Consider the following 72,089-nt stretch of genomic DNA (forward strand, 5'->3'; position numbering starts at 1 on the left):
TTAGTCTAGGGGTTCACATACTATTTCCACCTGCACTGGGAATGTTTACATGGTGTGTTCAATAAAAACATGGTAACATTTAATTCTTTGTGTGTTATTAGTTTAAGCAGACTGTGATTGTCTATTGTTGTGACTTAGATGAAGATCAGATCACATTTTATGACCAATTTGTGCAGAAATCCATATCATTCCAAAGGGTTCACATACTTTTTCTTGCAACTGTAACACATTTCTAATGCTTTCAGTTACAGTGATGACATACTAGTCTTTGGCAAAACACAAGCTGAAAACAACCATGCATTACATGCTGTTTGTGAGTGTTTGTCATCTCAAGGACTCACATTAAACACAGAAATGTGAATTTAACAAAAATTCCTGGAATACAGCCTGATCCTAAAAAGGTACAAGCAATAAAAATGGCCTCCATTGAATGAAGTTTGTTTCTTTCTTGGATGGAATTGTGGAAAGAAGCTTATTTAGAGTACCACTGAAACAGACTCTGTACAAATTACTGCGCAACTATAGAAGTACGCCACATTCAACAACTAATGCTGCTCTTACCCAACGACTATTTAACAGAACTCCTCGTATACATATCCCTGATGTGACCAACTATGAACTTCCTGCTGACTCTACTGTAAGACCAGCAGGCTTCAACAACAAGGAGAAAATGAAACAGAATGCAGCCAAGAGACAAAATGCCCAACCATCTTCTATACAGAGGGGTGATAAACTTGTACGCCAGAAGCAGAACAACAAGATTTCTCCTGTGTACGACCCAGAAGAATACTACGTAACAGCCAAGAAAGGAAGTATGGTTATATACTGATGAGCAAAAGGAATGTGAGAGCAGGTTGTAATTTGTACTATACAAGAGGAAACAGATTGTTCCACCACTAGGAGCAAAACAGTAACAATGCAGTTACATGGCAAGAATCTGCATAACTAATCATATGCTAAATAGTTGCAAGTCCAATTTATGTATGAGATAGCCAAGATGATTGTCTATAAAATGATATGCCATAAATATCCCAGATGGGAATACCTCTTTAATAGAAGTCCCTTTTTCTGTGTCTATATTCTTTTCCAAGTCAGGCTTTATTAACAATTATAGTGTTGTAAATTTGTGAAAAACTTAAAGCTATTACATTTGAACCTGGTGCTAGGTATTTTCTTTACGTTACTCCCTTTAGAAATGTAAAAGTCATCTGGACTATTTTGTTAAAGTAACCTGCTGAGAAAAGCAGTGGGAGATGGAATGGTTCAGCAACATTCTTGTCAGACACCTTAGACAAGCTTCAGGCAGTGGGGAGAAATTCAAGATACAAGTGGTAAAACACTTTAAAACGGTTTTATAACAAAAAGCAGTTAAGAATAGAAAAAAGATGTGGTCCCGGGAAGCTTACAGCTGTTACAGACCAAGCAGCAGTGGTTGTCTTTTTCAGCTCGGAAATAAGATAACTTTCAAGCTAAGGGTGTTTGATTCCAAGGCTTTGTTCTTTCTCCCAGGAAAGGTCTCTGTGTTGTAATGTGGCCTGTAAAAAACAACTCAGGTGGCAAATGCAGCTTACTGGTCTGCTACTGTAGCTACAATGAAATCCCACATCGGTGAAATTGTGCACATCAAAACAAAAAGCAGGCATCAGCTTCCTGTGTGTGAATTAGGGTTTGAATTCATTGTACCACTGTCTTCAGCTCTGCTACGGTTACTTGTCACGACTGTGACTGATCCAGACAGGTCTGGGAGGAGAAGGTCGCAGCGACTTGCTACTCGCGATAGCTTGTGAGTTTGCTCCGTGGTTCAGGGTATGTCATCTGGGTTTTGCCTTGTGAACCTTTTTGTCCTGACTGGGAGTTTGTAGGCATCCTTCTCAGGTGAGTCCTGTCTGCCACTCCCAGCTACTATATTAGTTTCACTTTCACTTGCAGTCATTGCCAGATATAGTCCTTACTTCCAGTACTATTCTGACCTTTGAAGGAGATCGTTTGATGGTGTTGCTGTGGAGCTCTTGTCCGGCGTGGACTGTCGTGATTGGGATCGCCTTCTCTGCTCGTGACTGGATAAGTCTATCTCTGATATAGTTTGTTTGTTGCTGTCTTCCCCTGCTGTTCTCCTAGACATGAGTGATGGTGACTAGTGCTCCCATCGGCCTTTCCCCACTCTAGGCTTTAGGGTGACTGAGGGTTTAGGCATCCTGCTCGCCGCACGGGTTCACACCCCGTCTAGGGTATCAGGGCAGACAGGTGCCAGCTTAGGGTTAGTCAGGGGTGGCCATACTATTCCCATCCGTAGATAAGGGTCCCCCTTCCCCTCCGTCTGGTGCGACACGACTGCTGCTGGGGTAGCGGTCGTGACATTACTCTTCTCTCTATGAGCTGCATCACTGTGTCCAATTGCTAAATCAGCTGCTTCTACATATACCTGGCTGTTTCCTTCAGTGGTGCCTGAGCAAAAGGTATCTTCAGATCTGCCAGGTCACTCTTGCCTGCAAAGACCTATAATCCATTAGTCTGTGTGTCTGCCTGCCCACCTGATCTGTTCATCTGTATGTGCTCTGTTTTCTGCCTGGTGTCTCTGTGCCACTTGCCCTGACCCTCGGATTGTTTCTTGAATTTTCATGCCTTCTGTCTGCCTGACCTCAGCCTGGTTCTTTGTGTTTTGCCTGATCCTTCTGTGTCTTGTACTGGTGTCTCTGACTACTGTGGGTCAGCTGTCAACTACACCAGGACTATTTCAAGAGGTAATGGGCTTTTGGCTCCCCTGCAGCAAAGGCCAACTCCCTGTACAGGTGTTAAAAAGTGAAAACCAGGGGACCACCAGGAAAATGTCCGTAGGAATAGCACAAAGTCAAGCCAGTTAGTTGTCAAAGTGGTTCCATGACTATTGTCCATAACAATGTGCCACAAGGTTAGCACAGCATAATGTATTTAATATGATACCTACCTTACCTCTAGATGCAAACGGTAAATGATAATAATTTGCTTCCTCTGCTTTAAGGAGATATTTACAGTCAGCATTTGATTCACATCATTTGATTATAGTTTCTGTTTTTAAGTCTGAATTCTTCCATCATTTTGGATCCCAGGTGTTCTTTCATCCTGACTTATGTTGATGCTATTTTCTCTCAATGTTAAATCAATTTTGCCTTTGGCTGAACATTATGCACTGTTGGTTGACTTATCACTGGCTGAACAAGTTGAACTATTGTTTCTATAAATCACCTTTGGCTGCACAGAATGATTTTTAATCGATCTACCCTTGACTTAAAATGCTCAACTGGGACTTCAGTTGCTTGATGGTCTTCACTCGAGAAGTGAATGTGATTTACTATCAAATACATAAATTATATAAGGTTTTCCTGCTCTTGCTCACAGTCCTGAGAAAATGTCATCTCCTTATTATATGCTTCTTTGAAATTACGTCACATATTACATGCTTAAAGAAGTTCTCTGAGATCAAAATCTAATTTTTTAATAGCTCAGCTTCCCTAGACAATGCATATTTCAACCCCAAATACCTTTTTTTCTACTGCAACACTATCCTCCAGAAGAAATAGCTATCTTCACAATTTTTCCAGATATTTTGATCCTGAGCTTCTGGTTGCAGAAGTTTTCTGCAGCGGGCATCACAGGGGCATCTTTTCCAGCACTTGTTCTGCAAGCCCACTTATTTTGCATAGCAGTCAAACAGAACTGCACAGGCAAGTTGAAGAAGCAATATATGGTGACTTCAGTTATACAATGCAGTGGACTGGAAGACAAAAATTAGGAACGGGAAGCCGCCAAATCCGGGCTGTGGCAGTCACATGGCCACACTGCAATGTGAATTGTCAGCAGAGGAAGGTGGGGGAAGGGCAAATAGTATACTGTACAATGCATCTTCAACAGATTGAATTAAAGGTGTAATTGCAACTTACCCCTTGAAAAAGCTGACCACGAAACACACGTCGGAGAGTGGTGGTGGCCTGAAGTGTTGCGGGATTGTTTACTTTTGTTTGGTATGATTACTGCCTCTTACTTATTTATTCTGTTAACTTACTTGCTGTATTGTATGTAAATTGGGTAATATTGCCCATATGTAAGCAATTTTTTTGACGGCTATATTGTTTGTGCCGTGGCTGTATTGCCACCCATCTATATATGCACTTGCAGTTTATTACTTCTATCCTGCTGTCAGACCACCATAATAAAAAAAAATTAACATTTTTAACTTGTTTGTGCCTGCTAATCATGTTGAGAATTATTTGTTAATAAAATGTATTATTTAATTATGTCTACTGTGTGATTAAAAAGTTTTTTTATTATTTAACCTCATATATCCCCATTGGTTTTGTTGTTCATCACGTATATGGGTTAATGTTATTTTATAGGGGAAAGTAGTTTTGGTGTTCATAATTGCAACTTAGACCCAGAGAACCCATTTAAATTACATAAAACATATCTACAGGCCTTTGCGATTCAGATTCTGTGTTTAGAAATAAGATCTGAGGGCTCTAAAAAAACAAATAAATCTGTTATCAGATACAATTGCTGTAACTGTAACAAAACTTAATCCATGCTTATCAACATGCTTGATAATTGAACCCTACACGGGTCAAAATGTCATGGTATCTTCATGCTGGATCAATATAAACCATCTCTTGATGTCCGTCTACAATATGATTGCCCCTGGAAATTTTTTAGAAATAAAACAATTAATTGCAGAAACCTTTGAAAAAAAATAAAAAATCATTTCTTATATAGACGTACATCTAATTAATAAAACTAAATACATTAGACATTTTCTTTTAAGCATACCTGTCATTTTAGGTGACATTTCAGAACATCACCAGCCATAACCTGATCCATTAGTCAGGCCGCTCTCAAGGCAGATTTTAGGATATCTTCAGACGGCTAATTTTTCCTGCCCATTCTTATGCACATTCTGCCCTAAAAGCCATGTGAAATCTGCATGTATTCAGCATCTCTTTGATTTCAAGTAGTTTAGGCAGCTTAGATTCTTCATGGATTTGAAGTGCATTTTGTTAAAATTACAAAGTTACATACAGTGGATAAAAAAAGTGCACACACCCCTGTTAAAATGTCAGGTTTCTGTGATGAAAAAAATTAGACAAAGATAATTCATTTCAGAACTTTTTCTACATTAAATTTTACCTATAAACTGTACCACTCAATTGAAAAGCAAACTGAAATCTTTTAGGTGGAGGGAAGAAAACAAAAAAAACTAAAATAATGTGGTTGCATAAGTGGGGATGTAGCTGTGTTCAGAATTAAACAATCACATTCGAAATCAAGTTAAATAGGAGTCAGCATACACATGCCATCATTATAAGTGCCTCTGAATAACCCCAAATAAAGTTCAGCTGCTCTAGTTGGTCTTTCCTGAAATTTTCTTAGTTGCATTCCACAGCAAAAGCCATGGTCTACAGAGAGCTTCCAAAACATCAGAGGGATCTCATTGTTAAAAGGTATCAGTCAGGAGAAGGGTACAAAATAATTTTCAAGGCCTAAAATATACCATGTCACACAGTGAAGAGAGTCATCATCAAGTGGAGAAAATATGGCATAACAGTGACATTACCAAGAACTGGACATCCCTCCAAAATTGATGAAAAGATGAGAAGAAAACTGGTCTGGGAGGCTACCAAGAGGCCTACAGCAACATTAAAGGAGCTTCAGGAATATCTGGCAAGTACTGGCTATGTGGTACATGTGACAACAATCTCCCGTATTCTTCATATGTCTGGGCGATGGGGTAGAGTGGCAAGACGAAAGTATTTTCTTATGAATAAAAACATCCAAGCCAGGCTACATTTTGAAAAAACACATCTGAAGTCTCCCAAAAGCATGTGGGAAAAGGTGTTATGGTCTGATGAAACTAAGGTTGAACTTTTTGGCCATAATTCCAAAAGATATGTTTGGTGCAAAAACAACACTGCACATCACTAAAAGAACACCATACCCACAGTGAAGCATGGTGGTGGCAGCATCATGCTTTGGGGTTGTTTTTCTTCAGCTGGAACTGGGGCCTAAGTTAAGCTAGAGGGAATTATGAACAGTTCCAAATACCAGTCAATATTGGCACAAAACCTTCAGACTTCTGCTAGAAAGCTGAACATGAAGAGGATCTTGATCTTTCAGCATGACAACGACCCAAAGCATACATCCAAATCAACAAAGGCATGGCTTCACCAGAAGAAGATTAAAGTTTTGGAATGGCCCAGCCAGAGCCCGGACCTGAATCCGATTGAAAATCTGTGGGTTGATCTGAAGAGGGCTGTGCACAGGAGATGCCCTGGCAATCTGACAGATTTGGAGTGTTTTTGCAAAGAAGAGTGGGCAAATGTTGCCAAGTCAAAATGTGCCATGCTGATAGACAAACAGACTGAGTGCTGTAATAAAATCAAAAGGTTCTTCAACAAAGTATTAGTTTAAGGGTGTGCACACTTATGCAACCATATTATTTTATTTTTATATTTTTTTCTTCCATCAAGCTAAAAGATTTCAGTTTGTTTTTCAATTGAGTTGTACAGTTTATAGGTCACATTAAAGGTGGAAAAAGTTCTGAAATGATTTATCTTTGTCTCATTTTTTTACATCACAGAAACCTGACATTTTAACAAGGGTGTGTAGACTTTTTATATCCACTCTAATTTCTTGATGCAAAATAGGGCTCGTTGAAGCCACTTGTGGATTCACAGCATAACAAACTAACATACAAATCCACAACAGAAATCAGAGGGCCAGCCTTGAATTTATGAAGTGGATTCCACGACACATACATGTCAAATTTTATCAAAGTGTCTAAGTAGTGTAAACCTAGTCATAGCAGTGAACTGACTAGTCATAGAGTGAATGCCCAGTGCAGGAGACCGGCTGGAAGACATGGCTGAGAAGTGGAGAAAGAAGAATTTTTTTCTACAATATATTATAAACGGTCTTATCTTTGCTTGTACTATTCAGTTATGCAATCAAACGTTGCCCATTTAAGGCTACTTTCACACTAGCGTTCGGAGCGGATCCGTCTGATGTTTCATTAGACGGACCCGCTCCTATAATGCAGACGTTTTCATCCGTTCAGAACGGATCCGTCTGCATTATAACTTAGAAAAATTTCTAAGTCTGAAAGTAGCCTGAGCGGATCTGTCCAGACTTTACATTGAAAGTCAATGGGGGACGGATCCGCTTGAAGATTGAGCCATATGGTGTCATCTTCAAGCGGATCCGTCCCCATTGACTTCCATTGTAAGTCTGGACGGATCCGCTCGCCTCCGCACGGCCAGACGGACACCCGAACGCTGCAAGCAGCGTTCAGGTGTCCGCTCACTGAGCGGAGGCTGAGCGCTGGCAGGCGGATGCATTCTCAGTGGATCCGCCTCCACTGAGAATGCATTAGGGCCAGACGGATGCGTTCGGGGCCGCTCGTGAGCCCCTTCAAACGGAGCTCACGAGCGGACACCCGAACGCTAGTGTGAAAGTAGCCTAAGCATTTCTGTCAGATAATGTAAGAAATATCTGATATCGTCACAGGGAAAGAAAAAGTTTGACATTTTTGCATAGTTACATCTCAAGTTAAAGAACATTTACCTGATAAAGCAGTGGTCTCTCTGTGGTACTTCACATTTTAAGGGGCTGCAACACAAAAGCAAAATAGCAGTATCCATACACTTGAAATAGCAGTTGGATCTTTTAGTTACATTTTATTGTAAGCAAAACAATCAACACAGGATAGCCATTATAGACAACAATCAGTTACCCTATAAAGAGGGGCAGTATCCTGCCTAAATTATAAATATCACTATAGATTCAAGATTAATATACAGAGAGTACAACTATAGCCTCCCCCCCCCCCCCCCCCCCAATTGGCTGTCATCAGAACAGCTCTATCAAATATACCCATAATTGCAGTATTAATTATAGCTAAACAGTCATACGTGCCGCTCTCCGTTTCCTTTCCATATCCTCAAACATTCTAATTTATTGAAGGTACAGGAACCATTCATTTAGCGAGGGCGGAGAGACAGAACCCCAGTGTTTAATTAGAATAACTTTTGCCGCCATCAAAGCCCTCATCCAGATCAGTCTGACCCGGGATTACCATTTCTGGAGCAAAGTATCCCAATATCACTGTCAGCATTCCAGGATTATATGTCAAAGAGGACTCCTTTTGTAGGGTTACAAAGACCTGTTCCCAGTACTTTTTTAGTTTACTACAATTCCAAAGTAAGTGGCCGTAATCCGCATTCACATATCCACATTTAGGGCAGCAGCAATCTCAGCCTTTATTTTGGTGGAATTTTGCTTGCATTTTTGGCGTATAATACAGTCGGTGCAAGATCTTAAATTGAATTAATCTGTGAGCATTGGAAATTGTAGCCTTTCTTACATTTCTGCAAATGCTGTTCCACTGTAGTGGAGGGCAATGCAACTCTTGCTCCCACTTATTTGGGCTTTTAAAAAGTGTTACAGTTGTCAATGCCATTCGGAGTTTGCAGTATAATCTAGATATCTTAACCTTCTCATCTTTCTGGGCATAACAATAATCAAAAAATATATTCTCTCGTGGGAAAATGTAGCCTTTATTCCTAGAGGCCTCATATATGTGTTTTAAACGTGAGTACATGAACAAATCTAATGATGAACTATCAGTGAAATTAAATTCAAAAAAGATTTAAAATGTCCCGAAGAAAAAAGGTGACACACATTGACAACCCCTTTGCGTAACCAGTAAACAAAATCTGTGATTTTGAAGAATTCCACCAGACTCCTGTTCTCCCACAGAGGGGTGAAAGCAAAAGGACAGGAAACTTTTTGAATCTCCTTAAGCTTATTCCAAACCCTCTGTAGGGTCCAAGGGTTCAATAGGGACTTCCTCAATCCCATATACCCAGACTCCAAACATGTGAAGATATTCTCTATTGGTTTATCCGTAACCGTAGTCAAATATTGTGCAAGTGAACTCTCTTTAAAGTTACATCGCTGAATCTGTGCACATAAATAATATCCTTGAAAAAAGGAAATGATAACCCGCCCTCTGACTCCGACAGCCATAAATATCTTTGTTTTATACGCTCCCTCTTCCTTCCCCAAATTAGATTGTTAATAAGAGTCTCCAATCTATGGAAAAATATATCATCGATCCAAACAGGGGAAGCACACATCGGGTACATCACAATAGACAAGATAATCATTTTAACCAATGCTATTCGATCTGTCTGTGCCAATATCAATTTCTGCCAAGCGCATATTTTAGACGTAACTTTATTCAAAACCGGGGCCAAATTAAGCTCATAAAACCTATTTATGGGAACCCCAATCTTAACCCCCAAATAGTCCAAAGTATCATTAGGAGCAAGAACGCGGACTCCACTCCCCTCATCTACGGCCTTACGGTTCAGCGGGAGGAGCGATGACTTAGTCCAGTTAATCAAATAACTCGATAATTTACCAAAATCCTCTATTGCTTCTATCACATAAGGAAGGATTTTCCATCCCTGATCCAGAAACAGAATCACATCATCAGCATAGAGGCTAATTTTATCGCTCATTCCCGCCACCCAGAAGCTGTCTATACGGTTATCTAAACGGATCTTACAGGCCAACGGTTCAATAAATAGGGCAAAAAGAAGAGGAGAAAGGGGGGAATCCCTGTCTCATCCCTCGTCGCATCATAACGGGAGAAGAACTAATACCATTGATATTAATACATGCTAACGGCTGTTCATATAGCATTTGAGTCATTTCCATAAATATGTTCCCCAATCCAAATTGAGACATAGTAGCCCACAAAAAAGACCACTCCATCCTGTTAAACGCCTTTGCGGCATCTAAGGACAGGATGGAGTGGTCTATACTACCCCCAACAGAAAGATTCAAATACACCCTATAAAGACTCATCTGTAGTATGGATGAACCAGAGAGGCTATGACCCTCTTCAAACGATTAGCCAAAATTGTAGCAAAAATTTTGTAGTCCGTATTTAAAAGCGATATGGGTTTATATGACCACATATAGCATATACAGTACAGACCTAGAATATGACATATTTTCAGTTGTTTCACACTTGTTTGTTATGTATATAATTCCACATGTGTTAATTCATAGTTTTGATGCCTTCAGTGTGAATCTACAATTTTCATAGTCATGAAAATAAAGAAAACTCTTTGAATGAGAAGGTGTGTCCAAACTTTTGGTCATGTACTGTATATGTGTTGAGCCTACATTAAAGCCCTAGAATTCCTGTATATCCTGATCAATTCGGCATTGCTCCCCTATCACATAAAACCAATGCGAATTCAGTTAAAAAGTTCTACCCGAGACTGGAGCGTCCGCCTCTCTGAACATAATCAAAACTGGGGAGTGATCTGAAATTCCATGAGGTTCATACTTCATTTTCACAATTTGATGACTAAAACCACGGCTTGCAAAAGCCAGGTCAATACGGGACATTGACCCATAGGACTGGCTGAAGCAGGAAAAGATTTTCTTATTGCCATAGAGGTGGCGCCAGATATCAACCAGCGCCAGCTCCTGGCAAGTAGTACTCAGAGGCGATCCAGTCTGACCTTGCCCAGAAGAGGTGGAGAAACGATCCAACTCAGGATCAAGAACTGAGTTAAAATCTCCAGCTACTAATAATGCACATTGATTTTTTGTGGCTATGTATTTAGCTAATAGAGAAAAGACAGTTGATTTGTATGGTGGAGGAATATAAATAAACACCAATATAATCTCCTGCCCTTTCCAAAAGTCATGGAGGAATATAAATCTCCCTTCTTTATCTATCATATTATCTACAGGTTGAAACTCCATCCCGCGGTGAATATATATGCTGACCCCTCTTGCATACGAAGAGAAGTAAGCGTGATATTCAAAAGAAGCCCATTTCCTTTTCAATGTATAAAGCCTATTTACTGTTGCATGTGTTTCTAATAATACCACAATAGCCGGCAGATGACGTGCCACAAGATCAAATACCACCGTCCTCTTAGTTCTGTCTCCCAACCCTCTCACATTCCAAAATAGAATATTACATGGCATAGACAATATATAAATCAGAATCCCAGTCCCCTATCTAGGAGAGAGACACGTAGACCAAAAGCCAGTGACGACAGCCAATCCCTCCCTCAAACCCACCCCCAAAGAACCCGCTACATGGTTAATAAGGTATATAACCTTAACCATCAGCCTCTTCCAATCCAACAAAACCTCCCCCCGCCCATTTCCCCCCTTTAACCTCCCTCCTCCCCACATTTATATTCTCATTATAACCCCTTCGAGTCCATTGAGCCGCATCCACCTGTGTAGAGAAAAACTGGACAGCATCATTGTGTACCACCCTTAATTTCGCTGGGAATGACATAGAGTACTTAATATTGGCTGCTGCCAATCTTTTTTTTACATCAGCGAAAGATCTTCTTTTAATTTGGGTCTCTCGTGAAAAATCTGGGTATATAGATATCAGGTTTCCATCGAAATATGTGTCTAGTACTTCTCTTTTACATCTGAGTACCCAGTCCCGATCCTTGGAACAAACCAGTTTCACCAAAATTGACCTAGGGGAAGCCCCTGGAGGAGGTTTTTTAAAGGGAATTCTGTGGGCCCTTTCCACACAAAAGGTAGATGCATCCTGGTCTGGCCCTAAATTTTTCGACCAGCAATTTTTGAATGAATTTGGCAGGATTATCCTGTTCTACCCCTTCTGGGAAACCCACCAGTCGCAAGTTGTATCTACGGGACCTATCCTCCAGGTCTATCACTTTCCTTTCTGAGCCAAAAACGATCTTGATCTACCTCTTCTAATCTCTTTTTTAATACAGTGTTCTCTGAGGTGACAGAGATAACTGCTACTTCCAATTCCTTCACCTTCAGTCTCAGTTTTGTCATTTCATCTCTAATTATCGTAACATCTCCTTGTACTACTGAGAGGGAAGAGGCCAACTCTGCAACGGAGGTGCTGGTGGAATTTACTACTCCCAATATGTCCGAGAGTTTTTTATTGATACTATCCAACCCTTCGCTCTGGGGCGTACTAGATATTGTAGTGGCCAGTTCTAGTCGATCTGTATTAACCTCTCCCAACTCAGCCTGTGGGACAGATCTTTGAGCACCCCCCCTAGTTTTAGATGGTGGGGATTTCAAAAATTTGTCTAGTCGAACCTGGGGGCTCCCCCCCGAACCGCCTTTCGTCGAGGGGACCCCTCCAGATTTACGATACTTAGGCGGCATGTCTAAAAGACCTAATAGGTAATCTCTAGATAAACAATACATATAGAGAAAGAACTAATGTAGGGTCCAGACAATATGAAATACAAAGGAACTTCCAACAACAGATCCGCTATAAATCCGGACCGGCTTGAAAAATGCCCCGTATTAACTATAGGACCTAGACAATCCATTCCGTGCTCACAAAGACATAAGCATCCAATACAGAGATATAGCACATGCACATACACAGCGAAAAATAGAAAAAAAGGAGCATAAATACTGGATACATATAGGCTGAGAACATAAATTAAAGCATATTCAGCTGGATACATAAACAATCTGACGATACAAGTTACAGTTTGCAGAATCAAGGCGAAAGTCTCTGAGTACGCATCGGAGCAGCCGGAAGAGTCAAATTTTGAATTAATTATCCCCTCTCAAACAACCCTGGAGTAGAATTAACATCAGAATCCAATTTTACAAAGAAAGGGGATCTGATTCTATCTAATCTAGAATAGGACTTGCCCTTTATCCCCACTTGGAAATGACGATCAAATTCGGCTTAGATACAAGAATCATATAACCAGAAGCCGCTGTATGTCCAGGTGATTTGCTAGATGAGATTTTAACCTATGACAGTACATAGGGTACAAGCCTCCCTCAAAGGTCACGGTCTTGGCCTCAAAAGAATAATCCCACAGACGCCCTTTCCACACTGGGAAGCGCCCAGCTGTATGCCCCCCAGCGCAATGTATTTTCCTGGGCACAGATCCGACCAACTCAACTAATAGAGTAGGCACCCGGCAATCAACGGCCGGCAATAGAGGCCTCAGCAAACGATCCGCTAAGGTCTCACCCCCTCTCAGGCATTAAACAGAAGTCGGCAGGACCAGGACACCAGATCACCTCCACGACCTCCACATCCGGGATCCACACCATGTACCACCAAAAGGCACGGCGATACCCCGCGGTCCCAGGGAGAAAGGCACAGCGACACCTGAGTCTCCTGCCGCACACCGGAGGTGAGTATCCGTAACAAGGCACCAGTTCTGCCGCACACAAGACTCAGACACGCATCACAATCCAGCCAAACGAAATACAAGCCGTAATGGTGAGGGCGGCATCACAGGGCGTCAGGGCCGACTACTCCGGACATCAGATCAGCGCTTCTGCACTCCACAAGTCACGGCTGGGCTCGGCGTTCAACATCAGACCTGGCGGCAAGTAGAGAGGAGGGAGGGAAGGACGACAGGAGGAGGAATGCGGCACGCACCCCTACGTCATGCCGCCAGCTAGGTGACTTAATGACTGATCGACATAACTTCCTCTCTAGTGCCCTTCCAGACAGTGCAAATTTTTTCTGAAACCTTGAAAAGTCGTCTCTCCCAAATCCTCCTATTGTGGATATTTAGTATTAGTGTCTCAGACCCTAATGGCCTGGCCTTACAGAAGAAGTTAGTCACAGTGGTTTAGATTCCTGTTCAGTGTGGCCAATTTACTGTTGTCCTTCTGTGCTCCGTTTTTTAGTACATTGGGCAACAGCTCTTGGCCAACGGACATATAGTACTGCTGAGTTACAGGTGTTTCTTTGCTCATCATTGACATTGTTAAAATCCAATGGTGAATAACAGCTCTCCTTCGTACCCCATAGAAGCTACATTCAAATATTTCTTCTATAAGTGATCAGTGAAGGACAGAGTGACTATGATGTGAAAGCTGATCCTTTTTCACTGAAACTTACAGTAGTAGGAATCATAGGCCAGTACATAGCTAGTGTCAGCATGTGCTGTAGTGTCCAATGCAGTCTCAGTGTATGAAATTCCTGAAAATGCTAAAAATCCAGGTATCTAAGAGCTGCAGTACAATTGTTAATGACTAAAAATAGGTATCTTTACATGTAAAGATTATCAGCATAAAATATGCACAATGCATTCAGAAAGTCTTCAGATATTTTCCGCTTTTCTTTTTTCACAGTTTGTTATGTTGCGACCTTGTGCTAAAATAAAAAAAAATCAAATCTTCCCCTTCATTCTTCACTCCCATAATGAGAACGGAAAAATGAAATGTTCAAAAATCTTTGCTAATTTATTGAAAAGGGAAAACTAAAATATTGCATTGACACACATAGATGTAGTTGGTGTGGCTGAGACATGGTTGAATTATTCACATGACTGGGCTGTAAATATTAAGGGTTTTACACTATTTAGGAAAGATAGGGTCAATAGAAAAGGAGGTGGTGTGTGCCTCTATCAGAAGACAAGTGTGAAAGAGGCAATTGTAGGTGAGGATGTGGAAACCTTATGGGTGGAATTTCAAAGGGATAAAAACACTGAAAAAATAATACTTGGTGTAATCTATAGACCCTCTAACATCACAGAAGAGATAGAAACACAACTGTATAACCAAATAGAGTGGGCTGCACAAGCTGGTACAGTGGTCATAATGGGAGATTTTAACTTCCCAGACATTGACTGGGGTCATGATTCTGTCTCAACCACAAAGGGGAAAAATTCCCTCAACTTTCTGCAGGACCACTTTATGGGCCAGTTTGTAGAAGCTCCCACTAGGGGTGATGTTCTGTTGGATCTGGTAATTTTTAATGATGCAGAGCTTGTTGGAAATGTTACTGTTCGAGAAACGCTAGGTAATAGTGACTACAATATAATTATACTCCCACTAAACAATATGAAGCAAACTCTGTCAGGCAGAATAAAGACACTAAATTTCAAAAAGGCTAATTTCCCTGGGTTGAGGGCAGAATTTCAGGGCATAGACTGGATACAGCTACTGTCACATAATAATACTGAGGATAAATGGTAGAGCTTTAAATCCACATTGAGTAATTGCACTAAAAAATGTATTCCTTTAGGTCAGTCATGGGCACACTGCAGCTCTCCATCTGTTGTAAAACTACAAATCCCATCATGCCCTGCTGTAGGTTGATAGCTGTAGGCAGACTGGGCATACTGGGAGTTGTAGTTTTACAACAGCTGAAGAGCCACAGTTTGCCCATCCCTGCTCTAGGTAACAAGTATAAACAGCTAAAATTAAACCCCCCATGGCTTACAGCTAATGCAAAAAGGGCAATAAAAGAAAAAAAAAAGGGCATTTAAAAAATCCAAATCTGAGGGGTCAGCTGTAGCGTTTGAAGATTACAAAGGGCTTAAAATCTGTAAAAAGGAGATAAAATTAGCAAAAATACAAAACGAGCAGCTGGTAGCAAAAGAAAGCAAAACAAATCCCCAAAAATGCGTTAAATATATAAATGCTAAAAAACCTAGGTCTGAGCAGGTAGGTCCACTAAATAATGGTAAAGGGGGGGTAGTCACTGAAGATAAGGAAAAGGTAGAGTTACTAAATGTTTTTTTTAGTTCTGTATATACAAAAGAAGAGAAAGGAGCTGATATCTGTGGTGCCGGGGCTGTTAGTACATCCAGTGACTTGGCTAATTGTAGATATGGTCCAAAACAAGTTAAATAGGGTAAATTTGAACAAGGCTCCAGGTCCAGATGGCTTACACCCAAGAGTGCTTAAAGAGCTCAGTTCAGTCATTGCTGTGTCCCTGTTTATAATTTTTTAAGATTCTCTAGGTACTGGTACAGTGCCAAGTGATTGGCTCAAAGAAAACGTGGTGCCCATATTCAAAAAAGGATCAAGGTACTTCACAGGTAATTATAGACCAGTTAGTTTAACTTCTGTTGTGGGGAAAATGTTTGAAGGACTCTTAACCCCTTAAGGACTCAGCCCTATTTCACCTTAAGGACTTGGCCATTTTTTGCAAATCTGACCAGTGTCACTTTAAGAGCTGATAACTTTAAAACGCTTTGACTTATCCAGGCCATTCTGAGACAGTTTTTTCGTCACATATTGTACTTCATGACACTGGTAAAATGAAGTCAAAAAAATTCATTTTTATTTATAAAAAAATACCAAATTTACCAAAAATTTGTAAAAAAACTGCAAATTTCCAAGTTTCAATTTCTCTACTTCTATAATACATAGTAATACCTCCAAAAATAGTTATTACTTTACATTCCCCATATGTCTACTTCATGTTTGGATCATTTTGGGAATGATATTTTATTTTTTGGGGATGTTACAAGGCTTAGAAGTTTAGAAGCAAATCTTGAAATTTTTCAGAAATTTTCAAAAACCCAATTTTTAGGGACCATTTCAGGTCTGAAGTCACTTTGCAAGGCTTACATAATAGAAACCACCCAAAAATTACCCCATTCTAGAAATTACACCCCTCAAGGTATTCAAAACTGATTTTACAAACGTCGTTAACGCTTTAGGTGTGCCACAAGAATTAATGGAAAATAGAGATACAATTTCAAAATGTCACTTTTTTGGCAGATTTTCCATTTTAATAATTTTTTTCCAGTTACAAAGCAAGGGTTAACAGCCAAACCAAACTCAATATTTATGGCCCTGATTCTTTAGTTTACAGAAACACCCCATATGTGGTCGTAAACCGCTGTACGGGCACACGGCAGGGCGCAGAAGGAAAGGAATGCCATACGGTTTTTGGAAGGCAGGTTTTGCTGGACTGTTTATTTCTACACCATGTCCCATTTGAAGCCCCCCTGATTCACCCCTAGAGTAGAAACTCCAAAAAAGTGACCCCATTTTAGAAACTACAGGATAGGGTGGCAGTTTTGTTGGTACTAGTTTAGGGTACATATGATTTTTGGTGTAGTTTCTTAGATGGGGTCACTTTTATGGAGTTTATACTCTAGGGGTGCATCAGGGGGGCTGATGCACCCCTAGAGTATAAACTCCATAAAAGTGACCCCATCTAAGAAACTACACCCCTCAAGGTATTCAAAACTGATTTTACAAACGTTGTTAACCCTTTAGGTGTTCCACAAGAGTTATTGGCAAATGGAGATGAAATTTCAGAATTTTAATTTTTGGGCAAATTTTCCATTTTAATCCATTTTTACCAGTAACAAAGCAAGGGTTAACAGCCAAACAAAACTCAATATTTATGGCCCTGATTCTGTAGTTTACAGAAACACCCCATATGTGGTCGTAAACCGCTGTACGGGCACTTGGCAGGGCGCATAAGGAAAGGAATGCCATATGGTTTTTGGAAGGCAGGTTTTGCTGGACTGTTTTTTTTTTACACCATGTCCCATTTGAAGCCCCCCTGATTCACCCCTAGAGTAGAAACTCCAAAAAAGTGACCCCATTTTAGAAACTACGGGATAGGGTGGCAGTTTTGTTGGTACTAGTTTAGGGTACATATGATTTTTGGTTGTTCTATATTACACTTTTTGTGAGGCAAGATAACAAGAAATAGCTGTTTTGGCACCGTTTTTATTTTTTGTTATTTACAACATTCATCTGACAGGTTAGATCATGTGATATTTTTATAGACCAGGTTGTCACGGATGCGGCGATACCTAATATGTATACTTTTTTTTTATTTATGTAAGTTTTACACAATGATTTCTTTTTTTAAACAAAAAAAATCATATTTTAGTGTTTCCATAGTCTGAGAGCCATAATTTTTGCAGTTTTTGGGCGATTACCTTGGGTAGGGTATGATTTTTGCGGGATGAGATGACGGTTTTATTGGCACTATTTTGGTGTGTGTGTGACTTTTTGATCGCTTGCTATTACACTTTTTGTTATGTAAGGTGACAAAAAATGCCTTTTTTTACACCGTTTTTATTTTTTTACGGCATTCACCTGAAGGGTTAGGTCATGTGATATATTTTTAGAGCAAGTTATTACGGACGCTGCGATACCTAATATGTATACTTTTTTTTATTTATGTAAGTTTTACAGGTAAAAGCCGCAAACCGCGGGACCCCCCCCCCCCCCCCCCCCCCCGAGGTTCGGACAGGATGCCCGCTGAATGATTTTAGCGGACATCCTGTTGCGATTAAACCCCGCCGGGCGGCAATCGTGATTTAGACTTAGGACGTACAGGTACGCCCTGAGTCCTTAAGGGCTCGGGAAATAGGGCGTACCGGTACGCCCTAAGTCCTTAAGGGGTTAAGGGACTATATACAGGAGTATGTGACTGTAAACAATATTATAAGTGATAGCCAACATGGGTTTACCAAGGACAGAAGTTGTCAGACTAACCTGATTTGTTTTTATGAGGAGGTGAGTAGTAGCCTGGACAGAGGGGTGGCTGTGGATGTAGTGTTTCTGGATTTTGCAAAGGCTTTTGATACTGTCCCTTATAGACGTTTAATAGGTAAAGTATTGGCTTGGAACTATAGGCTTGGAAATTGTAGTTTGTAATTGGATTGAAAACTGGATGAAGGACCATGTCCAGAGAGTTGTGGTCAATGATTCCTATTCAGAATGGTCCCCCAAGGTTCAGTGCTGGGCCCTTTATTATTTAATTTATTTATTAATTATATCGAGAACGAGATTAATAGCACCATTTCTATTTTTGCAGATGATACTAAGCTATGTAGAACTGTACAGTCTATGGAAGATGTCCATAAACTACAAGCTGACTTGAACACTCTGAGTGATTGGGCATCAACTTGGCAAATGAGGTTCAATGTGGATAAATGTAAAGTTATGCATCTTGGTAGTAATAATCTCTGTGCTTCATATGTCCTAGGTCAGTGATGGCGAACCTTTTAGAGACCAAGTGTCCAAACTGCTACCCAAAACCCACTTATTTATCACAAGGTGCCAACACGGCAATTTACCCTGAATACTACAGTCCAATATAGTGTATCTTCCATGTACTTTATCACTTAGCTATAATAGCTCCATTCAGTGCGCTGCCTGTGCTGTTCATAGTGCGCCCTCCGCTGATGAATGGCAGGAAAAGTCTAAGGCATATTAGACTTTTTCCAGGGCGTGGGTGCCCACAGGGAGGGCTCTGAGTGCCACCTCTGGCACCCGTGTCAATCAGCTGCTTCTAAGGCCACCAGCATACTGTCATGCATTAAACGAGGCATGGACTCGCGGGGCAGAGATGTAATATTACCACTTTACAAAGCGTTCGTGCGGCCTCATCTGGAATATGCAGTTCATTTCTGGGCACCAGTCCATAGAAAGGACGCTCTGCAGCTGAAAAAAGTACAGAGGAGAGCGACTAAACTGATAAGGGGTATGGAGGGTCTTAGTTATGAAGAAAGATTAAAAGAATTGAATTTATTTAGTCTTGAGAAGAGACGTCTAAGGGGGGACATGATTAACCTATACAAATATATAAATAGGCCATACAAAAAATACGGTGAAAAACTGTTCCATTTAAAATACGCTCAAAAGACAAGGGGGCACTGCCTCCGATTAGAGAGGAAAAAGTTCAGTCTCCGGAAACGTCAAAGCTTCTTTACTGTAAGAATGGTGAAGCTGTGGACAGTCATTTTCAGGTGAAACCAGATATATTTGATTGGCTTTAAGTCAGTGCTCTGACTGGGTCACTCAAGGGCATTCACACAGTTTTCTCTAAGCCATTCCAGTGTTGTTTTGGCTGTGTGCTTAGGGTCATTAGAAGGTAACCCTCTGGTCCAGTCCAGACCACATTGGATCACGTTTTTAAGAATATCCCTGTACTTTGTTCCATTCATCTTTCCCTCAACTCTGACCAGTCTCCCTGTCCAGCTGCTGAAAAACATCCCCATAACATGATGCTGCTACCACCATGCTTTGCTGTAGGGATGGTATTGGGCAAGTGATGAGCAGTACCTGGTTTCCTCCGGATATGACACTTACAATTGGGGTCAAAATATTTGGCTTCTTCAGATTGAAGAATCTTGTTTGTTAGTTAAAGAGTTCATCAGGTGCAAACTTTCGTATCTTTTACTGAGGGGAGACTTCTTTCTGGCCACTCTGCCATAATGTAAGAGCATACTATATACAGTTTATTTCTCTCTCTGAGCACACCACTGCAGGCATAGTAAAGTAATTAAACAGCTGGCATTATACTGTTGGTCTATTATTCACATAGACCTTGTGCTACATTGGGATACTTGTGGATATGGATATGAATATGATCGCTCCAGCTATATAAAACAAAGGTCTCAGCTGTGACCGGGAATAAATTCCTCTGCCATAATAGAGCGGGAGGTTAAATATGCTGTTCGCTCGGCACCAGTGTTTCGCTAACTATTAAATACAGTGTACAATGTCCCTACTCCAGATGAAACACTGAGATAGCGAGACAAACAGTGTAGAAAAGTGTCAAGATGGACATGTCATTGTAGCAAGTGTAGCTAGTGGGCATGGTAGCAGAGTTAATTCAGAGTGAGGCATGCTGACTCTGCTGGGGCATGCTGGGACATACTGTTTAAGTATTCACCGCCGTGCATAATAGAGAGGCAGCAATAGCTGTTCTCTATATGCATAGGATCAACAAGAGCAGTGTTAGTTTGGATATGACTAATGTGCGATGCTGAGCAGCACCTGTGTATCAGAGAAAGCTCAGTTAGGATACATTTAGTATCTAAGGACGCTCACAACAGTAGTGCTAGCACAAAGGGATTTATTCCTGGTAACTACTGGGACATTTTTCATATGTAGCTGGAGAAATCATATTCATATCCATAAGTAACCCAATCTGGCACGAGGTCTGTGTGAATAATAGACTAACAGTACAATAGTGCCAGCTGGTTAATGACTTTACTCCACCTCAAGTGACACACTGGGAATAATCTGTATATGTTCTTACCTTATCCCAATGTTCCCCTGCCCAGCCTATTTGTGAAAAGAATTTCTGGTTGAGCCACATATTTATGTGTACCTTTAACCACTTCACATCCGGGCCATTTGCCCCCTTCCTGACCAGGCCTAATTTAGCAAATCTGACATTTCTCACTTTATGTGGTAATAACTTTGGAACACTTTTACTTATTCAAGCCGTTTTCTCGTGACACATTGTACTTCATGCTAGTCATAAATTTTAGTCAATATGTTTCACCTTTATTTATGAAAAAATCCCAAATTTACAAAAAAAATTGAAAAATTCGCAATTTTCTAAATTTCTATTTTTTTGCTTTTAAAACAGAAAGTGATACCTCATAAAATATTTATTACTTAACATTCCCCATATGTCTACTTTATGTTGACATCATTTTGGAAATGTCATTTTCTTTTTTTAGGACGTTAGAAGGCTTAGAAGTTTAGAAGCAATTCTTAAAATTTTTAAGAAAATTGCCAAAACCCACTTTTTAAGGACCAGTTCAGGTCTGAAGTCACTTTGTGGGGATTGCATAGTGGATACCCCGATAAATGACCCCATTGTAGAAACTACACCCCTCAAATTGATTTTGCAAACTTTGTTAACCCTTTAGGCGTTCCACAAGAATGAAAGGAAAATGGAGATCAAATTCTAAAATTTCACTTTTTTGGCAGATTTTCCATTTTAATCCAATTTTTTCTTTAACACATCGAGGGTCAACAGTCAAACAAAACTTTTTTTTTAATTTATTACACAGATTCTGCGGTTTACAGAAATACCCTACATGTGGTCATAAACTGCTGTATGGGCACACGGCAGGGTGCAGAAGAAAAGGAGCGCCACATGGTTTTTAGATGCCATGTCCCATTTTTAGCCCCCCTGATGCACCCTTACAGTAGAAACTCCCAAGAAGTGACCCCATTTTAGAAACTAGGGGATAAGGTGCCAATTTTATTGGTACTTTTTTTGGGTACATATAATTTTTTGATCATTCATTATAACACTTTATGGGGCAAGGTGACCAAAAAATTGTTTGTTTTAGCACAGTTTTTATTTATTTATTTTTACAGCGTTCACCTGAGGGGTTCGGTCAAGGGACATTGTTATAGAGCAGATCGTTACGGATGTGGCGATACCTAATGTGTATACTTTTTCTTATTTATTTAAGTTTTACACAATAATAGCATTTAAAAAAAAATATATATGTTTTAATGTGTCTATGTTCTGAGAGCTATAGTTTTTTAAAAATTTTAACGATTTTCTTATGTAGGGGCTCATTTTTTGCGGGATGAGGTGATGGTTTTATTGGTACCATTTTGTGGGACATACGCCTTTTTGATCACTTGGTGTTGCACTTTTTGTGATGTAAGGTGACAAAAATGGCTTTTTTTGACACAATTTTTATTTTTTATTTTTTGTGGTGTTCACCCGAGGGGTCAGGTCATGTGATATTTTTATAGAGCTGGTTGCTATGGATGCGGAAATACCTAATATGTATACTTTTTTTATTTATTTCACTTTAACACTATAATAGCATTTTGTAAACCAAAAAAAAATTATGTTTTAGGGCTCTTTCACACTTGCGTTCTTTTCTTCCGGCATAGAGTTCCGTCGTCGGGGCTCTATGCCGGAAGAATCCTGATCAGGATTATCCCCATGCATTCTGAATGGAGAGAAATCCGTTCAGGATGCATCAGGATGCATCAGGATGCCTTCAGTTCCGGAATGGAACGTTTTTTGGCCGGAGAAAATACTGCAGCATGCTGCGCTTTTTGCTCCAGCCAAAAATCCGGAACACTTGCCGCAAGGCCGGATCCGGAATTAATGCCCATTGAAAGGCATTAATCCGGATCCGGCCTTAAGCTAAACGTCGTTTCGGCGCATTGCCGGATCCGACGTTTAGCTTTTTCTGAATGGTTACCATGGCTGCCAAGACGCTAAAGTCCTGGCAGCCATGGTAAAGTGTAGTGGGGAGCGGGGGAGCAGTATACTTACCGTCCGTGCGGCTCCCCGGGCGCTCCAGAGTGACGTCATCCATGCGCATGGGGCGCTCTGACGTCATTCTGGAGCGCCCCGGGAGCCGCACGGACTGTAAGTATACTGCTCCCCCGCTCCCCACTACTACTATGGCAACCAGGACTTTAATAGCGTCCTGGGTGCCATAGTAACACTGAACGCATTTTGAAGACGGATCCGTCTTCAAATGCTTTCAGTTCACTCGCGTTTTTCCGGCAAATGGAGTACACGCCGGATCCGGACAACGCAAGTGTGAAAGAGCCCTTAGTGTCTCCATGTTCTGATAGCTATAGTTTTTTTTTGTTTTCTGAGCGATTTTCTTATGTAGGGGCTCATTGTTTGCGGAATGAGGTGTCGGTTTTATTGGTACCATTTTGTGGGACATACGCCTTTTTGATCACTTGGTGTTGCACTTTTTGTGATGTAAGGTGACAAAAAAAAATTTTTTTTTATTTTTTATGGTGTTTATCTGACTTGGTAGATCATGTGATATAGAGCTGACCGTCACGGACGCGGCAAATACCAAATATGTCTATTTTATTTTATTTTTTCTATTTTTAACATTTTTTTTATTCCTTACTTGGGAAATATTTTTTTTACATGTTAAACCTTTTTTTTTTTTTGTACACTTTTTGTCCCCCATAAGGTCATACAAGACCTCTGGGGGACATTTAACTTTTTTCAGTGTTGATTTCTCTTGTAACTGGGGCTGACATTGTAGCCCCAGTTACAGGAGAAATACTCCCCCAGAGAGGCTGTACAGCACTATACTGTGCTGTACAGCCTCAGTGCAGGGCTGGTCGAGGTCTGTAGAAGACCTCACAGCTCCTGCACTCACCAGGCTCCGGCGGTCACACGACCACCGGGCCAGAACAGGAAGCGCATAGCGCTTCCTGCACTGTATACACAGCGCTCGGAGAGCGCTGTGTATACAGCGATCTAGAAGGCAGGGACACCTGGGCACTGTCCCTGCCTTCTCTAAGGGTTGCCCTGCTGTCAATGACAGCGGGCAACGCGATCAGCAGCTGCACGATTAGCGTGAAGCTGCAGTCTCTGAATGGACGTTCAAGAATGTCCATTCAGAGATAGAGAACCACCTCCCGGACGCTTTTAGTCTATGAGCGGACGGGAGGTGGTTAATAAAGTATACTTAGTTTGGAGGGTTCGCCCGCTCTAGGAAGAGTCCCAGTTGGTGAAAACTTCTTCCATTTAAGAATTATGAGACCAGTGTGCTTTTCGGAAGAATTTTTTTATACCCTTCTCCAGATCTGTGCCTCCACCCAATCTTGTATCTAAGCTCCACAGGCAGTTCTTCATCATGGCTTCGTTTTTGCTCTGATATGCATTTGAGCTGTGAGACCTTATTTTATTTATTAATTTTGTTACCAAAACTAAATTTCAAGTGTCATAGCAATGGGTCTAATTATTTCTTTCCATATTAAATTTTTGTTTTTCCTTTTTAATAAACTTGCAAACATTTCTAAGTGGGATTGAGTGCAGGCTTTTTTTTTAATTTATTTAGCACAAGGCAGGAACAACAAAATTTGAAAAAAGTGAAAGGGTCTGAAGACTTTCTGAATGCACTTTATATACAGATGAGCACAGAACAAAGTAGCAGAAATGTTGCCAATAGCTGTGAAATCCAAATACCTGCCTGCAGCCAAGCATTCTAACATCCAACCAGACAACTGATTTTACAAGACGCTATAAACTACAAGAAAGTTGTCTCAAAGCTGTATATCTCATAAAATTAACCTGCTGTAATGTTGTTATATGATATTACCATAATTTCCAAATGACTTCAAATATTTGTTTAGGAACTATTCATTCATGTTTATATATTACATGGCTTCTGGCCAATACTATGTAACAGTTAATAGTTTACATCTAAATACGTATGTTTCTTAAGGTATATAATATGTTTTTATTCCTGTTTATATTCATTTATCAATGTTTTTCAGCTTAGAAAGACCACCACCCAATATGCCACACCATGCCTGTACAGTTACTTACCTATCTCTGAACTCCTCTTCACTCATTATACAATTTTACTGTGGCCAGGGTTTAAATTTTATGTGCGTAACTGCTGCAGGATCTGGTATAAAGTATAAGACACATTGGCGTCCTGTTAGGTGTGTCTATATTTATTTGCTTTCTTATCTCAGATTATAATGTATCTTCAGCATGATGATATCATCACAACCATTGCGCTGGCACGCAGGCTTCTTAGGCCACAGGTAGGAAGATCTGTGGCCTACATTGCGGACAGCTGCATGGAATAGAACTCAGGTGAATAATTTTTTTGGAACTTTCATAGTATTTTACAAGCTGGGCACTGATTGGCCTGCTCATCTGTCTATCACAGTGTGAAGGCACAAACACTTGTATGGGCTAACGGCTGGTCACTGAATCGAGAAACAGACCCATACAAAATGAGGTCTATAGTTAGATGCTGACGCGACACAAACATTAAAGGGGTTCTCTGGGAATTAAGAAAATAAAAATACTTAATTATTACTTCATTATAAACATATTCCCAAATACCTTACATTAGTTATAATGGCTTGTTTTGTCTGGGGAGCAATCATCAGGAAAAACAAAATGGTCACTGTCCTATTAGTACACCCAAAGCCTGTCCTAATCATAAAGGAAGACAAGTTACTTCACAACGCTAAGCTAAAGATCTGCCTCATCCTCCTCTCTGCTCTTGTCAGGGATTATGATCCTGAATACAGTTTAATATGGTCATCAGCTGAATCTCTTTAGGAATTTAGTTCATAAGCAGATGTGGCTAATGAGCAGCAGCACTTGTTTGCAGTCTCCATTACCACAGCCCCACATTACCATAGTCTGTCCTGTCCGTCCTCTCTGCACTTCATGTCTCCTCATGAACTCCATTCCTACACAGATTCAGCTGAAGATCTTATCAGCTGTATTCAGGATCATAATCCCTGACAAGCAGAGCAGAGAGGAGGATGAGGCAGCTCTTTACCTCAGTGTTGTGAAGTAACTTGTCCTCCTGTGTGATTAGGACAGGCTTTGTGTGCACTAATAGGACAGTGGCTATTTTTTTTTCTCCTAATCATTGCTCACTAGACAAAACAAGACATTATAACTAATGAAAGGTATTTGGGAATATATTTATAATAAAGTAATATTTACATATTTTAATTTTCTTAATTCCCGGAGAACCCCTTTAAGTGTATGCTGTGGAATTATTCATGTCTGCTTATGGCTATATAGGTTTTATATTGTTATCTGCTGGGTGCAAGAGTAAAACTGGGCACTAGCATACTGCTAGGGGAACTATAGAGGGCATTACTGGGGAAACTAAAGGGCTTATTTATATTATTACTGGGAGCACTATAGGGGGCATTTTAATACTGGGCACAGGGGGTGCATTATTAGAACAGCCCGATGAAGGCCCCCGGTGACTGCCTGCTCCCGCTGACCGCACTTGTTTTCAGACTGGCTCGCGCACAGGCACAGGTAAGGGCTTACCTGTGCCTCGCCGGACTTGTGAAAAAAGATGGCAGCCCACATATGTTCGCGGGCAAACTATGCGAACTGGCCATCACTGATTATTATTACTTGGAGTATTATAGGGAACATTTCTACTACTGGGGCCAATATTTTTTCTTGCAGTATAGTATTTGAAGGCATTGATAAGCACAGTGGTACAGGGCTGTGGTGGTAGCAGGATGATATAGTTGCAGCACCAGGGTGGGGAGTTTCTGTTGAAAAGGTGGGGAGGATGATGGAAAAGTGGGAAATATGATATGTCTGTGTAGCAAAGTCTGCAGAGACGAGATGTGGCTGGAAGGAAACGTATTCACAGCAAAGTAGACATCACTGTATTTAAGAGGTATGCAGTGCTGCATCCTACTGTATGCTTTGTAGCGCTTAAAGACCAGGAGCATACTGAAGGTGGGGATGACTCTGTGTTGTGGCCTGTGTCTTATCTCCTAAGCACCCTCCTCCATATCCTAGAGACAACTGGAGGAGGTGGACGGAACCTGGCAACTCGCAATGGCCACCACAGAGGGGCAGCTTCTGGTGAGGTATTTTTTTGTGCCTTACTATTGTATTTGGTTCTGTTGGGGAGGTATATTGTGCTGCACTATGGTATTTTTGATCCCATCTATTTGTATTGGCCTCATCTTCTGTCAATTTGGATCTGCATACAACATGGGATTACTAGTTCCTAGTCTACCCCTGGATATTGATAACTAGTGTTTAGCGAACATGTGTAGATTCCACTACCACGGGCCATAAGTTATGGTCCATGGTAGTGGAATCCATAACAGAATTCTTAGATAACCCGAAACCGAACCTTGTACGCCGAACTTGAAAACACAAGTTCACTCATCCCTATTAATAACCTATACTGCAGATAGGTTATCAATATCCTGAACCCAGAAAACAAATTTAAGAGACAGCCACAATGTGCTTGAAAGCTATGGTAATTACTATGTGCCGGCTTCTGTCCAATAGCTAAAATTGGGGGACAACATTAAAATGAAAAACCGTATACATCAGCGATTAAAAACAAAATATTTGAGCTAAATCTGTTTATTATATCCACACACACAGTTCAGTTCCAATTTTTTTTTTTTTTTAGGAGTTTGTGGGTGGGTTATTGAATTTAATGAAACCAGCATATAGGTGATCAGTACAATACACACTAGGGTTACAATTTACCGTTTTCATGTATTCAGTTTCCACACAGTTGGAATTATAGATTTTTGGGGGACTTGTTTCATTTAATTAAAACAGCATATATAAATGATCACTACAGCGAAACACAGTGTAGTGCAGCAGTCTAATTGTGAGGGCTATGGAAGGGTTCAAAACATCTGCATGGAGTTTTATGTTCTCGCCGTGTTTGTGTGAGTTTACTCCGGGTACTCCAGTTTCCCCCCACACTCCAATAGGGAACTTAGATTGTGAGCCCCATTGGAGACAGCTTGATACTAATGTCTGTAAAGCGCTGCGGAATATAGCATCAAGTACTTAAAATAAATAATCAAAAGACCCAGAGTCAGAATGTGACCAGTAGCAGCAGCAGTTTTCCAGCCACAAATGGTAATAGTAGAAGTAGTAAGCCACATTTGTCCCTGATGGCTTCGGAAAGAATTATTGTTGAGGAGAAGGAGGATGAGATTGGATGACTCACTCCTCCTCTTAATTGCAGCAGGATGATGTGGACTTTGTAGTTTGACACCATTCAGTGGAGCCAGGGGTCACAGAGTTTCTACTGTTCCTCCTCCTTGCAGCCCCAAAGATGGTTTTCAGTGGAGTCATCTCAGTCTTCACTGACCCTTCCTAGTCGGGTGCCTTTTTTTTTTTTCCTATAAAGTGGCAAGAAAACCCCACCGCACCCTACAGAAGATTGTCCAGAGAATTGCCAGAGATAAAAAATAATTTATTAATAGGCAGATTAGCCACATCTTACTCTAGAGCAGAGAGATCAAGACTGGAGTATGGTAATGCCAGTCTTGATAAATCTCCCCCCTATGAGTTCATCTCATATGGTGAGGATACTGTGCACTGTGTGTACTCTCTCCTCATTCTAGTGATCAGTGGGGGTCTCAACATTTAGACCCCCATCAAACAAAACCTTCCTTATGCTGCTATGACCTATCAAAAGGTTTTATCAAACTGCAGGTACACTTTAAAGGCAATGTGTCCCTTATTTTTATTCTTCCAGTTAAAGCCACATGCTATTGATCTGTGCAGAGGTCAGTAGGGAGTAAATATGCTGTGGTAGCTGCTATTGTGAATGATCCTGTATAAACAGTAAGGATTATTGATACAGTAAGGGTATTTTAGGATAAATGTCACCCTGTGCAGATTTTTTTTTTGACGGGCATAATAGAGCAATGTGCAGCAAAATTCTTCCCATCAAAAGGATGGACGTCATGGCTGAACTGCAATAAAGCACATAATGACTTAATGGAGTATGTTGACTGCCAATTCTGCATGTTTAGTGACAATTGGTACTGTTACATAACTTCTGTTCAGAAGTAGGAAGCAAAATGTTTTCCTTAAAGCCCCCGATTAAAGGCCCCTCACAAAGTGATCCTCCCGTTACTGGCCCACCTCACAGTCATGCCCTCTAAGTGCCCCCATGCACAGTATGATGCACCTGAAGTGGCTACACCCACAAAGTGATGCCCCCTAAGTGCCCCATACAGAGAGTGATATCCCTTTAAATGGTCCCCCCACAAAGTGAAGCCCCCTTTGCAGCAACCTGGAGGGTAGGAGACGAGAAGTGGTAGTGCCTACAATCGTGGTAGTAGTACTCACAGTGCACAGTGGCAGTTTCCCCCTCTGGAGCACCCTGGGGCCATGCAGTAACTTGACGGTGCACCTTTTTCTTCCCTTGGGGCACATCCTGGTGTTGGGGCGCACTTAATGTTCGGTGAGTGTTTGGCAGGGTGCAAGGCAGGAGTATAGATAAGAGAATCTCTCTCAATCAATTTGTGCCCGAACCAAATTTTTTAATAAATTTGACGAATCTTGAAAGATTCACTCATCTCTAATTAGGTCCGTTGATTGCAACAAGTCTTTTTACCTAGTTGATGATGAAGGTTGCAGTAAAAGTAGCAGCAATATAACAATTCAGAGGTTTTTCACAGGCAGTATTTTTTCCCAAAAGTTTTATATAGGCAGCTACAATTACAATGTTAGTTGTAGTACTCTCAGTCTCTCTCCCAAAAGACACTTTGCAATCACTCCAAATAATCATAGTAGTGCTATCCTGTTCTTACTAACCCTTTCTGCAGTTCCCAAGATGAGGGGTGCAGATTTAAGATCTAGATTGTCAATCTGTATCAAAGTGTGGCAGCTGCTTGAGCAATATTTCCTTTCCAGAGCAGCAAAATGCATTGCCATAAACGGGCTGTAACTCACTGAAATTAACTTGTATGGCCTTGATGGCTAAGATGACTTGTCTCCTTTCAAGAGAACTTTGGTGTTGAAGTAGTTTCTTAGGCAGGTAAAGCCTCAGAGATAAAGGTTCTCTGAGCGGGAGGCCTGGTCTGCTCAAATTCTCTCTCTCAGGTCCTTCCTCAGACTAGACCTCGGTCCATCACTTGGCAAACTAACCAGTACACCAATGTAAACCATGTAACTGCCTATGGCCCCTTTCACACGGGGCGATTTTTCCGCGCGGGTGCAATGCGTGAAGTGAACGCATTGCACCCGCACTGAATCCGGACCCATTAATTTCTATAGGGCTGTGCACATGAGCGGTGATTTTCACGCATCACTTGTGCGTTTGCGTGACAATCGCAGCAAGCTCTATTTTGTGCGTTTTTCACGCAACGCAGGCCCCATAGAAGTGAATGGGGCTGCGTGAAAATCACAAGCATCCGCAAGCAAGTGCGGATGCGGCGCGATTTTCATGCACGGTTGCTAGGAGACGATCAGGATGGAGACTCGATCATTATTATTTCCCCTTATAACATGGTTATAAGGGAAAATAATAGCATTCTGAATACAGAATGCATAGTACAATAGGGCTGGAGGGGTTAAAAAAATTAAAAAAAATTTAACTCACCTTAATCCACTTTATATAGTCTGCACACATCCTACAAAAACATTGTATAGACTTCATGTACCCTACACAAACACTCTCTATACTTCATGTACCCTACTTAAACTATATAGACTACAATTATCCTATACAAACACTATATAGACTACACATATCTTATACAAACAGTATATAGACTACAATTACCCTATACAAACACTAAATAAACTGCACATACCCTATAAAGACATTATACAGTAAATACACTGAAGAGAAAAGGGGTATCAATTATATTTTGAACATTTGACTTTCAGGCTCCATATCTCACCATCCACTACAGTAGGGGCGGATACAGACAGCAGAGGGCCCCTGCGCAAAGAATGTGCCTGCCCCCCCCCCCCCAAGCCAAATTCGCAACCTAACCTATTCCGTCCTAACATTACTTATAGCAATACAAAACATACAGGGTAAGGCTACTTTCACACCTGCGGCACTACGCACCGGCCACCTGATTCAGCAGAAAATGCAAGGAATCAGCCGGACACAAAGCGCAGCATGCTGATTCTCTGCATTTTTGCCACATTGTGGCCGGAACTCTGCCGTACCATTATAGTCAAAGGGGCTGGAGGGCATTCTGTCTGCATCCAGCAGTGCTGGATCCAGTGAATTCCAGCAGGCTGTTCTCTGCTGGAAGAGCCTGCCAGAATCACTAACACAGGTGTGAAAGTAACCTAATACAGGTCCACATACCTCTTCCATCCAGTGATGTCTCCTTCGATGTACATGTTCTCTGTCCTCTTTTTCTCCTTTCTGCAGAGTTTGACAAACATCTTAGTTTCCTACTTTTCCATCATCCTCCCACCTTCTGAACACCCCATTCTGCCACCCCCAATACTGTGCCCGCTGTGCTCCCTATACAAGTCACACACAGATAGTTCCCCTTCAATAATTATCAGCACACAGTGTCCTAAAAAATAACTATGCCCAGGAAACAGTGTCCCTGACACTAATAGTGTAAACATAATGTTCCCCAAAAATAATTTGCTAAGCTGATACTGTGCCAGGGTGCCCCCCACAGTAATACTGCTCCCCAAAGTCCCACCAATAGAAATAATTAGTTACCAGACAACACGTAATAGTAATAGTGCCCCAACAGTAATAATTTCCCACTGTGTCCAAGAAGTAATAATGCTCCCATCGTGCTCATACTAGTATTTATGTTCATCATAGTCCCTCAACTGTAATAAAGCCCACCATAATGCCCCCGGTAGTAATAATTATCTTTATAATGTGTTACAGTAAAAATAAAAATGCCCTGTTGTGTGGCAGTATATAAAAAATACCTCCTCTTAGTGCCCCTGTAGAGTCAATGTCCCCATAGTGCCCTCATAATTTGTGCCAATGCCCCCTACTGTGTGCCAAAAAACCCTCTTAGTGCCCCCAGTTGAGACAAGGTCCCCATAGTGCCCTATAATTTGTGCCAGTATAAAATACTCCTATTTCGTGCCCCAATAGTGTGCCTCCCCTTATCCCCATGGTGCCTGACAATGTGCCAGTATAAAATGCCCCCATAATGTGTGCCAGTATAATTCCCCTATATCATAACCCCAATAGTGCTCCTCTCCCCCCTTCTCCATAGTGCCCCCCATGTGTGCCAGTGTATAAGATAGGGTCCCCAGTAGATGCCCCTATAGTGCTCCCCCTTCTCCATAGTGCCCCCCATGTCTGCTAGTATATAAAATAGGCAGGCCCCCAATATGTCAATTGCTCAGAACCCCCAGAGTCAGAAGTACACCCCCCTAATATCAGTTGTGAATTATGTATTCAGGCACCCCCATATGCTCATTCAGGCCCCCATATCAATGTGATAGACCCCCATCAGACTAAAGATAAATAATTAAAACTTTCCTCTCCTGCTCCGCTGCTCTTCATGTCCGCCAGGGTATCCTGATGTGAGTGCCTGGCCTGTTGGTCTCCAGCAGCCCGCGCTGCACAGTCACATGACCTGACTGCGTACAGGGTCAGGTCATAGTGCACACTGTACGCAGTCAGGCTGGAGGAGACAAGGGAGGAAGCGGAGCCTGAGGGGTAAGTAAGCGCTTCTCTCCACCGCCACCGCCTCTCTCTTGCATACTAGAGGGGGCCCATTTATACTAGTGAGCTTCTGCATATAATATGAATGGGCCCCCTCACACGCTGGGCCCCTGTGTAGCTGAACCGGCTGTACAGGCGATATGTCCGCCCCTGCACTACAGCTTCGAAGGTGAGACTGACATAATTTTATAGACAATCATCTTGGCTATCCCATACATAAATTGGACTTGAAACTAATTAGCATATTATTAGTTATGTAGATTTTCGTCATGTAACTGCATTGTTACAGTTTTGTTCCTGGTGTGGAACAATCTTTTTATTCTTGTATACTACAAATAACAACCTGTTCTCACATTCCTTAATAACTCAATGTGTTATTCGGTTTGATTACCAAGCGAAAAGTCACAGGTTCAAATCCAGGAGCAGCCATGAAGAAGATTTCCCAAAAAAGAGAAACAGCATCATCCAGCTCATCAATAGCGGTATCTCAGCCAAAAAAAATGCCAAACTGCATCATGTGAGTGCCATGACAGTTGGAAGAATGCGAAATGAAGTCCGTCCACCCATTCCAAAGCTAAGAGGTGCATGTCTAGGCAAAATATCGGAGTCAACAAGTCGACTCATCACAAGGTATATCATTTCTGGAATGACAAACATGGCAGTGGAGGTGGCTCATATGCTTTGTAATAGTGAGATCACAGAAGTCCATGTAAGCACCGTGTGACATGCATTACACAAGTCTGGAATGGTGGACCGAAAAAAGAGTAAGGCCCCTTTCACACGGGCGAGTATTCCGCGCGCATGCCATGCGTGAGTTGAACGCATTGCATCCGGACCCATTCATTTCTATGGGGCTGTGCACACGAGCGGTGATTTTCACGCATCACTTGTGCGTTGCGTGAAAATCGCAGCATGCTCCTCTTTGTGCGTTTTTAACGTAACGCAGGCCCCAGAGAAATGAATGGGGTTGCGTGAAAATCGCAAGCAAGTGCGGATGCGGTGCGATTTTCACGCACGGTTGCTAGGTGACGATCGGGATGGGGACCCGATCATTATTATTTCCCCTTATAACATGGTTATAAGGGAAAATAATAGCATTCTGAATACAGAATGCATAGTAAAATAGCCCTCATAATTTGAGGAAAGGATAAAAAAAAAAATAATAATAATTTAACTCACCTTCGCGCAGCCGGCATCTCTTCTGTCTTTATCTGTGAGCAATAGGACCTTTGATGACGTCACTACGTTCATCACATGGTGATGGATCATGTGATGGACCATGTGATGAATGCAGTGACGTCATCAAAGGTCCTATTGCTCACAGATGAAGACAGAAGAGATGCCGGCTGTGCAAACAAGTGGATTAAGGTGAGTTAAATTTTTATTTTATTTTTTTTAACCCCTCCAGCCCTATTGTACTATGCATTCTGTATTCAGAATGCTATTATTTTCCCTTATAACCATGTAATAAGGGGAAATAATACAATCTACACTACAACTAACCCAAACCTGAACTTCTGTAAAGAAGTTCGGGTCTGGGTACCACAGTCGGTTTTTTATCACGCGCGTGCAAAACACATTGAACAACGTAAAAACTGAACAACGGAACGCAATCGCAGTCAAAACTGACTGCAATTGCGTTCCTACTCGCGCGGGTTTACCGCAATGCACCGATGCGCATCCGGACCTAATCCGGACACGCCCATGTGAAAGAGGCCTAAGAAACCTTGACTTCAATATTGTCATAAGAAGCATTGGCTCAAGTTTGCAAAAAAGTACGAACAGTGCACACCAGAAGATTGGAAACAGGTGATTTGGAGAGATAAGATGAAAGTCAATAGACTGGACTCTGATGGTTCCAAATGGGTCTGGAAGAATTCAGGCAGTGTTGAAAATAATAAAAATGTAAATTTAGAATTTTAGGAGCAAAACAGTAACAATGCAGTTACATGAAAAGAATCTGCATAACTAATTATATGCTAAATAGTTGTAAGTCCAATTTATATATGACATAGCCAAGATGATTGTCTATAAAATGATGGTAGTCTCATGTTTAAAGCTGTAGTGGATGGTGATATATGTAGTCTGAAAGTCAATAGGTCAAAACATTGTTACCCTTTTGCCCGCCAGTGTATGGGCTTCTAAGAGTATGCAATCCTCTGCTCACTAGTAGACACCAGACGACAGGAAGGACTTGAGTAAATAGGCTAGTTTGGCGCTGGCTCTGAATATGAAGGAGCCACATCCTGTGCAGGAGAGGGTAATGCCAATGAGAGGGAATTGAAAGGTTTGTGCAAATTTTTTTAAAATATGTTTAACCACCTGCCATCTGGGCCATTTGCCCCCTTCCTGACCAGGCCAAATTTTGCAAAACTGACATATCTCACTTTATGTGGTAATAACTTTGGAACGCCTTTATTTATCCAAGTCATTCAGAGATTGTCATCAATTTGAGTCAAAATATTTCACCTTTATTTATGAAAAAATCCCAAATTTACCCAAAAATTTAAAAAATTCGCAATTTTCTAAATTTCAATTTCTCTGCTTTTAAAACAGAAAGTGATACCTCATAAAATATTTATTATTTAACATTTCCCATATGTCTTCTTTATGTTGGCATCATTTTGGAAATGTCATTTTATTTTTTTAGGACGTTAGAAGGCTTAGAAGTTTAGAAGCAATTCTTCAAATTTTTAAGAAAATTGCCAAAACCCACTTTTTAAGGACCAGTTCAGGTCTGAAGTCACTTTGTGGGGCCTACATAGTGGATACCCCCATAAATGACCCCATTGTAGAAACTACACCCCTCAAGGTATTCAAAACCGATTTTACAAACTTTGTTAACCCTTTAGGCGTTCCACAAGAATTAAAGGAAAATGGAGATCAAATTTTTAAATTTCACTTTTTTGGCAGATTTTCCATTTTAATCAATTTTTTTCTTTAACACATCGATGGTTAACAGCCAAACAAAACTCAATATTTATTACCCAGATTCTGCGGTTTACAGAAACACCCTACATGTGGTCATAAACTGCTGTATGGGCACACGGCAGGGCGCAGAAGAAAAGGAACTCCACATGGTTTTTAGATGCCATGTCCCATTTGAAGCCCCCTGATGCACCCTTACAGTAGAAACTCCCAAGAAGTGACCCCATTTTGGAAACTAGGGGATAAGGTGCCAGTTTTATTAGTACTATTTTTGGGTACATATGATTTTTTGATCATTCATTATAACACTTTATGGGGCAAGGTGACCAAAAAATTGGTTGTTTTAGCAAAGTTTATATTTATTTATTTTTACAGCGTTCACCTGAGGGGTTCAGTCAAGTGACATTTTTATAGAGCAGATTGTTACGGACGTGGCGATACCTAATATGTATACTTTTTCTCATTTATTAAAGTTTTACACAATAATAGCATTTTTGAAACCAAAAAATTATGTTTTAATGTGTCCATGCTCTGAGAGCTATAGTTTTTTTATTTTTTGAGAGATTTTCTTATGTAGGGGCTAATTTTTTGCGGGATGAGGTGACGGTTTTATTGGTACTATTTTGTGGGACATACGCGTTTTTGATCACTTGGTGTTGCACCTTTTGTGATGCAAGGTGACAAAAATTGCTTGTTTTGACACCGTTTTTTTTGTTTTTTTTTACGGTGTTCACCCGAGGGGTTAGGTCATGTGATATTTTTATAGAGCTGGTTTTTACGGACGCGGCAATACCTAATATGTATACTTTTTTTTATTTGTTTCACTTTAACACAATAATAGTATTTTTGAAACCAAAAAAATGATGTTTTAGTATCTCCATGTTCTAAAAGCTATAGTTTTTTTATTTTTTTGAGAGATTTTCTTATGTAGGGGCTCATTTTTTGCGGGATGAGGTGACGGTTTTATTGGTACCATTTTGTGGGACATACGCGTTTTTGATCACTTGGTGTTGCACCTTTTGTGATGCAAGGTGACAAAAATTGCTTGTTTTGACACAGTTTTTTTTTTTTTTACGGTGTTCACCCGAGGGGTTAGGTCATGTGATATTTTTATAGAGCTGGTTTTTACGGAAGCGGCAATACCTAATATGTATACTTTTTTTTTTTTTTACTTTTTTTTTTCATTCCTTACTTGGGGACTTTTTTTTTTTACATGTGAAATTTTTTTACATTTTTTTATTTTCAACCTTTTTTTTATTTATTTTTTATTTTACACTTTTCGTCCCCCGTAAGGTCATACAAGACCTCTGGGGGACATTTGCTTCACTTTTTTTTTTTTTTTTTTCACTGTTGATTTCTCCTGTAACTTGGGCTGACATAGTAGCCCCAGTTACAGGACAAATACACCCCTAGAGAGGCTGTACAGCAGCAATCCAGCGCTGTACAGCCTCAGAGCAGGGCTGATCGAGGTCTCTGCACATGCCGGTCTCTGCTCCTGCACACGCCGGTCACGGCGGTCACATGACCGCTGGGCCGGAACAGGAAGCGCACAGCTCGGTGAGCGCTGTGTCTGCAGCGATCCGGAAGGCAGGGACACCTGGGAACTGTCCCTGCCTTGTCTTAGGGTTGCCCTGCTGTCACTGACAGCGGGCAACCCGATCAGCAGCTGCACGATTAGCGTGCAGCTGCTATTTCTGAAAGGACGTTCTGGAACGTCCATTCAGAAATAGACGTCCACCCATAGGACGTTTATATCCTATGGGCGGACGTAAAGCGGTTAACATAAAAAATTGATTTAAACAACAGATCACGTTCTGATGCCACACTCCCTTTAACCCCTTAAGGACTTAGGACGTACCGGTACGCCATGTTTGTCGAGTCCTTAAGGACTCAGGACGTACCGGTACGTCCTAAGTTTAAAAGAACATTGCGGCGCGGCGGGGGTTAATAGGAACAGGATGCCCGCTGAATTCATTCAGCGGGCATCCTGTCACAACGCCGGGGGGGTCATGTGACCCCCCGCATCGGCGATCGCCGCAAACCGCAGGTCAATTCAGACCTGCTGTTTGCGGCTTTTACCTGCGGCGGCGGGCGGTGCCATCGGGTCCCCATGCGGCTGTGGGGGGGACCCAATGGCATGAAAGGCAGCGCGATGTCTAAGGAAGGCATCGCGCTGCCTTCCGGTGAAGAGCCTGTGAGATCCAGTCCCCTGGATCTCACAGGCCGGAAGCTGTATCAATAATACACACAGTATTACTCATACAGCCAATACAGAAGTATTGGAATGCATTGTAAGTCCCAAAGTAGGACAAAAAAAAGAGAAAAAAAAGTTGAAAAAATTAAGTTTTCCCCTAAAAAATTTAAAGTTTCAAGTAAAAATAAACAAAAACTTAATTTTCCCCAAATAAAGTGAAAAAAAAAATTGGTAAAAAATAGGGGAAAGAAAAAAGGTATACATATTTGGTATTGCCGCGTTCATATCGACCGGCTCTATAAAAATATCAAAGGACCTAACGCCTCAGATGAACACCGTAAAAAATAAAAAATAAAAACTGTGCTAAATAAACAATTTGTCACCTTACATCACAAAAAGTGTAATAGCAAGCGATCAAAAAGTCATATGCACCCCAAAATAGTGCCAATCAAACCGTCATCTCATCCCGCAAAAAATGAGTCTCTACCTAAGATAATCGCCCAAAAACTGAAAAAACTATGGCACTCAGAATATGGAGACACTAAAACATGATATTTTTTTTTGTTTCAAAAATGATATTATTGTGTAAAACTTACATAAATAAAAAAAAGTATACATATTAGGTATTGCCGCGTCCGTATCGACCGGCTCTATTAAAATATCACATGACCTAACCCCTCAGATGAACACCTTAAAAAAATTTAAATAAAAACTGTTCTAAATAAACCATTTTTTGTGACCTTACATCACAAAAAGTGTAATAGCAAGCGATCAAAAAGTCACACGCACCCCAAAATAGTGCCAATAAAACCGTCATCTCATCCCGCAAAAATCATAACCTACCCAAGGTAATCGCCTAAAAACTGAAAAAATTATGGCTCTCAGACTATGGAAACACTAAAACATGATTTTTTTTGCTTCAAAAATGAAATCATTGTGTAAAACTTACATAAATAAAAAAAGTATACATATTAGGTATCGCCGCATCCGTGACAACCTGGTCTATAAAAATATCACATGATCTAACCTGTCAGATGAATGTTGTAAATAACAAAAAATAAAAACGGTGCCAAAACAGCTATTTCTTGTTATCTTAGAAATACGGAACTGAGGATGCCTTTAGTGTATTTAGGTTAATATATAACTTTTATTAGGTCATATAAAATAAGTGAGACAGTATGGTGCATTAAATCTACACTATAGAAGATAGGGGGCGCTATGGGTCTATAGCAGCAAATGGGGCCCAGCTGCCTAGTATATTGGAGGAGGGTGGCAATTCTGGGGAGGAGCCTATAAGTCAGGACCCTAACTCACCTTGTATACTCACCCTACTTGGCCTAGTCTAATAGGTGTGGTAACCTCAATGGCTGTAGTCGGGGCACTCGTCCTGAGAAGGACGACCCCCAGCCTCAGGAACCTCGGGCCTGTGCTGTAAACCCTATTCTCTTACCTCCCTAATAGTTGTTGATGGTACCTTTATCCAACGCGTTTCACCGGGTGTAGACTCGGCTCGTCAGGGATATTGGTGGACAGAGCACCGGATGCAGTGGCTGTGCGTCTGTAGTCTTCTTCTGGCAGTGGCAAGAGGTAAGAGAATAGGGTTTACAGCACAGGCCCGAGGTTCCTGAGGCTGGGGGTCGTCCTTCTCAGGACGAGTGCCCCGACTACAGCCATTGAGGTTACCACACCTATTAGACTAGGCCAAGTAGGGTGAGTATACAGGGTGAGTTAGGGTCCTGACTTATAGGCTCCTCCCCAGAATTGCCACCCTCCTCCAATATACTAGGCAGCTGGGCCCCATTTGCTGCTATAGACCCATAGCGCCCCCTATCTTCTATAGTGTAGATTTAATACACCATACTGTCTCACTTATTTTATATGACCTAATAAAAGTTATATATTAACCTAAATACACTAAAGGCATCCTCAGTTCCGTATTTCTATTATTGAGACCACTGAGAATACAAATAGGAGGTCCACTAACTGTAGATCCCTAATATATACGTTCTTGTTATCTTGCCTCACAAAAAGTGTAATATAGAGCAACCAAAAATCATATGTACCCTAAACTAGTACCAACAATACTGCCACCCTATCCCGTAGTTTCTAAAATGGGGTAACTTTTTTGGATTTTCTACTCTAGGGGTGCATCAGGGGGGCTTCAAATGGGACATGGTGTAAAAAAAAAACAGTCCAGCAAAATCTGCCTTCCAAAAACCGTATGGCATTCCTTTCCTTCTGCGCCCTGCCGTGTGCCCGTACAGCAGTTTACGACCACATATGGGGTGTTTCTGTAAACTACAGAATCAGGGCCATAAATATTGAGTTTTGTTTGGCTGTTAACCCTTGCTTTTTAACTGGAAAAAAATAATTAAAATGGAAAATCTGCCAAAAAGAGAAATTTTGAAATTGTATCTCTATTTTCCATTAATTCTTGTGGAACGCCTAAAGGGTTAACGACATTTGTAAAATCAGTTTTGAATACCTTGAGGGGTGTAGTTTCTTAAATTGGGTCACTTTTATGGAGTTTTTACTCTAGGGGTGCATCAGGGGGGCTTCAAATGGGACATGGTGTCCAAAAAAACTGTCCAGCAAAATCTGCCTTCCAAAAACCGTATGGCATTCCTTTCCTTCTGCGCCCTGCCTTGTGCCCGTACAGTAGTTTACGACCACATATGGGGTGTTTCTGTAAACTACAGAATCAGGGCCATAAATATTGAGTTTGGTCTGGCTGTTAACCCTTGCTTTGTAACTGGAAAAGAAATATTAAAATGGAAAATCTGCCAAAAATTGTATCTCTATTTTCCATTAATTCTTGTGGAACACCTAAAGGTTTAACAAAGTTTGTAAAATCAGTTTTGAATACCTTGAGGGGTGTAGTTTATATAATGGGGTCATTTTTGTGTGGTTTCTATTATGTAAGCCTCGCAAAGTGACTTCAGACCTGAACTGGTCCCAAAAAATTGGGTTTTTGAAATTTTCTGAAAAGTTTCAAGATTTGCTTCTAAACCTCTAAGCCTTGTAACATTCCCAAAAAATAAAATATCATTCCCAAAATGATCCAAACATGAAGTAGACATATGGGGAATGTAAAGTAATAACTATTTTTGGAGGTATTACTATGTATTATAGAAGTAGAGAAATTGAAACTTGGAAATTTGCAATTTTAAATTTTTTTTGATAAATTTGGTATTTTCTTATAAATAAAAATTAATTTTTTTGACTTCATTTTACCAGTGTCATGAAGTAAAATATGTGAGTAAAAAACAATCTCAGAATGGGCTGGATAAGTCAAAGGGTTTTAAAGTTATCAGCACTTAAAGTGACACTGGTCAGATTTGCAAAAAATGGCCAAGTCCGTAAGGTGAAATAGGGCCGAGTCCTTAAGGGGTTAATGGGGTTTTCTGACAATTTATAACTGATGGACTTATCTTCTGGATAGGTCATCAGTATATGATCGGTGGGGGTCTGACATGCACAACCCCCGCATGTGTTCATGTGTCACGTTGCCTAAGCATAGCTTAGCCCAATAAAAGTGAATGAGGCTGAGCTGCGATACCAAGTACAACCACTATACAATGTACTGTATGTTTTGGGCCTATTTTTGAACTTTTTTACACCTCGCACTTCAGCTTTGAAAAGTGGGTGGGAAAGTAGGGTTATGTTATGTTAGTTTCACACCAGATTTATCAACTGAAACTTTTTAAAAAGTCACAAAAATTTACTCAATCTCCCTCCAGTAAAGGGATGACATAGAAAGTAGAGAAAAATCTCAAGGCAGAAGTTTAAGAATTAAAGGCTATGTACACTTTAGACTGCAATGCTAAAAATCTGTTTTGCCAATTGGTCTTTATTAAAAATGTGGAGTCCTTATCTCTATACAGAACTGAGATGCTCTACTAGCCGAATCTGAATTTTCTTTCTGCTCCATTAGACAGGGAACTGACGGGTTCCTTATTTCTGCTCTCAGACCTTATAAACACTCATCAAAGCTCATAAGTGTTTATGACCTCTTGGTAATTTAGAGATAAAGGTTATTAGATGACTGGCACAAAGTGAAAGTAGGATGCACAAAGCTAGAAAAACAGTTAACCTTTTGTGACAGAATGGCTTAATATGTTTAATAAAGACCAATTGAAAAAATTAGTTTTAGCCCCAAATGAGTAAAATTCAATCATAAAAAAAATATTGCCCCCGAAGGTGTACATAGCCTTTAAAGATTTGCCAAATTGACCAAACATCATGTGACATTCAATATATGGGTCAAGTTACGGCAACGCAGACTTGAAAAATGTGTGTAATTTGATGAATCTGGTTAAATCAACTTGACAGGCTGAGAATGCCGACTTTTCCGCCTTCATTTAAAAACACGAGTGAATGAAATAAAAATGCTAAATACCTCAAGGTGATGGGCAAAGAAGCCCAAAAAGTCTCAAAGTCATATTTTGAGACTTCTTGAAGCCGAAATTCTCAAGTGCAAGGGCCCAAAATGAATCTAGCTGAGCGATGAATGTTGGCAACATGCTGCCAAAACCTCTTATTCTGTTTTGGAAAAACTGGCAATCACATTCAATTACGTGTAATGTCTCTAATTATATCATCACAGCCCGTTTCAAGGAAGTTCTTTGCACTCACCAGCACAAAGTAATTGGACACAGATCTGTGAGCGGAATGTTAAGGTCATTACCAGACTGAGGAAAACAGAGAATTTATCCAAAATAAATTAACTATAGATCATGTTCTGCTTAGTGTAATGGTTTTCAATGATTGTCTCTAAGACCTTGCATATATTGGACATATAGCTGAACAGAATGTTATACAGTGAACTGTAAAAGTACTTACATTTACAAATTGATTTCACTTCCCAATTCTCCCACTCTAAATAGCCTTTTACTTATTATCTCTAAAGGCTATTTACATATGCTGTCTCAGTTGTCTCATGGCTAGATTAGTCATATCAGACTTCAAAGCTCTGTAAGAGTTTATGTTCCAGGTAATAAATGTTATTTTATTCTATTTGTAAAGTAAATAACCAGTGAGTAGCACAATAGGTTTTTGACAAATTTGTGACAACATTTTTTATTTTTTTATGACCTCAGATTACAAAGATAACATTTTTATTGCAGAGGCAAGTTTAAAGGGCCTCTGAGCACCCGAGCACAATAGAAGTCAATAGGAGAACCCGAGCATTAAACCAGGCACCCCCTGCTCTGAAGAGGGGAGGGTGTTGGGACTCTAGTTCGGCTTAGGAGTCCCTGCTCTGACTCCATATACAGCTATGTCCATATATGGAGTCAGTGCATTGGGGACACACAGTTTATTTAAATCTAATTTAGGGTCCATTCACACGTCCATGGTGTGTTGCAGACCCGCAAATTGCGGATCCGCAACACACCCGGCCAGCACCCCCTATCGAAATGCCTATTCTTGTCCGCAGCTGCGGACAAGAATAGGACATGTTCTATCTTTTGCGGAGCTGCGGACTGGAAGTTCCGGGCCGCACTCCGCAAATGCGGAAGCAAAGAGCACATAGTGTGCTCTCTGATTCACGTCCGGGCCCATAGAGAATAAATGGGTCCGCACAATTGCGGAACAGGTGCGGACCCTTGAATGGGGCCTTAGCCTCTATTTCTGAAAAGTTTCTGATGGGATTTGAACTCACAACCTTCTACATTACAGCCAAGAACCTTAACCACTACATTAAAAACTATGTATATGAGACTTCTGCTATATAGGAATACTTACTAGTAGTAAGTATTCCTATATAGCAGAAGTCTTATATATATATTTTTTTATTTTTTTTTATTTTTTTTATTTTAGTAACCATCCATGCAGCTCTATAGTGTAGTGGTCAAGATTCTTGGCTGTAATGTAGAAGGTTGTGAATTCAAATCCCACCAGAAACTTTTCAGAAATAGAGGCTAAATTTTATTTAAACATATATATATATATATATATATATATATATAAGTTTTTAGCCATAATATATTTACTTACATTATTATATATTTAGAATATATAATATATTATAATATATTATAATATACTATGGCTAAAATATCAGTAGTAGTTTCCCACATATTATGCATTCATATATATATATATATATATATATATATATATGGATGTAGCAGGGTTAACACACATGCTTTATGATACATGTTATCTAAACTAAATGCAACTAAATGCGTTAAGCAATTGCTTTTCAAAGGCTTTTGTTTCAAGATAACGCGATGAGTTAAGAAATTTGAGTTTAGAGTGTGTGTGTGTTACCCCTGCTACATCTGTATATATATATATATATATATATATATTTAGTAATTACACATTTATTTTGTGCAATACTTTTTTTACAATTACAAAAAAAATATCAAATATATAAATTTAATTTAGCCTCTATTTCTGAAATGTTTCTGCCGGGATTGGAACCCACAACCTTCTACATTACAGCCAAGAAACTTAACTATTACACTACAGAGCTACATGGATAGCAACTTAAAGGGAATCTGTCACCTATTTTGACCAAATAAAACCGTTAAAATAGCAATGTGCAATAAAGTACCTTCTTACCTACATATGTCTTCTTTCTTTTATTCAACTTTTCATTCTTATAAAAAAGCGATTTTTCTGATATGCAAATCGGGTTCCAAGGTGCCCAGAGGGGCGTTATTACTCTGCTCTAGTGCCCAGTAACGCCCCTTTGCAGTGCCCAGCCAGCCTTTCTTCCAAGCCCAGCACGCCTCCTCATAAATAAATGTCCTCCCACATACTTGCCGAAGTCATTTAATTTATTCATTGCACCATCGTGCTTCCTCCTCTCTTGGCCTACGGCGTCGCCCCCTCCCGATTACGTTATTTAATTTATTCACTTCATCGGGCGTTCCTTCCTCCTCTCTTGGCCTATGGCGCCGCCCCCTCTCATTACGTCATTAAATGTATTCATAGCCCTCTGGAACAGGAGAATCGTGCAGGCGCAGGCACTCACCGATACTGCGCCTGCGCGGGATTTTGGAGCACAAGAGAGGAGGAAGGGAGGGCCGGTGCTATGAATACATTTAATGATGTAATGGGAGGGGGCGGTGCCGTAGGCCAAGAGAAAAGGAAGGAACGCCCGATGAAGTGAATAAATTAAATGACGTAATCGGGAGGGGCGGCGCCGTAGGCCAAGAGTGGAGGAAGCATGATGGTGCAATGAATAAATTAAATGACGTGGTGGGGAGGGGGCGGCGCCATTCGGCAAGTATGTGGGAGGACATTTATTTATGAGGAGGCGTGCTGGGCTCGGAAGAAAGGCCGGCTGGGCACTGCAGAGGGGCGTTACTGGGCACTAGAGCAGAGTAATAACGCCCCTCTGGGCACCTTGGAACCTGATTTGCATATCAGAAAAATCGCTTTTTTATAAGAATGAAAAGTTGAATAAAAGAAAGACGACACATGTAGGTAAGAAGGTACTTTATTGCACATTGCTATTTTAATGGTTTTATATGGTAAAAATAGGCGACAGATTCCCTTTAAAAAAAAAAAAAAAAAAAAAATAATATGAGACTTCTGCTCTATAGGAATATTTACTACTAGTAAGTATTCCTATACTGCAGAAGTCTAATTTTATAATTTTTTTTATTTTATTTTTATTAAAGCAACTGGCCATGCAGCTCTATAGTGTAGTGGTTAAGGTTTTTTGCTGTAATGTAGAAGGTTGTGATTTCAAATCCCACCATAAACTTTTCAGAAATTGAGGCTAAATTAGATTTAAATACACTGACTTGAGCATCGCGCTTGAGCACACACGATATTCGGCAAAACACCGCAATGTGCCGAGCATAGCGATGCTCGAGCTGAACTGGTGTTCAGCCTAGCATGCTCACTCAACACTAAACATAACCCCATTAAGTTGCCAATATTTCCCACTAAGCCATGACCTCTTTTCAATCATTAATAAATGTGTTGTAAGACATGTGTGCCAGAATTCTGAGGCATTTGCAATAGTAAATTTTCCCCAATGGGTGCTTTTATTTTGAATTCATTTTCAGATATATAGCATTGGGGTTCTGTTTGGAGGCTGCTCAGATATAAAATACCTAACAGCTCTGTGTTCAAAGAGGTTACAAGGGAGATTTACTTATTCCACAGTGAGATACTGTAATTCCATTCTAGTTCACTGCTCGTATAAATTGGAAGAGCTCTGTATTACAGACAGTTCTACAGTCATTCATTTTGAATTGGGCCAAAATGTTCCATATTAAGGGAAATATAATCCAGATGACAGGACAGCCATAAGAGTTTTTTTTCTGGGTAATGATTGCTATTTCTTTTTAATACTAAATTGTTTACTATTCATAAATCATCAAACAACACATTTTATTGGTGGAAAGGTCAGGGCAAGTTAATGATTCTAGAAGTCGTAGGTTAGTTATGAACCAGAGGAGACATTGGTTAAAGCAGGGATCCAACAATTGCATTACATTTAAAGAAGAACTCTGAGATTTTGTTTCTCTTGCCTATATAGTGCAGGATAGGTCTTTAATAAAGAATAAGGTATAGGCTCTTGAGGATACCTATTTTATGTGATGTGTAATTCATGGGTTGACAGACATAATGATTCCTTCTCCCCTCAGATATGGTTTTCCTAATAAATACTACATTTCCCATCATGCCTGGCTTTGCAGAGACAGAGGGGGCAGAATCTTATCACTTTGTGTTGCTCTGTGTAATGGCAGCCATGACAGATTAGTAACACAGCTGCTATCCCCTCACACTGCAGGGTCTCCATGTTCTCCTATGTGATGCGGTTTGAGTGTGTCTGCTCTCTCAGCCCTGTCACCTCTCTCTCTCCTGTCAGCTCTTACATGCAGGAAGCAGGGAGAGCAGTGTGAAGCTACATCCCATAGAACTACAGTGTAGGCAGTGTGAGTCAGGAGGTGTATATAACTGTAGCTAATCACTGTCTACACTCACCTATTATATATCTGCACTCCTGCTTCTTTACATAGGGTAGACATTATGGGCCAGATTTAACATTAGCTCAAGTCAAAATAATGGAGTGAAAAAGTTGCAAATTTTTGCGCAATCGCTAAAACTGCGCAAAATGTTTTAACTTTTATTGGCTCTGCGCTATGCTTGGCAGTTTTCTGAAAGTGGGCGTGTTTTCTTATGTAAATGAATCTCTAGACAGATTTACTATTGCGACAATTTAAAAAAGTCACAAAAAATTGTGCAAAAAATGTAGCAATTTCAATCCAGTGAGGACCATGCGTATTTTATGCTACTTTTTAATAGAACATGCGACTTTTTCGTAAAGACGTGCGACTTTTGTAAAGCCTCTTACTGAAGGATAAACTGCTGCCGTCAAGCCACATTTATCACAGTATTAAAGGATCATTAATAAATCTGACTTAGCCAAAAGTGACTTTGGACATATGTAAAAGTAGAGTAAGATGTAAGTGTAATGATAAATCTTGGCCTATATCTTCAATAGAATACAGGGACACACATACGGACATGGAGGGTGAAGAGGATCGTGAGAGCTGGCAGGAGAGATTTGATTGGCGATGATGTCATCCTGTAGTTCACAGAAAGTCAGCCATAGGGAGATACTGAGTTCCTGTTTACATGTTAGAGCAAGCAGTCAGACTTGAGGTGACATCACCAGGTTCCCATAATGAAAAGGTGCAAAACGCATGGATGTAACTGATTTATGGTGTGACAAATTACACTGCTACAATACTGGTGATGAGTAGTAATATATGTAAAATAAAAAAAAGCAAAGTGCTTATTTAAGATGAATTAAGGATTATCTGTTATTACACTATATAAGTATTCTGCAAAGGTTTTAGGAAGGTGTGGAAAAAATGATATAACATAAGTATGAGTTCACAAATAAAACTGTCAATATTTATTTTTAGCAGTTAACAAAAGAATGAAAGAGAAATCTTAGTTAAATCACAATTTTGTGTGACCACCCTTTGCTTTCAAAACAGCATCAATTCTAGGTACACTTTCACACAGTTTTTGAAGCAACTCAGTAGAGAGGTTGTTCCAGACAATTTGGAGAACTAACCACGGATCTTTTGTGGATGTAGGCTTGCACAAATCCTTCTGTCTCTTCATGTAATCCCAGACAGATTTGATGATGTTGAGATCAGGGACAGGTGGGAGCCATATCATAACTTCCCGGACTCTATTTTTTTTACACTGAAGGTAGTTCTTAATGACATTGGCTGTATGTTTGGGGTTGTTCTCCAATGCAGAATTTTTTTTAATCCAATCAGGTACCTCATTGGTATTTGCCTGTGTTTCTTAGCATTGAGGACATTATTAATCCTGACCACTTTGAGGGCTATATATGCAGCGGTCAGCCAAGGAAACTTAGTATAGCAGATGAAAGACACATCATGGTTATTTCTAGTGTTGAGCGAGCACCAAAGTGCTCGTGTGCTCGAGTAGAACACTTTGCGATGCTCGGGTGTTTTACCGAGCACACGAGCACAATGAAAGTCAATGGGAGAACCCCAGGCAGCCCCTGCTATGAAGAGGGGAGGGTGTCGGGACTCTAGTTCGGCTTAGGAGTCCCTGCTCTGACTCCATATATAGCTATGTCCATATATGGAGTTAGTGCTTGGGGACACCCCAGTGTATTTAAATCTAATTTAGCCTGCATTTCAGAAAAGTTTCTGCCGTGATTCGAACTCACAAAATAAAATAAAAAATATATGAGACTTCTACTGTACTGTACTTCTACTGAGACCTATACAGTAGAAGTCTCATTTTTTTTTTTTTAAGTGACAGGCTATGCAGTTATATAGTGTAGTAGTTAAAGTTCTGGGCTGTGATGCAGAAGCTGTGAGTTCAAATCCTGTCACAAGCTTTTTCAGAAATAGAGGCTAAACTTAATTTAAACATATATATATATATAGTGTCCTGTCACTTCCTATATCCGCACGGATAATCATGTCCCTAATATTTTTATTACGCTTATACGCTTCTGCTGTTGTAGCCCATCCGCCTCAAGGTTGTGCGTGTTGTGGCTTCACAAATGCTTTGCTGCATACCTCGGTTGTAACGAGTGGTTATTTCAGTCAACGTTGCTCTTCTATCAGCTTGAATCAGTCGACCCATTCTCCTCTGACCTCTAGCATCCACAAGGCATTTTTGCCCACAGGACTGCTGCATACTGGATGTTTTTCCCTTTTCACACCATTCTTTGTAAACCCTAGAAATGGTTGTGCGTGAAAATCCCAGTAACTGAGCAGATTGTGAAATACTCAGACCGGCCCGTATGGCACCAACAACCATGCCACGCTCAAAATTGCTTAAATCACCTTTCTTTCCCTTTCTGACATTCAGTTTGGAGTTCAGGAGATTGTCTTGACCAGGAGCACCCCCCTAAATGCATTGAAGCAACTGCCATGTGATTGGTTGACTAGATAATTGCATTAATGAGAAATAGAACAGGTGTTCCTAATAATTCTTTAGGTGAGTGTATATATATATATATATATATATATATTATATATACGTTTTTAGCCATAATATAATTACACATATTATTTTATATTTAGAATATATTATATAATATATTATAATATATGTAAATATATTATGGCTAAACATCAGTAGTAGTTTCCCACATATTATGCATTAATATATATCAGAAGTATGATTTTATGAGACTTCTACTGTAGAGGAATACTTACTACTAGTAAGTATTCCTATACAGTAGAAGTCAAATTTTTTTTTTATAGTGACTGGCTATGCAGCTATATAGTGTAGTGGTTAAAGTTCTGAGCTGTGATGCAGAAGCTGTGAGTTCAAATCCTTTTTTTTCTCAGAAATAGAGGCTAAACTTAATTTTATATATATATATATATATATATATATATATATACACTCACCTAAAGAATTATTAGGAACACCTGTCTATTTCTCATTAATGCAATTATCTAGTCAACCAATCACATGGCAGTTGCTTCAATGCATTTAGGGGGGTGCTCCTGGTCAAGACAATCTCCTGAACTCCAAACTGAATGTCAGAAAGGGAAAGAAAGGTATTTAAGCAATTTTGAGCGTGGCATGGTTGTTGGTGCCATACGGGCCGGTCTGAGTATTTCACAATCTGCTCAGTTACTGGGATTTTCACGCACAACCATTTCTAGGGTTTACAAAGAATGGTGTGAAAAGGGAAAAACATCCAGTATGCAGCAGTCCTGTGGGCAAAAATGCCTTGTGGATGCTAGAGGTCAGAGGAGAATGGGTCGACTGATTCAAGCTGATAGAAGAGCAACGTTGACTGAAATAACCACTCGTTACAACCGAGGTATGCAGCAAAGCATTTGTGAAGCCACAACACGCACAACCTTGAGGCGGATGGGCTACAACAGCAGAAGCGTATAAGCGTAATAAAAATATTAGGGACATGATTATCCGTGCGGATATAGGAAGTGACAGGACACTCCTGCGACAGCTCACTCTCTCTACAGTCAAGAAGGGAACATTTCCCTGTCTTAACTGTGTTCACTGTTCAAATGTTATCAAAGGCTCCAACATCTCACACCCACATACAGGACAACAAATTCCCATTCGGGGTCACTTTACATGTGACAGTAGTTTTGTGATTTATTTACTTAAATGTCCCTGTGGGTTGTGCTATGTTGGAGAGACAACAATGCGCATAAAAGATCGGGTAGGGAAACATAAGTCCACGATCAGGAAGGAGAATATTATGTTACCTATTCCCCAGCATTTTAAAGAAAAAATCACCGCAACTCACAACTGCGTTTTCAAATTATAGAGGAAGTGACCCTACCTCGGCGTGGAGGAAATCGGATCCAGATGCTCCACCAACGTGAAGCATATTGGATCCACCGGCTTGAGACGCTTGCCCCCAAAGGCCTCAATAAGGAATACTCATTGAGCAGCTTTATCTGATTCAATATGTGGAACGTATGATTATTGAGTATTATTTTGCATAAATGTCTGCCAAATGTTTGTCCTTGGTCTTGTCACAGATCACGCATGACTCAGATATCTAAACACAATATGGATCCTTGTATATATTGTATCGTAATCGGTCTTCTGACAGATCCAACTCTGTTTGGACTAGTTGCGTAGCAATGTGACGTCATGATTCATGTGACTGGCCATGTGACCGGGATTTATCCCGAATCACGTGACCGCTTGCATGATTAGGAGACGGTGTAATTTCAGTGTATCTGAATGTTGTATTATGAAAAATATTTAATTCTGATGTATAATCGATTACGGATTACCCAGATGTTCAATGATTCACGGATTCGGATGCATGTTTTTACCGCGCTTTATTTCTAGATGATTCAATTTGGTTTGGACTGGTTACGTAGCAATATGATGCTACGGTCACGTGACTTGTCACATGGCTGGGGGCGGTTCAGCCCGGTCCCGGTCATGTGACGACTTACGTGACCAGGAGGCGGGTTATTTGAATTGTATTTAAATGGTGCCTTGTATATGTGAAATTGAGCTGTTATCACCTGTACTTTGACAAAGACACAGATTAGTGTCGAAACGCGCGTCACATATGGGTGACGAATAAAGAAAATCCTTTTTCATTATTGGAATTACGGAGTGCTGGTCTTCTTACTAAGAGTTAAGAGGGTGTCAGCAGTAAGTTTGTGTTGAAGTCACTGATTATTTTGCCCTTCCACATTTTAGGTGGACAGGCGAGTTCTTTTTGGGGTAACTATGGCCCCCGCCGCACTAAATACCTCGCTCTGATGCCACACTACTGCCGGGCAGGATAGCTTTTCCAGGGCAAACTTGGCCAGTTATGGCCACAAATCCGTTTTTGCTGGCCAGTAGTCCAGTGGATCTTCAATTACAGCTGGCAGGGTGCACTCCAAGTATGCCACCACCTGCTGGTTCAGGCTGTGCTATACGTCTAGCTGGTGGTGAGTAGTTTCTTCACTGTCCATGGCATCTAGGATTGCTCCAAACAATATTTCATTGTATTTTATTCATTGTATTGTACAGTGACAATAAAGGCATCTTATCTTATCTTATCTTATCTTAAGAAAGCTGCTCATCAGCTACTCTAGAGTCAGGCAGCTGCTGATGGAGCTGGTACTGCTCCTGCCACCCCACCCCTCCCCAGCAGCTATGGCAATGGAACATGAGCGCAGATGGCCCACCCAGTCAGACGGACTGACGATGGCACAGATAGGCAGCAGACAACTGGATGTCTCTATAGTAGTTCAGTTTGTACTCCCTCTCAGCGGGGAGGACAGGTAGCAAGGGTCCAACAAGGTGGAGCGCCAGAAGTCATCCCTCTGCTGAATGGTGACAATTCGTCTGTCATTACCCAAGCAACTGAGCATGCAGCGGTCCATTTGCGCAAGTGACTCGGAGGGACTCCCTGCCTCCATCTCCACTGCATACTGCCATGGTGTGTCTGGGTCCTCTGCCTCATCTTCCTTATCGCCCTGTAGCTCCTCCCCTACTCCTCCTCTCCTGTCACCTGTGTAGAAAAATCACCCATTTCACTACACATTGCTTGTGCTCCAATGTCCTCCTCCTCCAGTTCAGCCCCCACAGGGATCTAGGCGCCACTTCTTCAGTCCCCTGACCAGCCAGATTTACCAGCATCTTTTCAAGGACATGAAGCAGTGAAATGACATCGTTCATCCCGTAGTCCTTGCGACTGGCAAATAATGTGGCCTCCTCAAAGGTCCTGAGCAAACGGCAGGTGTCAGGCATGAGCTGCCACTGGCTGACATCGAAGTCACACAGGGGAGTACTCCTGTCCGCTTGGATCATCAGGAAATCGTTTATGGCCTTTTTCTGTTCAGTCAGCCCAACATATGGAGGGTGGAATTCCAACTGGTGGAAACGTTGAATATCAGCCTATGTTGGGTGATGCCGTTCTGCCGCTGCAGCTCAAGGAGGGTGTGCTTTGCGGTGTACGAGTGGCTGAAGTGCATGCAAAGTTTCCTGGCCATTTTTAGGATGTCTTGCAGATGGGTGGAAGACTTCAGAAACCGCTTGACAACCAGATTGAACACATGTGCCATGCAGGGCGCATTGCTCAGCCCTCCTTGACACAGCGCCGACACAATGTTCTTCTCGTTGTCGGTCACCATGGTTCTGATTTTCAGTTGTCGCGGAGAAAGCCAGGATTTAATTTCTTGCTGAAGGACATGGAGCAGTTCCTCCCCTGTGTGACCCAGTTCGCCCAGGCAAACAAGGTGCAGAACAGCGTGCACCATCGTGCCCTGCACATGTGGTATGCTAGAGGAGCACTGTGAATTGTCCCTGCAGTGGAGGCTGAGGACACCTTGGAGGATGAGGAGGCAGAGGCGGACATTGTCGCTGGACCAACGGCGTGGCAACATGGAGGCGGAAGAGGCATCACCTGGCCAAGTTGCTGGTGTGGCTGTGCAGGAACCACATTCACCCAATGGGCCGTAAAGGACATGTATTGTCCCTGATCGTAGTTACAGCTGCACATGTCGGCACTGCCGTGTACTTTGCCAGACACCGACAAGCTCAAGGACTGGCCCACCTTCTGTTCTAGATGTGGTGCAGGGCGGTACTGCCTTTTTCGCAAAGAAATGACGGCTTGGGACTCTCTACCTCGGCTCGGCACAAGCCATCAGTTCTCTGAAAGGTGCAGAGTCCACCATTTGGAAAGGGAGGGACTGCAGCACCAACAACTTGGAGAGGAGCGAGTTCAGCTTCTGTGCCGTTGGATGAGTGCATGCATACTGTTGTCTCTTGGCAATCGCTTTGGTGATCGATTGCTGACGGAATGACTGGTGAGGAGTAGGAGGAGCAGGAGCATCAGGACCAGCAGATGATGGGAAGGACAGACAGCTCTCTTTGGCTGAGGTGGTGGAGCCTTGACTGCCTAAAACCGGGCGCGTGCCACTGGGCGATGTAGCGGTTGCTGCGGCAGGCTGTACCACCACATCGGAGCCACGGTTCTCCCAGGCCACTTATGGCGATGCTGCATATGTTGACGCAGGGCCGTGGTGCCAACATTGGCGCCCTGGCCACGCTTCACCTTCTGCCCAAAGATTCTACATATGGCCACGTTCACCTCCTCCAGCAGCTTAACCAAAAACTGCCACACCGCTGAGTAGGTGATTTTACCCCCAACACTACACACTGACAGACTGCTACCGCCGCTGCCTCCTTGAACCCCTGCACCACTACTTCCTGGGCAGGTAGGTTCCCACGAAGTGGGTGGTGTACCCCGGGCATGTTTGGCTACCGACCGCCCAATGCTGCCACCCTGCTGACTCCCGCCCACGCTAGTGACTTGCTGCCTATTCAATATAGTGCTATATATTTGTTTTTTAGAATATTTCGTCTTTTTTTTTCCATCTGAAGTGAACACTTCAGCGCCCTGATACCGCCTCCATGGGAGGCCCCAGTCCTGCACCTTCTTTGAAGTCTATTCATTTATATAGACAAATAAGATTGAAAAATGACAAAAAAAAATTGTATATGCATAATACTTGATAAGAGTATCAGATATTCGTGGAATAATAATGTATATATCCTTCTAGAAGAGAATAGAGTAGAACAATGCATTTTATACAGAAAACACACAGAAATTGCATTAAAAACGCATTTGCGTTTTTCTTGGATTAGATGCATTTTGTGTTTATGTGCATATGATTTCAAGTGGGAATTGCCTAATGGGACCATAATGATTGATATGTTAGTGAAAAACTGGCTTGACAGAATATAACATATCAAGTGACCAAGGTTGGTTTGCCCAAAATGACCGTGATTAGGTAATGTCAAATTCATTTGTATTGTCCTTTTCCTATGTGTATGATCGCTATATACAGGTGAAACTCGAAAAATTAGAATATTGTGCAAAGTTCAGTTATTTTAGTAATGCAACTTCAAAGATGAAACTAATATATGAGATAGACTCATTAGATGCTAAGCGAGATATTTCAAGACTTTATTTGTTATAATTTGGATGATTATGGCTTACAGCTTATGAAACCCCAAAGTCACAATTTTGAGGTACCCTTTGCTCAGGGGTACCGATTAATTAGCTGACTAGAGTGTGACACTTTGAGCCTAGAATATTGAACCTTTTCACAAAATTCTAATTTTAAGCTGCATTAATGCAATTTCTTTTAATTTGCATTACTGAAATAAATGGACTTTTGCATTATATTCAAATTTTTCGAGTTTCACCTGTATATATCCATATAGAAATCTTTGTCAGCTCGGTCAGGGGTCTTTTCTTGGGGTTGCTTATAGTACCAAAAGCGTTTCGGAGCAACAAGCTCCTTCCTCCTATTCGCATTCCCGATGTTCTTTCATATCCCAAAAGTGGGTGTTTTGATTTGTCATTTTTCATTCTTATTTTTCTTCCTTATGTATACTGAATATACTTCTTTATAAATGAATAGACTTCAAAGAAGGTGAAGGATGGGGGCCTCCCATGGAGGCGGAATCGGGGCGCTGAAGTGTTCACTTCAGATGGAAAAAAATGACGAATATTCTAAAAAACAAATATATAGCACTATATTGAATGTAGTGCTATATATTCGGTTTTTTTTTATATTCGTAATTTTTTTTCATCTGAAGTCATGATTCCTCCCTGCTTAAATTGCTTGTGGGCCAATGACTCATTACCTTGCTGATTTTCTCGAAAAAAAATAAAAAAGAATGTGGAATATAACGAATATACGAATTTGCGAATATATGACAAATATTCTATAAAATATTTGCGAAATATCACAAATTCGTATATGACCCGTGCCGCTCATCACTATAAAAGGCGAATATACTTTAATTTCGCCACAAATACACTTCAAACAGGGCTTTAGAATATATCACTGGACCGCTAATCAGCAATTAGGCCCTTATTATTTTCTACTTTTACACAACACAAAAGGCTTTTCAACAGATAAGTGCAAAGCAGAACGGCGAATATATTTTTTATTTCGCCACTAATACACGGCAAACAGGGCTTTAGAGTATATCACTGCACCGCACAAGGGCAAATATATTTTTATTTTGCTGCTAATACACGGCAAAAAGGGCTTCACAACCGCACAAGGGCAAATAAGATATACTCTAGAAATATTTCCTTGTAATAAACCCTGTTAATGGCTGTATCAAACAGCACTTACTTCCTTGCTCCTTGTCCTCACATGTGCAGCAGCCATTTTAGTAAAAAATGTGTTTCGTTACCACGAAGCGTGAGGAAATTCCACTTCGTCAGCTTCAATTCACTCATCTCTAATGGTTGGGTTTGAGTATGGAGGCCCCATGGTGAGCACTTCAATCCTGTCTTTGCTGTACAGTGGCACACTGCCCCAACTGCTGGTGTGATGGTCTGGGGAGCCATACATACGCCAGTTGATCGCCGAGAAATATGAGGTACACTTAACAGCTCATTGATTTCTACAGGACATCCTGCGGCCATATGTGTTGCCTTTCATAGCAGGGCTTCTAACTCGCATTTTTCAACAGGATTATGCTCGCTCACACAACACAGCATGGTCTTCCCAGGAATGTCTCTGCCAGATTGCAACACTTCCTTTACCTGCAAGGTTGCCAGATTTTTTCCTAATTGAGCATTTATGGGACCAGCTGGAATGCCATCTTTGGAAGCCTACAAGTATGCCTCCATGCCCAGTTGTATCTCTTCTTGTATCCTGACTATAGGTGGCCCCAATATGGTACTAGAGCTTCCCAATTTGCTCTAATATTGTAATCACTAACATAAATCATCATATCATCATTACATTCCCACATATAAAGTCTCATTCGAATACAACTCTTTTTTGTTGCATTATTTTTTTTGTCAATGTTTGTATTTGTGTTCATGTATGTGTGTGTATATAAATCATATATAGCTGCTCTCTGACTCCACGTGTGTCTATAGAGCCATAACTATGTGGCTTTTTTCTTAGTGCAGAGGAAGTCTCCATATGTAGGTCAATGTTATACTGCACCATATTTATGGCTTAGGATCAGACCTAACACATAGGCCTTACAAGTTCTAACCAGGTGTCTAAACAACGTTACATATTTCCATGATTTCTGCTAAGACCAATGTTTCTTAATCTTATTAGTAAAGTATAACTGGCATAAAATTTTTAATGTGTAGAGCAAGTCATTAGGATATATTGTATTTGTTAATTTTGTACACTTTCATTAAAAAACTGCCTCTGAAGTCATTGCTGCTGCCCTCACTGCCTCCATACTTTATATAGCTATAAATGGCCTTATTTACACTTAAATACACTTATATACACCTTCTCATTCAAAGAGTTTTCTTTATTTTCATGACTATGAAGGCATCAAAACTATGAATTAACACATGTGGAATTATATACATAATAAACAAGTGTGAAACAACTGAAAATATGTCATATTCTAGGTTCTTCAAAGTAGCCACCTTTTGCTTTGCTTACTGCTTTGCACACTCTTGGCATTCTCTTGATTTTTACCTATTTACACGTGTTTATTTATATTGTGATTTAATAAAATTTTATGTACTTTATGATCCAAATGGAGTGTGCTCGCCCATCATTTTAGTTTTACAATTTACCATATAGAGGGTGGGTGTCCCTCCAATCTGGGTTAGCAGCACCTGTTCCACAGTTCCGTCCAGAGATGAGCCACCGCCCTATTGTTTGTGGTTTAAACAAAGGTTTAAAAGTCAGTACCATTAAAGTCCAGATATCGGCCCTGAGTGCATTTTTAGATACTAAAACTGGCAGAAGTAGATCTTATTATCAGATTTGTGAAAGGGGCCCAGAGGAAGGAACCTATAGTCAGATCCACGGTTCCTCCATGGGATTTAAATTTGGTTTTATCTACTGTAATCGAGTCCCCCTTTGAGCCGCTACCTGAAATCTCCCTGAAATTGCTATCATTTAAAACAATTTTTCTGGTGGCAATTACTACAGCTAGGAGAGTTGGGGAGATACAGGCGTTTTCATATAGACCTCCATATCTACAGTAACTGTTAGAGATGATAGGATAGTGTTAAAATGCTCTCCCTCTTTTTTGCAGGAAGTGTCTCTACCATCATTCGGATCCCCAACAGGCTGTCCGGAACAGAAGCGTTTCCATAATCTGGATGTTCGGAGGCCAGTGTTGGCTTATCTTAAGACAACGGAAGAATTTAGGAAGACAGATAGACTGTTCGTTCAGTTTGTAGGGTCAAACAAAGGAAAGGCGGCAAGCAAAACAACCATCGGCAGACGGATCAGATCAACAATTTTGTTTTGTTATAATTTGAGAAAGGTCTCTCCTCCAGAAGGACTTAGAGCTCATTCAACGCGGTCAGTCACGACTTCCTGGGCTGAGTCAGCGGACGTCGCTCTGGACCAGATTTGCCAGGCAGCTACCTGGTCTTCACCTTCCACTTTTTTCAGACATTATTAGTTAGACGTGTTAAAAAATAAGGACTTATCCTTTTCTCGCAGAGTGTTACCTGCTGTAGTCCTTCCCTAAATATTAATTTCTCTGTTATTCCTCCTGACAATCGTGCCGCTGTGGAGGCGTTTGGAAAGAATGCAATTATTTACTGGTAATTGGTTTTTCCTCTAGCCTCCACAGTAGCATGGGGAAATTCCCCCCATATTTATGTTATTTTTTCGAGAGATGTTTTTTTCTCTGGTATTTTGTTTATTCTGATGATTAATAGATAAATAATACTATGTTGCATCCATTTCAGAGTTTCTCGGTTATTGACTATAGCAGGTAAGGGGAGGGGGCTATTTAAAGATCTCCACGTTGTTTTCTGTCCCTGGGGGAGGCGGGTTAATCCTTCTGTCAATCGTGCCGCTGTGGAGGCTAGTGGAAAAACCAATAACCGGTAAGTAATTGCAATCTTTTCCCCAGCACACTAGCTAACTAAGGAGCTCCAGGGAGATGCCTATGAGTGGACAGTCAGAGCTCGCTATTGAGAAGTCAGGGAGACAGGGAGAAGCAGTTTTACAGTATATAGGGATAATTATATGCAATATTTATTTAACTGTCCTTATATATACTATAGAAGAGCTTCTCTCCCTGCCTTCTCACCAACAAGCTCTGACTGCCCGCTCTCAGGCATCTCTCTGCGGCTCCTTAGTTAGCGAGCGCACCATGGATAAAAACTGAACATACACTGCACCCACTGACAGTGTAGAGATGGCGTAAAGACAGAGCACAATGAATATATATATATACACTCACCTAAAGAATTATTTGGAACACCTGTTCTATTTCTTATTAATGCAATTATCTAGTCAACCAATCACATGGCAGTTGCTTCAATGCATTTAGGGGGGTGGTCCTGGTCAAGACAATCTCCTGAACTGCAAACTGAATGTCAGAATAGGAAAGAAAGGTGATTTAAGCAATTTTGAGCGTGGCATGGTTGTTGGTGCCAGACGGGCCGGTCTGAGTATTTCACAATCTGCTCAGTTCCTGTTATTTTCACGCACAACCATTTCTAGGGTTTACAAAGAATGGTGTGAAAAGGGAAAAACATCCAGTATGCGGCAGTCCTGTGGGCAAAAATGCCTTGTGGATGCTAGAGGTCAGAGGAGAATGGGCCGACTGATTCAAGCTGATAGAAGAGCAACGTTGACTGAAATAACCACTCGTTACAACCGAGGTATGCAGCAAAGCATTTGTGAAGCCACAACACGCACAACCTTGAGGCGGATGGGCTACAACAGCAGAAGACCCCACCGGGTACCACTCATCTCCACTACAAATAGGAAAAAGAGGCTACAATTTGCACGAGCTCACCAAAATTGGACTGTTGAAGACTGGAAAAATGTTGCCTGGTCTGATGAGTCTCGAATGGTAGAGTCCGAATTTGGCGTAAACAGAATGAGAACATGTATCCATCCTCTGATGGCTACTTCCAGCAGGATAATGCACCATGTCACAAAGCTCGAATCATTTCAAATTGGTTTCTTGAACATGACAATGAGTTCACTGTACTAAAATGGCCCCACAGTCACCAGATCTCAACCCAATAGAGCATCTTTGGGATGTGGTGGAATGGGAGCTTCGTGCCCTGGATGTGCATCCCTCAAATCTCCATCAACTGCAAGATGCTATTCTATCAATATGGGCCAACATTTCTAAAGAATGCTATCAGCACCTTGTTGAATCAATGCCACGTAGAATTAAGGCAGTTCTGAAGGCAAAAGGGGGTCCAACACCGTATTAGTATGGTGTTCCTATAATTCTTTAGGTGAGTGTATATATATATACAGTACAGACCAAAAGTTTGGACACACCCTTCTCATTCAAAGAGTTTTCTTTATTTTCATGACTATGAAAATTGTAGATTCATACTGAAGGCATCAAAACTATGAATTAACACATGTGGAATTTTGTGTTTAAAATGTTAAAATTAGACTCTATAATAGGATGTATAAAATAGATAAATATGTATAAATAATAAATATTTTATACATCCTATTATAGAGTCTAATTTTAACATTTTAAACAAAAAATATATGTTCAGAATGCACTGTAAAGATTTGTCCATGATGCATAGTATTATGAAACAAAATGAAGATACTATGCATCCATATATAATTTCAAAATTGAATAACTTCCATACGCAATCTGAATTACAAATTCTGTTCATAGAGGATGTTCATATTGATGGAAGGAATACATAGTACAAAAAACGCATGTGTACAAAAAAAGACGCATAAAAAAACGCATGAATTGCATTTTAAAGAAAGAAATCCAGTGATCCACACTTTGGTGCTACCTAAGATATAAAAGGCGGAGGTCAACAGGTGATGCGACACCACTGATGAAGGGAAGGAGAGTTCCCGAAATGCGTATGGGCTGGATCGCACACCTGTAAGAAAAGCACCTCCACGTCTATGAGCATGGCCATGCTGTAAAATTGGATTGAAGGACTTTAACAATAATCGGAACTACACCGAATATACACTGTGTCCTTTCCTTTGTTTAAACCAGCCTGCAGAAAATCTAAAATATTAGAAACCATAAAGGGGCCAGCTGTGTTATCTTTTGCAAATTTTAAAAAGCTTCCAGATCTATTATAAATTTTTGATGTTATAGCTTTTCGACTGCATAGTATTGTAGAAATTACCGCCTTTGAAAGTCTTTTCTTTTTTAATAATTCCAGCTCAGGTTCCAGGCTGCCAGTTGAAGCTGCGTTGACCTGGGGTGTAAAACTGGGCCCTGATGAAGAAGGTCTGGAATATTCGGTAGGATCCAGAAATGATGACATCCTGAAGAGTAGGGGAAACCATGACCTTCTTGGCCAGTAAGGCGCTATTAGGATTAACCTGGGCTTTTCTTGTACCACCTATTGTAGGATCTTCGGAATTAATGCAAATGGAGGAAACACATACAGGGTCTCGTTTGGCCAAGCTGGGAGAGTGCATCGATGAAGAATGGGTGATCTCTGTAGGATAGGGAGCAACATTTTTCTGTTTGTCTGTTTTGTTGTGTTGTAAACAGGTCCAGTGTCTGAAAAAACAATTTTTGTGTTATTTGAAGAAAAACCTGTCGATTCAGACTCCAATCTCCTTCTTTCAGGACATTTCTGCTTAGAAAGTCTGCGACTCTGTTGTCCTTTCCTTTTATATAGACTGCTGTGATTGAGAGTATATTTTTTTTCTGCCCATCGGAAGATCTTTTCTGATACTTTTGCCAAGGACGGACTTTTTGTACCTCCCTGTTTGTTCAGATAAGTGACCGCCGTGATGTTGTCTGATAACATTTTAATCTCTCTTCCTTTTATTTCTAATTGAAGTGTTTTTAAGGCCTCCCAAACCGAAGATAATTCTCTTAGATGGAGGAAGACAGACTTAGATTTTTCTCCATGTTCCCTGTACAATGGACAGGTCAGAATGAGCCCCCTAGCCGATCTGCTGGCGTCTGTTGTTATTGTTATGGTGTTTGTTTGTCGCCATGGTACTCCCCTGCAAAGATTCCTTCTGTTTTGACACCAATTTAGGGAGTCTTTTACATACTGGGGAACTCTTATCTTATTTCCTAATGAGGATATATTTTGTCCCAAATCTTTACATCAACGCTTGAGAGTCCGAGAATGCGCTTGTGCCCATTTTACAGCTGGAATTGAAGAAGACATTAGCTGCAGAATAGAGAAATGTCCTGGTTGATTTTTGATAATTTTTCTGTTGGAAGAAAAGTTTCATAAGATTTGAGTCCAAAAACATGCCCAAAAATATCTTCCTTCTTTCGGGACGAAGATTAGATTTTTCGAGATTTATCATCCATCCTAGTCCTTCTAGATCCTGCTGTACAATACTTAATTGTCCTTCTAGTGTCTCTTTCAACTCTGCAGCAATAAGAAAATCGTCTAAATAGGAGATGACCAGTATCCCTTTTTGATGTAAATCTGCTACGGCCTCTGCCATTATTTTTGAAAAGACCCTCGGACCAGATGTGAGGCCAAAAGGAAGTACCTGAAATTGGAAATGGAACACTTCTTTTCTCTTTTGAATTGCAAACCTTAAATACTTTTGGTGACCGCTGTATATTGGAATGTGATAATATGCATCGGTCAGATCCAGAGTCGCCATCAAAGCGTCCTTCCGTTATCGTAGATTTTATCGTCTCCATTTTAAAATGTTTGTACTGGAGATGACGATTTAGGCCTCAGATTTATAATTGCTCTGTACGAGCCGTTTTCTTTTTTTTTTTTACTAGAAACACTGGAGAATAAAAACTATTCTCTCTCTCCTGGAGGGACTGGAACAATGGTGTAACAGTACAGCCTGGATCGCAGCGGCTCCCTGTGACTCCGCCCACTTACCTCCGGGCCTTAAATAGAAGACAGGTGCTAAGCAGGGTGTTCCACTAATGGGGTGCGCACCCTGCTAGCTCCATTGCATCTGAGGACTCTGTCCACATATCCAGACCTGATCCCTAACAACATTGTGAAGGACTGCCTACCTTCTTGCCACTGGCTTCCCCACTGCTGGCTTCCTAGCCAGGACCAACTAACCGCAAGTATATGCCTGTTACCTGCTCTGATTAAGGTCCTGGAACTCAGAGTGGGGTGGTTCCTGCTGGTGTGAGGCGATATTCCCAAACCAACTCTGAACTCAGGACATGCTATACAAACTCTGAACCTGCTGCATATTATATACTAAACTGAGGACATGCTATACTCACTCTGAACCTACTGCATATTATATACTAAACTGAGGACATGCTATACTCACTCTGAACCTACTGCATATTATATACTAAAACTGAGGACATGCTATACTAACTCTGAACCTACTGCATACTACATACTAAACTGAGGACATGCTTATACTAACCCTGAACCTATGGGCATACTATATACTAAACTGAGGGCATACTATATACTAACTCTGAACTGTGCACAAGCTTATACTAACTTGTGACTCCTGTAATACTGGGGGACCTTCCTTTCCAGCAGTAACTAATTATATGGATAGCGGTAAATGATTTTGTTACCCCATACTCTCCGCCCAAGACTGAGAGAGACGCCTGGGGTACATACTGAGTAACCGCGAATCCCACAGCCAAAAACAAGGGCGGTGGGATAAAAGTGGATGTCCATTGCTTCCGCAGTTGAGATCCTAACTGATCAACTAGGTGCGTTACAAATGGCCTCTTTCTGAAGTAGTATCATCACCTGGTCTAGGAGCAAAGACTGAAATGTTTTCAGCTCTCTGGTGATCTGGAAAACATCTAGAGGTAGGGAACAAAACACTAGTTTTAGACCTGCTGATATTATGTCTAATACCCAAGGGGACCTGGAAATTCTTCTGCTTCTAGCTTCATTGATTTGTAGATTTCTGGAGGAATTTGTTGGGGATCTGATGGAAATCCTTTTTCTTATTGTGGCTTTCTCTAGGTTGTCGTCGAGTACAGATCCAAAAATCCTATCACCCTCACAGGGATACCGCATAACTTATTTTTTGATGCTGAATCCCCTGACCAGGATCTCAGCCACACTGCTCTTCTAGTGGCATTAGAGAGGGAAGCCGACTTAGCTGCCAATTTTATAGTGTCAACAGAAGCATTGGCTAAAAAATGGGTAAGGAAGCAATGATGTTCTCCCTTGGGGTTCATGTCATCAAATGCCTCCTCTAGTTGGTTAATCCAGATAGCCATGGATCTTGCCGTATAAGTGGACGCTACACTTGGTCTTAAAATAGCTGATGCATTCCCAGTGTTTTCTTAGGAAAGCTTCATGGGGTCTTTTAAGAGACCTAAATCTTCAAGGGGAGTGCAGATTATATATTTTTTTTTGCTACTGGGGCATCCACTTTTGGACATTATCTCAAAAGGTGGTATCTATCTCTGAAAAAGGATATTTTCTTTTAGGATGCTGGAGACCCCAGGTTTTTTCTCTAGGTCAGTCCACTCCTTATTAATAAGTTAGTAATATTTGAATGTAGGGGGAAAACTATTTTCCTTTTTCTCCAAACCCTCTAAACATAAGGTCCTGCATGGATTTTGGCTGTTTAGATTCTCCTAGGTTTAAAGGTTGCCCTATTGTTTTTTTTAATAGGGAATCAGTGTCCTCTATGTAACAAAGTGGACGACCAGACTCGTCCTCAGAGAATTCAGAGTCGGATCCAGAAGGTAAGTCCCCTTCATCAAATTCATCCTTTTGTAGATCAACTTCAGAGGGTGCGGACATAACAGACATGGAAGTGGATGGTTTTTGAGATGTGGATGCTAACTTTAGGTCCACAGCGCTGCTCTCACTTCTTCTTTGATAATGTACTAATATTATCCCGAAGAGAAGGAGATTCTTCAGACACAATCTTTTCCAGACATTTCACACAAAGGGGTTTTTTTATGACCGGAAGGCAGTCCTTTTTTTACAAATGGAGCACTTTTTGACACGCTGAGAAGATTCAGCAGATTTCTGGTGTCTCCCTGACATAGGGAATATATTTTAAAAAGTGCATTCAGAAGGAAGAAGCCTTAGTCATAAAAGATTGACATGGATAGCCCCTCACCCCTGGTGAAAAAGATTGTATTCTGCTCAAAACATGAAAAAAAACAAGTGAATACACATCATTAAACTCCCAAGAGGAGGAGAGCTTACCGGGCTGTTGGCTTTTGACAGGTCTGCAGATTTCCGGACGCTGTCTGATTCCCCTGGTGCCGACATGTTACCAGCGCAGCTGATCAGCAGGACGCTGGAACCACTTCCCTCCTTTCTTTTAACCTGCTCATTGTCTAAGGGGAAGTACATCACACAGATGCGTTCCTGCAGTTCCGGTCTGCCGCGAGATCTCGCCTGCCACGTGACCTGCCCATCCTAACCCGATACTTCACACGGATGCTGCCCGGGGCTGCCTCCACCGGAGGACTTGTGCCTGAGATGCAGGAAGGACCGCACCACGAGCTCCGCGACTCTGCTCTCCGCCCAGCACACTCTACTTACAGATCTTCAGCCGGACGTGTCAAATAAATAAACAATCCTACCTCTTTTTCCAGCAGGAGGATCTCCACGTATCTCCAGAGGGACAGGAAACAACTGGAGCAGGTAAGGGGAGGGGAGTATTTAAAGATCTCCACGTTGTTTCCTGTCCCTGGGGGAGGTGGGGTAATCCTCCTGTCAATCGTGCCGCTGTGGAGGCGTTTGGAAAAAAGCCATACATTGTCAGCGCTGACCGCTAACAGTGTGGAGATGGCATAATGACAGGCACAATGAATATATATATATATATATACAGTACAGACCAAAAGTTTGGACACACCTTCTCATTCAAAGAGATTTCTTTATTTTCATGACTATGAAGGCATCAAAACTATGAATTAACACATGTGGAATTATATTCATAACAAACAAGTGTGAAACAACTGAAAATATGTCATATTCTAGGTTCTTCAAAGTAGCCCCTTTTGCTTTGATTACTGCTTTGCACACTCTTGGCCTTCTCTTCATGAGCTTCAAGAGGTAGTCCCCTGAAATGGTCTTACAACAGTCTTGAAGGAGTTCCCAGAGATGCTTAGCACTTGTTGGCCCTTTTGCCTTCACTCTGCGGTCCAGCTCACCCCAAACCATCTCAATTGGGTTCAGGTACGGTGACTGTGGAGGCCAGGTCATCTGGTGCAGCACCCCATCACTCTCCTTCATGGTCAAATAGCCCTTACTTTCAAAGTTTTCCCAATTTTTCGGCTGACTGACTGACCTTCATTTCTCAAAGGAATGATGGCCACTCGTTTTTCTTTACTTAGCTGCTTTTTTCTTGCCATAAGACAAATTCTAACAGTCTATTCAGTAGGACTATCAGCTGTGTATCCACCTGACTTCTCCTCAACGCAACTGATGGTCCCAACCCCATTTATAAGGCAAGAAATCCCACTTATTAAACCTGACAGGGCACACCTGTGAAGTGAAAACCATTTCAGGGGACTACCTCTTGAAGCTCATCAAGAGAATGCCAAGAATGTGCAAAGCAGTAATCAAAGCAAAAGGTGGCTACTTTGAAGAACCTAGAATATGACATATTTTCAGTTGTTTCACACTTGTTTGTTATGTATATAATTCCACATGTGTTAATTCATAGTTTTGATGCCTTCAGTGGGAATCTACAATTTTCATAGTCATGAAAATAAAGAAAACTCTTTGAATGAGAAGGTGTGTCCAAACTTTTGGTCTGTATTGTATATATATATACTGTATATACAGTACAGACCAAATGTTTGGACACACCTTCTTATTCAAAGAGTTTTCTTTATTTTCATGACTATGAAAATTGTAGATTCACACTGAAGGCATCAAAACTATGAATTAACACATGTGGAATTATATACATAACAAACAAGTGTGAAACAACTGTAAATATGTCATATTCTAGGTTCTTCAAAGTAGCCACCTTTTGCTTTGATTACTGCTTTGCACACTCTTGACATTCTCTTGATGATCTTCAAGAGGTAGTCCCCTGAAATGGTTTTCACTTCACAGGTGTGCCCTGTCAGGTTTAATAAGTGGGATTTATTGCCTTATAAATGGGGTTGGGACCATCAGTGGCATTGAGGAGAAGTCAGGTGGATACACAGCTGATAGTCCTACTGAATAGACTGTTAGAATTTGTATTATGGCAAGAAAAAAGCAGCTAAGTAAAGAAAAACGAGTGGCCATCATTACTTTAAGAAATGAAGGTCAGTCAGTCAGCCGAAAAATTGGGAAAACTTTGAAAGTAAGGGTTTTGACCATGAAGGAGAGTGATGGGGTGCTGCGCCAGATGACCTGGCCTCAACAGTCTCCGGACCTGAACCCAATCGAGATGGTTTGGGGTGAGCTGGACCGCAGTGTGAAGGCAAAAGGGCCAACAAGTGCTAAGCATCTCTGGGAACTCCATCAAGACTGTTGTAAGACCATTTCAGGGGACTACCTCTTGAAGCTCATCAAGAGAATGTCAAGAGTGTGCAAAGCAGTAATCAAAGCAAAAGGTGGCTACTTTGAAGAACCTAGAATATGACATATTTTCAGTTGTTTCACACTTGTTTGTTATGTATATAATTCCACATGTGTTAATTCATAGTTTTGATGCGTTCATAGTCATGAAAATAAAGAAAACTCTTTGAATGAGAAGGTGTGTCCAAACTTTTGGTCTGTACTGTATATATATATATATATATAGGAAAAAACCACTGGCAGCACCACCCTAAAGGAGTGTGGAAAGATAGACGGGTGCAATGTCCAAGTACGGCAAAAGGTGCTTACCCACTTATAGAAAACAAAAATCGGACTGCACTCCAAGCGTTTCTTCAGAGAAGTTTGTTTTTATTTACCCATATGGTGGCAAAAGCGACGTTTCGGCTCAAGCATGAGCCTTTCTCAAGCATTGGTGAACAGTGAATAACAGGTATATAAAGGTGTGCCAATACATACATTCAATCAAACAACATAATTGATACTTTAAAAATAATACATGTATACAATATATAGATATGTGCAAAAACCGCATAATGGTCATGATTGTTAAAGTGACTAGTGCATTACATACAGTAAATCTCCATGTTACAACAAATTACATATAAAAACACCATAAGACATATAATTGGTTACATCTGTAACTCATCAATACATCATTCATGCATCAACTGTAATAGTGCACATGTGTAGATAAGGAAGACTAATGAATTGCTACCTGGGGGAATGATGGCACCCACATGTACCATAGCGCTGATCCGCGCGTCCTCAGGAGACCAACGCGCATGTCCCAGTCGCAACACGTCATCATTGGAAGACAGGCTGATGCATAACAGTGCCGCCTACTGATGACATCAGCGGCGCACCCGATAGCATGTCACCGCCTTCTCCCATCGATGACTCCACATAGCGGCGCATACGCGATAGCTACAGCAAGCTGTTTGCCGCCATATTGGAAGAGGGAATCTGAGCAAAGGGATGATCATTAACTCTGTCGCTTGCTGCCTTGTTCGTTCCACATACTCAGTTACTGTGGTTGAATACCACCATGATGCAGTTGGATGAGTAACCATCCTTTCCAAAATGGTAAACCCAAATCCACTCATCACCCCAATGCCAGCGGCACGTCAGTGTCATCAGCATTGTAGGATCTTACCCTGCTTCAATACATAACTGTGAGGGTACTCCTCATTACAACAGAACGGTTTAAAACAAGCGGCAGTGTCCACTACAGCAAAGAGAGTATAAAGTGCTCAGTATCGGCTACAGCAAGGGAAGTATAAATTGCTCCTCCCTTTTTCTTAAAATTCATCTTAACGGGACATACGCATGGAACCCAGAGAAAAGAATATCTCAACACAATTATTTTTTCGTGGGCTCATCATCCACCATTCAGGTTCATCAGTTTTCTGAGGTGCCATCTGTGCAAGTGTATCTGAAAAGATAATGCAAAAGTGTCAGTGTCATAAATTAGTAAAATTACCTATTACATTTATATTAAAATCAATTTCTTACTCATAATTATGTGTTTACATTTTTTTCTTTTTTTAAACCAATGAATCTGTCAACCACAGGAGGTAATTTGGAGCCCACATCAATGGAACATAGGGGCAAAATGACCTCCTCACAAAACTCCACCGCATCTATAGTCGATATTTAAACCTTTGGGATGCAGACTTTGTAGTTTCTGGATCCAATGCATTTCTCTTTTTTTGAGTAGAGATACCCGATCCCCACCCCTCCGTGGCATTGGAACTTGATCTAAGATCCAACATCTAAGATCTTTTTCTTTATGTCCCAGTAGCCCAAAATGTCTCGGCACTGGCAAATCTTTGCGTCCCTTTCTGATTGTATAACGGTGATTATTGAGCCTAGTCTTAAAATCTGTGGAAGTTTCGCCTACATGCAGAAGTTGGCATGGTCAGGATAGGACATAGACTACAAATGAAGAGTCACACGTTAAGTGAAACTTAATGGGATATCTTTGTCCCGTGTCAGGGTGTGTGAATGTCCTGGATCTACAAATCAGGCTACAGTTAACACAATGCAGGCACGGGAAACAGGCCGTGCCTGATGGTGCCAACATTGTCTGCCTGACAATAGACCTGGGTCCCACATCCGCTCTCACCAGTTCGTCTCTTATATTTTTACACCTACAGTAGGCACATAAGGGAGATGTTCTAAATTCTGGTACCGTTTTTAAGCAGCTACCAAGTATTGGCCAGTGTCTTTTCAGGATTTTATTAATTGCGCCGCTGCATTCTGAATAGGTGGATACAAACGTAATTCTTTTCTGTATCTTCCTGTTATCCTTACCCTGCAATAGGGAATCCCTATCTACAGCCAGCGCTTTTTGTCTCTGCTCGGCGAGCAGTTTGTCCGGATATCCCCGTTGTTTAAACTTAACAACCATGCTGTCAACCGTATTTTCAAGGGCTTCATTGTCAGCTACAATTCGCCTTGCTCTTAAAAATTGTGAATATGGCAAATGCTTTACCATGCTACGTGGATGACAGCTCTCGTACCTCAGCATCATATTCCTGTCAGTGGGTTTAGTATATAATACTGTAGATAGCATTCCATTCGTAACCACGACATTAGTATCAAGGAACTGAACTGAGGTATCTGAGTAAGTCACCGTGAACTGTAACTCACTATCCACATTATTGAGGTAACCGTGAAAATCTAACAACTGTTGTTCAGTTCCTGTCCAGATGAGGAAGATGTCGTCTATGTATCGCCACCATCCCAAGATGTATTGGGCATGGCGGGACCCATAGACGACATCTTCCTCAAACCTGCGCATAAAAATATTGGCGTACGTTGGGGCCACATTGGACCCCATCGCCACGCCGCGTTTCTGGACATAGTATGTGTCTTGGAAAAGGAAATAGTTGTATTCCAATACAATGGTAAGAAGCGAGATAAGGAAGGCGCAAGCCTCTGGTGTCATTGATGACATATCCAACATACCTTGTACCGCAGCTATACCCTTTTTGTGGTCAATGGAAGTATACAAGGATATGACATCAAACGAGACCAATGTGATCCTACCCACATCTTCAAGATTGACCTTACCCAATTTTATCAAGAAATCTGACGTATCTTTAATGTAAGATAATCCCCCTGTAGAAAAATCACGTAACACTTTGTCTATGTTTCTATGTTTCTATGTTTCTAAAAAAATGGATATGTGACAAAACACTGAGTCGGTGCCCGAGACAATGGGGCGCCCTGGTGGGTCCACCATTGTCTTGTGCACCTTTGGCAACACATAAATTACTGGGGTAATGGGGTGGGAGACAATAAGATATTCCTTAAGCCCCTCATCTATAATACCTGCTTGTACAGCCTTAGTCACACATTGTTCAATGATACGTATGATGTTAAATTTGGGGTCATGTGGTATCAAATTATATACTTTTACGTCATTTAATTGTCTTGTGATCTCTTTGATGTATTTGATGGTATCCATCACTACAACGGCACCGCCTTTATCGGCGGGTTTTATCGTTAGGTCATTATCCTTCTTCAGTTCAACTAATGCATACACCTCGGCCGCAGTGAGGTTGGGGTACCTGAAGCCCTCAGTACGAGGGAGAGACCTCAGGACACCAATCTCATTCTTAACCGCCGAGATGTATGCATCAATGGCTGGTTCATTTACCACCGGATTAAAATAGCTCTTGTTGGACAAATTAAACATTTTACATGAGAACTCGCTGGTTCTTGTTACCTGCTCCCCACTCTTTCCTTGGGACCACGCCTTTAACCTAATGGAGCGGAAAAAATTATCCATTATGCATTATCTTTTCAGATACACTTGCACAGATGGCACCTCAGAAAACTGATGAACCTGAATGGTGGATGATGAGCCCACGAAAAAATAATTGTGTTGAGATATTCTTTTCTCTGGGTTCCATGCGTATGTCCCGTTAAGATGAATTTAAAAAAAAAGGGAGGAGCAATTTATACTTCCCTTGCTGTAGCCGATACTGAGCACTTTATACTCTCTTTGCTGTAGTGGACACTGCCGCTTGTTTTAAACCGTTCTGTTGTAATGAGGAGTACCCTCACAGTTATGTATTGAAGCAGGGTAAGATCCTACAATGCTGATGACACTGACGTGCCGCTGGCATTGGGGTGACGAGTGGATTTGGGTTTACCATTTTGGAAAGGATGGTTACTCATCCACCCTGCATCATGGTGGTATTCAACCACAGTAACTGAGTATGTGGAACGAACAAGGCAGCAAGAGACAGAGTTAATGATCATCCCTTTGCTCAGATTCCCTCTTCCAATATGGCGGCAAACAGCTTGCTGTAGCTATCGCGCATGCGCCGCTATGTGGAGTCATCGATGGGAGAAGGCGGTGACATGCTATCGGGTGCGCCGCTGATGTCATCAGTAGGCGGCACTGTTATGCATCAGCCTGTCTTCCAATGATGACGTGATGCGACTGGGACATGCGCGTTGGTCTCCTGAGGACGCGCGGATCAGCGCTATGGTACATGTGGGCGCCATCATTCCCCCAGGTAGCAATTCATTAGTTTTCCTTATCTGCACATGTGCACTATTACAGTTGATGCATGAATGATGTATTGATGAGTTACAGATGTAACCAATTATATGTCTTATGGTGTTTTTATATGTAATTTGTTGTAACATGGAGATTTACCTTATGTAATGCACTAGTCACTTTAACAATCATGACCATTATGCGGTTTTTGCACATATCTATATATTGTATACATGTATTATTTTTAAAGTATCAATTATGCTGTTTGATTGAATGTATGAATGGGCACACCTTTATATACCTGTTATTCACTGTTCACCAATGCTTGAGAAAGGCTCATGCTTGAGCCGAAACGTCGCTTTTGCCACCATATGGGTAAATAAAAACAAACTTCTCTGAAGAAACGCTTGGAGTGCAGTCCGATTTTTGTTATATATATATATATATATATATATATATTGTGACGGTATGCGAGGCGAGGTCGTGGATGATAGGTATGTTTCACCTCGCATGCGCTCT

This window comes from Bufo bufo, chromosome 1 (genome assembly GCF_905171765.1).
Source record: "Bufo bufo chromosome 1, aBufBuf1.1, whole genome shotgun sequence".
NCBI classification, from domain to species: domain Eukaryota; kingdom Metazoa; phylum Chordata; class Amphibia; order Anura; family Bufonidae; genus Bufo; species Bufo bufo.